Source organism: Chenopodium album, chromosome 2, assembly GCF_948465745.1.
Source record: "Chenopodium album chromosome 2, dcCheAlbu1.1, whole genome shotgun sequence".
Lineage (NCBI taxonomy): Eukaryota > Viridiplantae > Streptophyta > Magnoliopsida > Caryophyllales > Amaranthaceae > Chenopodium > Chenopodium album.
In genome coordinates this window covers 34739920-34812008 of record NC_137835.1, presented here as the reverse complement: position 1 = coordinate 34812008, position 72089 = coordinate 34739920, and the positions used below count along the sequence as shown (strand labels likewise).

The following is a 72089-nucleotide window of genomic DNA, read 5'->3' as shown; positions in this document are numbered from 1 at the left end:
ATCCTTTTGGACCTTGCAAAACTTGAAATACAAAAACATTATTTTAAAAATAATTAATTAGGCAAAACAATATGTATTTTATCAAATATTACCTATATGACTTCTATATAGCCCATTTCCTACATTACTTATCAAATGAACTATTTCTTTCTCATAACATGTCAATATTGGATAGTTGTATGTGTGTAAGCCCTAAAATTGTATAGGAGAGCATTTTATTAAGGTTTATGACGCTTTTTACTCAAAATGGCCCGAATATGGCCTATATGAATTTACTTCGCCCATTTACTACATTTCTTATTAAATGAACTTTATTTATCTCATAACATGTCAATATTATCTAGTTATAGGTGTATAAGGAAAGAAAGCACATCAAAAGAGCATATTAACACAAAATGGCCCTAATATGGCCCATATGACTTCTATTCAGCCCATTTTCTACCTTTCTTGTGAAATAGCCTTTTTGTTTCTCATAACATGTCATTGTTGGATAATATTAGGTGTCTAAGGCTAGAAATCACATCAATATAGCATTTCAATAAGTTTAACAACGCATTTTACTCAACATGGCCCAAATAGGGCTTATATGACTTCTATGTAGCCCATTTTCTACATTACTTATCAAATGAACTATTTCTTTCTCATAAAATGTCAATGTTGGGTAGTTGTATGTGTGTAAGCCCTAAAATTGTATAGGAGAGCATTTTATTAAGGTTTATGACGCTTTTTACTCAAAATGGCCCGAATATGGCCTATATGACTTTACTTTGCCCATTTCCTACATTTCTTATTAAATGAACTTTATTTATCTCATAACATGTCAATATTATCTAGTTATAGGTGTATAAGGAAAGAAATCACATCAAAAGAGCATATTAACACAAAATGGCCCTAATATGGCCCATATGACTTCTATTCAGCCCATTTTCTACCTTTCTTGTGAAATAGCATTTTTGTTTCTTATAACATGTCAGTGTTGGGTAATATTAGGTGTCTAAGGCTAGAAATCACATCAATATAGCATTTCAATAAGTTTAACAACGCATTTTACTCAACATGGCCCAAATAGGGCTTATATGACTTCTATGTAGCCCATTTTCTACATTACTTATCAAATGAACTAATTCTTTCTCATAAAATGTCAATGTTGGGTAGTTGTATGTGTGTAAGCCCTAAACTTGTATAGGAGATCATTTTATTAAGGTTTATGACGCTTTTTACTCAAAATGGCCCGAATATGGCCTATATGACTTTACTTTGCCCATTTACTACATTTCTTATTAAATGAACTTTATTTATCTCATAAAATGTCAATATTATCTAGTTATAGGTGTATAAGGAAAGAAATCACATCAAAAGAGCATATTAACACAAAATGGCCCTAATATGGCCCATATGACTTCTATTCAGCCCATTTTCTACCTTTCTTGTGAAATAGCCTTTTAGTTTCTCATAACATGTCATTGTTGGATAATATTAGGTGTTTAAGGCTAGAAATCACATCAATATAGCATTTCAATAAGTTTAACAACGCATTTTACTCAACATGGCCCAAATAGGGCTTATATGACTTCTATGTAGCCCATTTTCTACATTACTTATCAAATGAACTAATTCTTTCTCATAAAATGTCAATGTTGGGTAGTTGTATGTGTGTAAGCCCTAAAATTGTATATGAGAGCATTTTATTAAGGTTTATGACGCTTTTTACTCAAAATGGCCCGAATATGGCCTATATGACTTTACTTTGCCCATTAACTACATTTCTTATTAAATGAACTTTATTTATCTCATAACATGTCAATATTATCTAGTTATAGGTGTATAAGGAAAGAAAGCACATCAAAAGAGCATATTAACACAAAATGGCCCTAATATGGCCCATATGACTTCTATTCAGCCCATTTTCTACCTTTCTTGTGAAATAGCCTTTTAGTTTCTCATAACATGTCATTGTTGGATAATATTAGGTGTCTAAGGTTAGAAATCACATCAATATAGCATTTCAATAAGTTTAACAACGCATTTTACTCAACATGGCCCAAATAGGGCTTATATGACTTCTATGTAGCCCATTTTCTACATTACTTATCAAATGAACTAATTCTTTCTCATAACATGTCAATGTTGGGTATTTGTTTGTGTGTAAGCCCTAAAATTGTATAGGAGAGAATTTTATTAAGGTTTATGACGCTTTTTACTCAAAATGGCCCGAATATGGCCTATATGACTTTACTTTGCCCATTTACTACATTTCTTATTAAATAAACTTTATTTATCTCATAAAATGTCAATATTATCTAGTTATAGGTGTATAAGGAAAGAAATCACATCAAAAGAGCATATTAACACAAAATGGGCCTAATATGGCCCATATGACTTCTATTCAGCCCATTTTCTACCTTTCTTGTGAAATAGCCTTTTTGTTTCTCATAACATGTCATTGTTGGATAATATTAGGTGTCTAAGGCTAGAAATCACATCAATATAGCATTTCAATAAGTTTTAGGACTTACCTCATCAAGCTGTTGAGTGTCCGTACAATGAGTCACAATGTCAAGCATGAATCTCATCACATACAAAGCACAATCAAGTCCATTCTCTTGTTGTGCGCACTATCATATGACAAACAAATCACATCAGTGAAACATGCAAAGGAAATGAGCAAATATTTACTAACATAGATTTTCAAGATAATCACAACATCATGTAAATTACCAACGGTGTCTTCCATGTTGGACCCTTTGGAGCACGACAATGTAGCTTCTTCATAACACTGTATATTCAAATTTGATTAGTCGTATGATTACTAAATTAGTTAATATTAGCAATAATCATCACTAGGTTGCTATATATATTTACTTTTGCAATATAGACTTCACGAGCCACTTCTCCGATGATCGAGCTGAATCAAGGTGATAAATTGTGTTAGTGGAATTACAAATCACCATGAGGCTCCAATGCTCCCTACATAAGTTCACAATAGAAAAGGTAATTAATATTTAGGAGTCAACATATAATGAGGCTAAATCTATTGAATTTGACATGGTTAGACTTACTCTCTATAACATGGGGCGAATATGAACTTGTCTCCCGCACGCGCTGATTCCCTGATAAGTGACTTTTATGTCACTTTTAGGGTGTTTATTGAGTCGTTTTCCGGCTTATTTTCCAATAATTTAGCCCATTTTGTCCTTTACTTCTTTTATTTGCTTTTTCTCGTCTTTTATCTTTTTATTTGAGTATTTTGTAGTTTTTATTAGTTTTTAGTTTAATTTCGTAATTTATTTATGTTTCTTATTCTCTTTTGTTCTTAGTCTAGGTTCTTGTTATTATTTTTCTTCTCGTTTTCCTCTTATCTTTCTTTTATTTTCTAGTTTATTTTCTTTATTTTATTTTATTTATTTTCCTTTGATTTTATTATTTCTTTTAGTTTTAGTATTTTACTTTACTTTATTTTATTTTTATTTTAGTCTTTGTCCCGTTTTTCCCTCGTGTTTGTTTTTGTGTGCAGGTATGTGTGCGGGTCAAAGCACAGATTTCAAGGTCAAATTACCACATTGGAAGTTTGGAACCCGAGCCATTGCAAGCACATCTCACCCCCTAGCTGCTGCCCCTCACCTATATTTGCTATCACCTTATCCTCCACCACACACACACCTTTTCCTCCACCACACACCCCAGCAGCAACCAACACCTCTGCTCGCAACCCAGAGCATCAACCAATCTCCACCCACCAGCCAAAACAACAACAACAACAACAGTTACAACAACAGCCACAAAAACCCCCCAAAAACATTTCCCCTGCGCAACCAATTCCACCACGCAACCCCACATCGCACCACCACAATCACACCCACAAACCAAACTCCCACGCATCTCCACCCCACTCACCAGAAACTCCTATCAGCCACGCAACAACCACCAGGCTACCAATTCGAGTCGCAGCCCGCATCACCACAAGCTACACCAGCAGCAACCCGCCACAATTAACAACCAACAACCACCAGCCACCGCGTCCTCACAGCACATCAATCACCACCAATCGCAGCCCCCAAATTTCCCCAAATCAGCCCGCAACTTATACCCAGACCACCGCGGGCGCGCAGCCCTGTCAGAAAGCGCACAAAATAGAGTCCATAATCATATTCGAGGCAGAAGCTTTGCGCGACCTGTGTGCGTCTTCTGTGCGGGCGCGCAATCGTGGGTCAATCACGAGCTTTTCACGTGATTTTTAATGAGAATTGAACGGCCTTGATTGATGCTTGATTGATGACGATGAGGATTAACGGTGGTGATTATGATAATTGATGATGCGTGATGGTGATGATGGAAGAAACAGAGCAGCCAAATGAAAGAGAAGGGGAGATCATGATTGCTGAGGGAATTTGAGGGAATTTGGGGTTTCATTTTCTTTTAATTTTAATTTTAATTTTATTTCCTTTTCTTTTTCTTTTCCTTTTTCTTTTTTTTACTTTATTTTATTTTCTTTTTTATTATTTCTCTTTTCTTTTATTTTCTTAGCTTGTATTATAAATACCCCTTTGGGGTTATTTCCTCTGAATTTTTGACTCAACATTAATTTACCCTAGATTAGTTTTAGAGTAGTTTAGCTCTTTTATTTTCTCTCTCTTAGGGTTAGATTAGTTTAGAGAGAGAAAGCTTGGATTTTTCATGGAGTTTTTGGGATTTTGAAGAAGCATTTTGTGGATTTTTCCTCTCATAAATTCAATGAGTCTTCCTAACTTTCTCTCACATTTATTGCTTTCATTTATTATTGTTTTTGCTAATTTATTTGTTCATTTGAGTAGATTAATTAGTTTAGTTGTTGATTCTTGCTTTTATTATTATTTTACCTTGTTTTCCTTGTTTTTGTTCACCATGTTAGTTTAGGTTTTGTTCTAGGGAAATGGATGAAGGTTATGTTAATTAATTTAATGATTGATTGTGGTTAGTATGAAATTGTTTCTCGATTATTGTGTATGGATGATGCTTTTATGGATTAGAATCTTTCTAGCTAATTGATTCTATGCTTTTAATTGTGTTTTCAATCAATTGTGCGAAAGTGAGTTGTTTGAGAGCCCTAAATTCCTCCATACCTTTGCTAGGCTAGTTGCACGAGAGTGAATTAGTTTAGTAGGATAATTAACATTCTTAATTGCGCGAGAGTGAGTTAAATGTGTTAATCGTCCTAATTGAGGTCATTTTCATCTAATTGTTTGATGTTTTTGAATGCATTGATGTAATTGGAATCCACTTTCCCTAGTTTTAGTTATTTGCTCTTAGTAATGTTTAGTTGAACCTCTCTTTACCTCACAAGCTTTCATAGTAGTCTAATTAGCATAGATTGATACACTTAGTCCTTTTGGGTTCGACCCTTTACTTACCCCTATACTCGTATTAGGGTAGTTTAGGTATTATAAATTGTTAATTTGATTAGGGTGGGGTAGTTTAACGACCTACCTTAGCCGATCATTCCCTTATACTCTGTTCAACATAGTACAACACGTCATGGGGGTTGCCTATGATTCTAGAAGTGGATAACTGCTCGGGGCATAACCACCCAACTTTACAAGGAGAATCAGTGTCAGTTAAGTGCTCCTGTAGTGCTCTGCGTGCATGAACATTGAATAATTTATCAGATGTAGGATAATCACCATCAATTTGAATAACTTGAAAAAAGTATAGATTATGTGGGCATTGAAGTACCTCATGAATGTTTGAATGAGGGAAATGTTAAGCTTTACACCACGTAGAAATTCCTTCACATCTTCTTTGCTGATCCATGCAATTGCATCCTCATCATAGTGGAACATTGCCTTAGGAAGTGCAACTTCCATGGGATTGACCAAATGACAAGCATGGTTGTGAAGAAAGGTCATGTCAACAGAGAGAGATTGAAGAACAATGTCTTCAACAAGTGGTGTAGGTGGCATGGGTGAACCTTTCGAAGAGTGCAACTTCGACGCTTGTTCACTCTTGGACCGTTGTTCACTTAGCTTCTTCTTAGGTTGATCAATTCTTTTAGGCTTCTCCACCCTCTTTCTCTTTGAAGTTTTTCTTCCATTCGAAATCTGAAATAGTTTGAGAAATAATAAGTTTCAACTCACAATCACTTATACATATGTAATTATGATATGGTTTGAGAATATGTAAGTTTATTAGTTGAGAAATGAAGAAAATAGGCAAGTGAGTAGCCATTTCGGCTCAAATGACCTTGATTTTGATGAATTGGACCCAAAACCTTAGAACTTAGCGATTTTAATGTAATTTCAAATGAAAAACACTTATAAATATGTGATTATGAGTTGTTTTGAGATGCAAGGAGTTTATAAGTTGAGAAATGAAGAAAATAGGCAAGTAAGTAGCCATTTCGGCTCGAAGTGGCTTTATTTTGATGAAATGTGGCAAAAAAATTAGAACTTTACTTCTTTTATGCAATTTCAACTCACAATCACTTATACATATGTAATTATGATATGGTTTGAGAATGTATAAGTTTATTAGTTGAGAAATGAAGAAAATAGGCAAGTGAGTAGCCATTTCGGCTCAAAATGGCTTTATTATGATGAATTGGACCCAAAAACTTAGAACTTGGCGATTTTTATGTAATTTCAAATGACAAACACTTATAAATATGTGATTATGAGTTTTTTTGAGATGCAAGGAGTTTATAAGTTGAGAAATGAAGAAAATAGGCAAGTGAGTAGCCATTTTGGCTCAAAATGGCTTTATTATGATGAATTGGACCCAAAAACTTAGAACTTGGCGATTTTTATGTAATTTCAAATGAAAAACACTTATAAATATGTTATTATGAGTTGTTTTGAGATGCAAGGAGTTTATAAGTTGAGAAATGAAGAAAATAGGCAAGTAATTAGCCATTTCGGCTCGAAGTGGCTTTATTTTGATGAAATGTGGCAAAAAAATTAGAACTTTGCTTCTTTTATGCAATTTCAACTCACAATCACTTAAACATATGTAATTATGATATGGTTTGAGAATGTATAAGTTTATTAGTTGAGAAATGAAGAAAATAGGCAAGTGAGTAGCCATTTCGGCTCAAATGACCTTGATTTTGATGAATTGGACCCAAAAACTTAGAACTTGGCGATTTTTATGTAATTTCAAATGACAAACACTTATAAATATGTTATTATGAGTTGTTTTGAGATGCAAGGAGTTTATAAGTTGAGAAATGAAGAAAATAGGCAAGTAAGTAGCCATTTCGGCTCGAATTGGCTTTATTTTGATGAAATGCGCCAAAAAAATTAGAACTTTGCTTCTTTTATGCAATTTCAACTCACAATCACTTCTACATATGTAATTATGATATGGTTTGAAAATGTATAAGTTTATTAGTTGAGAAATGAAGAAAATAGGCAAGTGAGTAGCCATTTCGGCTCAAAATCAACTTGGCGGACCTTGCATATTGTAAAAAAAAAAAAAAAAAAAAAAAAAATATTTGGCGGTTTTATTTTAAGAGTGTCTAACGGTTTAACACTGACAAAAATTGAGAACTAAATAATTTACCTCCATATTAATCAACTTCACCCATGCACGTGGCCAATCAACGAAGCTACCTACAGCTTGCCAAAGCGTTGTTATCTCAACCTCCTCTATCGGTACGGGTAGTGGGATGTCTTCGAACCCCACAACCACTGAATTGATCCCAACCGAGTAATGATGTGGCCCCGCCGTAGCACCCGTCGTCGGTTGGGCACTACCATACGCCATCAAACTCAACGCCGTACTATTTGCATGCCCCGGGGCTAGAAGTGCACACCGGGTGTCTTCCTACACAAGTATATATATATAAAAGAAGATAGTTAAATAGGACTTTTACAACAGCATAGATAATATAACAAAATTCATTAAGGTAGAGGGTTACAAATCACCTATAACTCTGGAAATTCATGCGGTGTTTGATTTTCAAGCTCCCTCGAGTCCGCATGTGTAGGAGTAGGAACCTGCAACAGTACATCAATCATTGCACCTCAAATCTCAATTAACTCAGTATTTTAAAACTTTTAATAACCCAATTGATTTTACCTCAGGTGGCACATCTTCACCACGTATCTCATCTCCTCCATGTCTATCACCTTCTCCTTGTCCTTTTGGTTCAGAACATGAGTCGACCGGGGTACTCGTGAGGAACGGCAAAGTCGGTAAGTTCATCAGCTTCGCCCAAGCATTCAATTCACCAACTAACTCGTTGCGTACTTGTTCCTTAATTGATGCCACCTTGGCATCCAACTCCCTCGGTGAGTTAACACTGGCTCGAGATCTACCCGATTTTGTGTATTCGGGACCCATCACCTTATTCCATCCAAGCAATGACCCTCCCGAACCTACTACTCGTCCTGGATGATATGGCCTTCCCAAAGCCATGGTGAAAGGGTCATTCTCCACACTTGGTTCAAATTTGCCCTCCACCATCTCTTGAGTGTGCTCAAGCTATAGCATAAGGAAAAATGAGGTCAGTAAAACAGTTAATGGTTTGTATAGTGATTTAGATGCAAAAGTGACTTAATTTCAACAATTCATAGGTAACTTACAAGCTTATCCGCCAGTTTTTTGGCTTCCGGACCCTTGATGACCCATTTTCCGGTTTTCTTATCAAACGAATGGAGAGAACAAAAGAAATCACCGGCACGACTCACCAATGTAGTGATCGTGGAACTAGAGGGTTCCTTCGATGCCACTAGAAGCGCTTTAGGTTATAAACCCGAACCAACCCACTCAGGTCTCTTTTCACCAAAAGTCTTAGGACCCATACGATGGACGTATTCCTTCTTTTCTGCATTCTCTTGATTTTGCTCTCGAAGTTCCTACAAAACAAAAAATGTTAGTCTCATTACTACAAAAAGTGTCAAGCTATTATTCAATTGAGATCAGATTTACACAAACTTACAATGGCTTTCTTTTGACTCTTCATTCTAACGAACTCTTCCTAATCATCTTTTGACACGGTCGGCCATATTTGCCACGGGAGACGGTTATCCTCTTTGGCATTCTTCTTCTTTGTTTGCACCTTCTTCTTCTTGTAGATCCACCGATTAGTCAACTTGGTCTTAAAGCCTCTGAATCTTTCCCCTAATAAAGATTCAAACACCCTTCTCTTCTCGGGATCATTAGGAATAGAAAACAGCCTCTGCAAGCACAAATTAAAACCGATTATTAGTTTCTATTTAGTAACAACCATAAGGTTAAGGTATCTTAAATTTTCTAAATGTGCCAAAAACACACTTACCCTTGTATCATCCCAAAATGCTTGAATCAAACCCGGAGGTACTGCCGCATTACAAGTGTAATGGGGATTTTCCGCGAACATAAGCCAACTTGATTAGCATATTGTCGACGCCATTTGGGCCCGGGTTGGCCTTTGTTGTCATACTCCAAGACCATGGGACCGTCCGGTTTCTTAAAGCTTCTCATCGGACCCCTTGTTTTTCTTTCAGCCGTTGCCTTTTCCCCCCCTCCACCACCTGTGTTGTTTTCATCTTGTCCTTGGCCTTGACTTTCAGGAGTCGGGTTCCCACCAACAATCTCACGTGCTGTATTTACAATGGCCGGTGCACGTTCAGCTGCAATTTCAAAATCGTCAAGCCTACGCTCGAACTCATCTTGAGCCTGATCCTCTGGCTCACCCAAGTCATCCTCCTTATTCACATCATAAGGCACATCACTATCATCGGAGTCGTCATCCTCGTACTCGTCCTCATACTCATCATCGTCAATGTCCTCTACCAAAGGAGGATCATGATCGTCCGCCATGAGATATAAGCACCTGTCAAAGCAATCATAAAACAATATTAGTGTATAGTAAAGTATATGCATGATAGTTATTATGGTTATGTAGAAGCTATTTAAGCCATTTTCACCTACTTATTATGGTCCTATAACCTTGTATATGCATGATAATGAGTACAAAATGCCAATTTCAATCTACATATGGAAAATAGGTTGTTAGAATGAATAAATGTTAGTTCATACACAAAACAAAGGAGTTGGGTTAAGTAGAAGCTATTTATGCCAGTTTTACCTACTTATGGTCCTATAACCTTGTATATGCATGATAATGAGTACACTTAGGCAATTTCAAACTACAAACATGTTAAATATATTGAATGTAGGTTGTTAGAATGAATAAATGTTAGTTCATACACAAAACAAAAAAATTGGGTTAAGTAGAAGCTATTTAAGCCAATTTCACCTACTTATGGTCCTATAACCTTGTATATGCATGATAATGAGTACACTTAGGAAATTTCAAACTACAAATATATCATTTTCGCCTACTTATGCTCCTATATACATGATAACTAAACTATATTTGCAATGAAACCATTACTAACTTTAAATCAAACTACCTCATTCTGAAATTCCTTCGTTGTGGTCTGATCGCATATAACCTGCTTCGTTGTCTATGTCATTTAGTACAACAGGTCTAGGAACAGTGAAAGGTGTTGAATCATCAAACGCATCATATTCTTCCTCATCCTCAACATCTCCAATGCCTAGGATTCTTCTTTTGCCAGCTAGCACTATAGACCATTTTGAATCCATTGGGTCAGTTACGTAGAACACTTGCTTAGCTTGAGATGCAAGGATAAATGGTTCCGCACTATCATTCAAGTGGCCAAGATCTACAAGAGTAAAGTCCTCATGTTTGATGTTACGCCTGATATTATCAACCCACTTACACTTGAAAAGAGCAACCGTGAAGTCACAATAATCAAGCTCCCATATTTCTTGAATTCGACCATAGTCTGACAACTCTGCATCGACAGGTGATTTATCCTTAGAACTTGAAAACTCCCTTGACGATGCCACAAGAGTTACACCACTGTTTTAGGTGGAGGAAGATTTCAAATCACGAGCCTCGGTCCAAAAAGTGTACCCATTGATGTCATATCCCTCAAATGAACGGACATCATCCCTAGGACCGTACGCAAGCCACCGTACTGTATCGGTCACATTAGTATCATTCAATCCACTCATTACTCGTTCACGAAACCAATCAAAAAATTTCTTATTATGCAACTGCATAAGTGCCCTTTCACCTTTGGATGGAAATTCGGCACGCAAACAAGCCATGTGCTCGTCTAAATATGGGTGCACATCTGAAACATGGTGCAACACATAAAGGTGTGCTTGTAAGAACTGATCTCGGTCTGGTGACATTCGTTTCGACCCAATTGTGCCATGACCATCAAGTCTACCTTCATGTCGAGAAGTAGGAAGACCAATAGGTTGAGCAAGGGCTATGTAGTCCGCCACAAAGTTACCTATCTCCTCACCCACTGTCCCTTGCATTATACTTCCTTCAGGGTGAGCTCGGTTCCTTACTTTATCTTGTAATGTACCCATGTGTCTTTCAAAAGGGTAGCACCACCTCATGAACACTGGACCGCACAACTTAATCTCACGCACCAAATGAAGAACCAGATGAACCATTATGTCAAAAAATGAGGGTGGGAAATGCATCTCAAATTTGCACAAAGTCACAACCACATCTGCTTGCAAAGCATCTAGTGTACAAGGATCAAGAACTTTGCTACAAATTGTATTGAAAAACGAACAAAGGCTTGTAATCGCTTCCCTCACGTGTTTCGGTAGAATACCACGGATTGCAATCGGTAGGAATACTTGCATTATAATGTGACAATCATGGGATTTCATACTTGTCAGCTTCAATTCTCCATTTAAGGTTACAAATCTTTTCATGTTAGATGAGTACCCTGATGGAACCTTAATGCCGTACAAACATGCACAAAACATACGTTTCTCTACCCTTGACAATGTATAGCAAGCCGGGGGTAAATAATTCTTTTCATCCTTCCCTTTACCCTTAACTTTCTTCTTTGACGCATCTTTGGCCTTTCCCTTTCCCTTGCTCTTCTCCTTCCCTTTTTTCGAAACATTTTCATCTTCTATTCTCGGCTCCTTCCCCTTTCTAACCTTTTCTTGAGGCCACAATTCTGGACGAATCCCCATCTCTTTCAAATCTAACCGTGCACCCTTTCCGTCCTTTGTTTTGCCTGGGATATTCATAAGCGTCCCCAAAAGAGCATCACACACATTCTTCTCTATATGCATCACATCAAGACAATGCCTAACGTCATGTTCTCTCCAGTACGACAGCTTCCAAAAGATTGATTCTTTCTTAAACAGAGCAGCTGAGACCACAGTTTTTTCTGATTTTCCAAACACCGTTCATATCCCTTTCACCCGAGCACTAATCTCAGCACCAGTCAATGGTCTAGGCGCAGTATCCTCTTCCACGGTTCCATCGAAAGCCTTTTTTGCCTACGGTACGGGTGATCACGCCTAAGGAACCTTTGAGTCCGTAGGTAGACATCTTTGTGAGAATGAGTCAGGTATACGCTTGATGTGTCATCAATACATATGGGGCATGCTTTTTTCCCTTTGACCTTGTACCCACACAAGTTGCCATATGCAGGGAAGTCATTCATGGTCCACATAAGGGCTGCACGCAATGTGAACATCTCGTTCTGATGAGCATCGAAAACGGAAACCCCTTCGTCCCACATCTTTCTCAAGTCGTCAATAAGCGGCGCAAGGTAAACATCTATGTCGTTTTCAGGTTGCTTAGGACCAGTTATTAGCAATGAAAGCATTACATACTTACGTTTCATGCACAGCCAAGGAGGCAAATTATAAATCACTAAAAGTACCGGCCATGTGCTGTGTTGGGTACTAAGAGTGCCAAATGGATTCATCCCGTCCGTGCACAACCCAAGCCTTAAATTTCTGACTTCATTACCAAATTCCTCAAACTTCAAATCAATGTTCTTCCACTGTGGAGAGTCAGCTGGATGCTTCAGCATTCTGTTTTTCTTTCTTCCCTCTGCATGTCACCTCAAGTTTTTAGCGTCTTTTGGTATTGAGAACAGACGCTTAAACCTTGGAATAATGGGAAGATACCACAACACCTTAGCAGGAGGTCCCTCCGTGCCAGGATTGCAACTCATGCGCTTGTACCGCGACCGCTTGCATCGTGGACACTCCTGCAGTTTTTCATACTCATTTCGATACAAAATACAATCATTAGGACATGCATGTATCTTCTTATACTCCAAACCAAAGGGACACATGAGCTTCTTTGCGTAATAATAAGACTTAGGAATTTCATTCCCATCAGGCAACATATCACTTAATGCGGTCAACAAAGAAGTAAAACTGATGTCCGTCCACCCATGCTTCGACTTAATGTTGAAAAGTGTTAGCACGGCCGATAGTTTGGAGTATTTTTTGCACCCGGGATACAAAGGCTTTTTGGAAGCCTCCGATAATAATTCAAACACTTCACCTTCAACACCATGCAACATCTCATCCACTTGTTCATCCTCGACCTCATCCGCCCGATCTTCATCGGCTCCATCCTCACCATTATCAACAATATACTCATCATTCTCGTATTCCTCGTCCACATGAATCTCATTGCTTCTAACACGCACATCATTCCGATCAAGATCCCCACTGTACTCTCCACTTTCTCCGTGCCAAATCCACACATGGTATAATTGCCTAAACCCACGACACAATACATGATCTCTAATTATTTCAACACTATCGACCACATTCACATTATTACAATCAACACAAGGACAATAAAGGCCTTTGCCTCCCAGTGTGCGTTGATAAGCTAAAGCCCTCTCGCAAAACTCTTGAACCCCATTCCAAAATTCCAATGTATCGCGTCTACCATACATCCAACCACGATCCTTTTCCATTTAGTAAATTGTCTCTAAACATATATAGCACCATATAATTATAATGTGTAAGTGCTACATATTTTATGTAAATCAAATTCAAGTACAAAACGTGAATATACCATTCATATAGTGAAAAAATGCATGTTTCCAAAGGGTCCTTATCACTCCAACCTAACCCATCCTTGAATGTCTACTCTCACTAGTGAATGTATGTCAACCTTCCAATTTTAAGGAAAATCCGGCAGTATTTCCCCCTAGTTCTCCAAGTACACGATGTAGATAATTAATTACCCACATATGTACCTAGAGAACATAGTGAGGAAATGGTAAGCCAAGATGTTCCTTAAAATCGAAAAGAAAACATACATTCACCACCTAAGTGAGAGTACACATTCAAGAACAGTCCCAACCGGGGACTATTCAAGACTTTCTCCTAATGAGAAAGCCTTGAACGGGTATCTAGGCATATGATGATGTAATTCAAGTATTCTATATATTGTTGTATTTATTTGCAATTAAACAATACACAAGTTGAAATTTCATGAATAAACTTTTATTAAATGGATAAATAGAAAGAAATATAGCTAATAAAGTTTATAAGTCATACCAATATAGCAACTACCCCCTTGAGCTCAATATGTAGTCCTCAAGCTAATTAAACTCGTGCTTCAATTCACATATGAATCTATATATTAAAAAAAAACAAAAATTAGCAACGTCACTAATTCTCTAATATATTCACAAATCTCTAATGTATTCACAATTCTCTAATTTATTCACAACTAATTAAGTGGCAATATCACTATTTCTCTAATTTATGCACAATTCTCTAATTTATTCACAACTAATTAAGTGGCAATATCACTATTTCTCTAATTTATGCACAATTCTCTAATTTAATCACAATTCTCTAAATTATTCACAAATCTATAATGTAATCACAATTCTCTAATTTATTCACAATTTTCTAATTTATTCACAACTAATTAGAATCAAGGTCACTAATATACACATTTAAACATACAAAAACTCAACTAAGGAACAAGGTAATGCAAAATTACTAATATATTCACAATTACCCATTAAAACAACCTAAAATTACACATTAAAACATACAAAAACTCAACTAATTAAGTAACATTTTTACTAATCTCTATTATATTCATAATTACTCATTAAATCAACCTCAAAATAACCCATTAAAACATACAAATTTTTCAACTAAGGAACAAGGTAATGCAAAATTACTCTAATCTATAATATGTATTCAAAATTACTCTAAACATACAAAATTAATCTAATGTATAATATGTATTCAAAATTTTCTTAACAATAATTGTTCAAAATGCTTGTTACCATCATATAGACTTCCCACATTGAATATCACACAAGTAGAGCAAATCTATTCAAGTTACGACTACTTTCATCTGGATTTAGTTGTCACGTTTGTACAAATAGTACCAAGAGTACATGTATAAGCATGAAATATTCAATCGAGGATCAAGAGTCAAAGCATTCAATCACAATAATTTGACTAAGAAATCACCATCTGGAACAAAAAGAAAAGTGCATGGAGAAAAATAAACTCACTCTTTTTCACCAAGCTTCACTGTAGTTCCTCCGTATTCAGGAAGGAGTACGGTATCCCCTTCTTTGACAGCAACAGGAATATGATTCCCCGTCTTGTCACGAAGGCCAGGTCCAACAGCAAGAACTTTGCCAGAATTCAGCTGAAATCGGATCCAAGCAACAAAATTCAGTAATAAATCCTTAAACTGATTCAATTATCAAAAACCAAACTCCCCAAAACAAGGCATCATAAACAAATTTCACAGCCAGCAACAGCTTGGAAATAATACTCAACCAACCTATGAAGAACAAACATACAATTAATTTGCATAATAACCCCAACATCTCACAAATCACAATAATTCAGATGAATAGCAGAACATACTGCCATTGTAATCAGCAGATATTTTAATCAACAATAAAGTCAATCAGAATCATAAAACCCAATAATGTAGCACAATTTTAATCTTACCCTAAATTAGTTGGAGGTGGAAGAAACTAAGGGGATGAGAGAATGAGGAAGACCCTCGCTGGTGGAGGTCGACAGAAGGTGGTGCGCACTAGCGGAGGCAGCGCGGAGGTGGAGGCGGTGCGCGCTGGTGGAGGTGGAGGCGGTGCGCGCTGGTGGAGGTGGAGGTGGTGCGCGCTGCTGTTGTTAATTGTTTCGAACAGAGAAGGGCGGTGGAGGCCAACCGTGAAAGACAGAGAAGGGCAGGGCAGGGAGAATTAACGGCGGTGGTTTTCGACTCCTCTATGGCCAGTGAAGGTGGCGGCTGTGGTGGAGGGAAAAGGGGGAGGCACTTCAAATACTCTGAAAGAGAACGAAAGAAGGGATGAACGAATGAAGGGAAGGAAAGAGAAAGAGAGGAAGAAAAGAGAAAGACGCGGCTTTTTTTTTTTTTTTAATTTGGCACCGGTTCAAACCAGTGCCTTTTTTTATTTTTGGCACCGGTTCAGCCTGAACCGGTGCCTTTTCTCTTTTGGTAAAATCCCGCCCATTTCTAGACCGGTTTTGGGCACCGGTTTAGCCTGAACCGGTGCCATATGGGGGGTGCCTAATGCTTTTTTTCTACTAGTGATTAAACTACATGTTTAATTATGTTTGGAATATTGAAAAGGAATTTTATTATGGTTCAAATAATTTTTATTGATGCTTTAAGCATGAGGAAGGAGCTATATAAGTGTCTAGGTACACAAGGAATAAATTGTATGTTGGTGCCTTTGTGCACTTAAGGTGTTTTTAACACCGAGGGATAGAATTTTTCGCGCATTATGCGTTTAAGGTGTCTTTGACACTGAGGTAGAATTAAAAAGGGTTCAACATTAAATAATATGTGGTCACTAATTATTCAAGAATTAAATTGGTATGTTTGTTTGATTGAATAATTATTGTTGATTGATTTATTATGCTTTGAGAGTCATCACCAAGTCTAATAATATGTAAATAACGTAAAGTGAAAGAGATTACGCACCAAAACTCTTGGAACGTATATACCTTCAGTATGAACAATGGGGGGGGGGGGGGGAGGGTTATGGGGTTTTATATTTAACCATAACTTCCAATGGAGTAAAGGACACTGTATATTCCTTTTTATTATTTATTATGCGCAGGAATTCCGCCACCTTTGTGTGGTTTGTCGCTGGCACGGTTAGCTCCCGTGCCAGTTAACCTCAAATTTATTTAGGGGAGGTTAATAGGTGGAAACCCGTTCGATGCGTAATCAATGCAAAATGAATTAATTAGGGTCTAGTCATTGTATTGTGTTGATTGGTATTTGTGAACAGGTGCAATGAGGTAAGTGTGTGTTGATAGGTGAAAGCATGTTAGTGTGGCTATTTTACGCTTATGTATTCAACTTTGCTGATTGTGTGTGTGTTTGTGTTTTTGGCCATGTCTTTACCTTGACCCTATGATGACCCATTTTTAATGGAGAGTAGTGGAAGCAAGAAGATATAAACTTTTCAGGTATTGAAGCATGATCATGATGGGGCATGAGTGAAGAGTGAATCCTATTAGTTTTCATTAGATTACAATGTGTTTTATGCTTTATTTATTTATGATATATTATGTGTGGACTAACATAAAGGTTTGATTTGGGAGCGGTTTTTGAATAAGGGCCTTTAATGGTTCCAAGTTGTAATTTGAATTTATTTTGACTTGTTCGTTTGGTTTTAAACTTTATTTTCGTTTGGTTGACTTTGGGTTGACTTGTTTAATCGGTTTTAAATTTTGAGTCTTCCGCTGTGTATCTTTGATAATTGCCTTAGCCGTTTTCACGGTGGCGGTAATGTCTTAGTTATTCCTAAATCGTATTTTTAAAAGAGTAGAATGAGTATTTAAAGAAAGGAATTTCTAGGGTGTTACATTTACCCCCGACCACCAAATAACCTCCCAACCAACCCCCGACCACCGAAACCCCCACCCCACTTAACCCCGACCACCGAACAACCTCCAATTTAAACCCCTGACCACCGAATAACCTCCAAGCCCAACCCCCGACCACCGAAACCACCACCTGACCTAGCCCCCGACCCCTAAAAACGCCACCCCGATCCCCAAAACAGCAACGAACTCCAACAAAACCACCACCACCCCCACCGCAAAACTCCAACCAGTTACCTCGACCACCCGCGCATCTCCCTTCGCTGCTCCCAGATGCACCACCATAACAGCCATAATCAGCGGAAAACAGGGGAGGGGGTGGTTTTGGGGCTGCGGTGGTCGCGAATTGGTGGAATCGGGGCTGCGGTGGTCGAGAAGTGGTGGAATCGGGGTAGCGGTGGTCGATTTTTGCGGGTTAGGGTTTGTTTGGATGGGTGGCGCGACGGTAAGGGGTGGTCAAGGTAACTAGGCATGAGTCGCCGATGGTGGGTGAGCTGGAGGTCGTCGTCCGGTTTCTGGGGGAGAGGGGAGCTGCGTGAAGGTCAGGGGGAGAGGGAATGGTGGTGAAGGTGGTGGCAACCTGGCAGGGGTGGGGGGAAGGGGTGGTTGATTTTTTTATTTTTTTAAAATTTTAGTATAATTATTAAATTATTAAAAAAATAATTAAAAACCTAACTATAGTTAAATGTTATTGTTAAAAAAATAAAAAAAATCTAACTATAGTTAAATTTTTAATAAAATATAATAATTAATTTCATAAGTAATAATTATAAAAAGTTGATGAGTACCAAAGATAATTTTAAAAAACTTTGTTTACCACTTAGAATTTTGTAAAATTGAAGTTTACCAAAGAGAATTTCCCTTAAAATTATTAAGATTTTAATAAGTTTAAATAATTTTTTATTCATTATGTGACATATATACTACAAGAAAATAACCTTTTCGTAGCGATTATTTTAACCTTTAGTATCGATTGTAATTGCAACAAAAAGCTTTCCTAACGAATGGTCATTCGATACAATATCCCCCGTTGCCTTAGCCTTTAGTAGTGGTTTCCAATATCGCTGGGGTTGGCCTCAATAATCGATACGAAAAACTACATCCAATCGTGGTGATTATTGTAGCGATTACAATCGCTATAAATGTTTAACTCATTTTATTCAAAAAAAAAAAAAAACATGCGTATGATCTTTACAAGATTCCAACATGCAACCTCATACTCTTATATTAAATGTTTTACCAATAAGCTATGACATATTTTATGTATTCTTTATCAAACAATATTTATATATCTAGTGTTGAAAAGGCTTTTCGTATCGATTTTTAGGATTTAGTGGCGATTGTAAATGATACGATTTCTCAAAATTATATAAATGTGTAAAAATAGTGTGGATATGTATTATTATGCTTTCCGTATCGATTTTATTGGGAAAATCATGACGATTGTAAAAATGATACGACATCCTTAATTATTTCACAAACATACTTGCATATTGTAGCGATTGAACAATCGCTACGAAATAATCTCTACGAAAAGTGATTTTTCTTATACTATATATATCATATATTTTTATACAACAAAAAACCAAAAAACAGAAAATCACAGCAATGCCAAACAACCTTTACCCAATTGTTTTGTTTTGTAAATGTATTAAAAAAAAAAAAAATTTACTCTTACAGATCAAACCAAAGTGAACGGTGAGACTACAAGCAAAGCTCACCTACTCAGCAGCTAAAACCAAAAAAAATTGCAAGTTGATGATTATATATTCCTTTTAATGGCCCCCCACCTCATCCTTGGAAGTTTGCCAATTTTCCAGTCTATAAATTCATATTTTTGATAAATAAAAAGTAAAGTACAAAAGCTCACCCAATTAAACTTTTCTTTTTAATTACTTTTCTGCTCAGTTTTGGTAGGCAGAATCAACCAATTAAAAACTTCTCCCACCTTATTTAACCGCCTTTTTATTTTCTCACATTAATCAATTTTATGGGTCACTGAAAATTAAAAGTAACAATTTATACTACGTATTTAATAAAATAAAACATTTACTGTATAATAATCCTTTGAACTTGGTGTGCCTACAACAGTGGGTCCCTTCCATCCCACTTGTTCGTCTTGAACTTATGTCACCTTCTCCTTTAGCCATTATCAAAGACTAGTCCTTCAAATTATTTTTTTTTTCCCTTTTTTGTTTTTCTCTTCTCTGTTCATTTGAGTATTGTTCTTCATCTTTCTCTTCTCGAAGTTCTCAAATTATAACGGAAAATCCAAATTGCTTGAGTATAAATTTCAATAAACTTGAAGCCGATTTCGTAGAAAGGTAATATAAAGGGTACTTCATTAACAAGTTTCATAGTAATTATATATTTATTTGCTGAATTTGAAGTCAACAAATTTGCTTACTGTTGTGGGTTTTGTAAATTGTGAGGAAAAGGGTTTGATTGAATCAAGATTTTGGCATCTGAAAATTGTTGATTTTTGAGGAAGAAAAAAATAAAGTTCTTAGATTCATGGAGTGGTATATAGTTTTTCCTTATTTTCGCGGTATATTGGAGTGATTATTGGGTGTATCTTCTTAATCTTTAAATAGAGTTTGAATCAGTGTATTTTCTGGGGGTTGTTGATGCTTGGTCAAAGACAATGGAGGTGTATATGGCCAGATTTCTATATCTTTAGTAATAATACGTTTTGCTGCTCTAGAAAATACTATGAAGAATCTGTTGAAGAAGCTGAATATTGTGCCAAATCAAAGTGACGACATAGAAGGCTCTAAAAATAATAGTAATAGTACTAATTTGTCGAAATCGAGTAAGTTGAATGCTGGACCATCTCCTCATTCACAGGCACACCAACTGTTTGAGCATAATAAACCCTTTACTACTTTGGCTGGATGGTTTCATACAGTTACTAATAGGAAGGGTGGTAGTTCCCCGTCTTCGTCAAATGCTAAGGCACATGATAATATAGAGGAGCAACAACACTTAGAATCTGCCAGCAGTTGTGGTTTGAGTATTGGTTCTGATGTGGTTGCAAGGCGTGACTCGGAGTCTAGTAATGCGAAGGATCCTGACATTGAGGAAGAGTATCAAATTCAATTAGCTATGGAGATGAGTGCTAGGGAAGATCCTGAGGCTGTTCAGATTGAAGCAGTGAAGCAAATTAGTTTAGGCTCTTTTACACCAGAGAATACTCCTGCAGAAGTTGTTGCATATAGGTACTGGGTAAGTTTCCAGGCTTCTGTGATTATCTTGAACTACGACTCACTGATTTGCTTGTTTAGTGTGTGTATGATGAGGTTTTGGAGTTTGCCTTTATGAAAAAGATTATTTGCTCCTTGATGAAATGACAAATTTGTTATTGGAAGTGATGCTGTGTTAATCCCGGATGAAATGTGGTATATTGTGTTTGCTCCTTGCATGATTTTAGCACTGTTTGATTATGTGGTAATTTGTTTTAATGATTTTGACGGATTTATAATTTTTTTCTTTATGTCTACAAACTATTTTTGTGCATCATGCTGTTTGATTGATTTTGTATCGTCTTTATGCTGAACTAGCAGATTTCTTGTCTAGAAGCTTAATTGAATGGTCATTACATTGGCCGGTGTTTAAGCTATTATGAACTATTTAGAAAATTTTATTTTTAATAATGGTGGTACACTACAATATCATTCGGGAGGAGTCCTAAAGAACAACCTAAGAAGAACAGTGCATGTATCATTCTATAAGATGAACGTATCTGGAAACATTGTTGTTGAACCTTAACACATCGAAGCAAGAAAAACTAGAAGTTCACTGATGGTCTGTAGGCTTACAACTCTTATCTCATCCTAAAAGATGGACTTCTTATCACAAGTGTAGTGTTATTGTAATCTTTGTATTTTCTTCTCTCACTTAAGGCCTTAAGGGCTTCAACCACTTCATTGAATAAGGTGAAAAAAGATATGACTTGACATAATTCCCTTATGGGGCTCAAAACCCTAACCTATGGTTCAAAAATACGGTTTTAGCTGTGATCATGGGCACGAACATGATTCATTGATTTTGGGACCGTGTCACATGTTTTGTGACTTTGAATTAGATTTCAAAGTACTTTTAGGATTTTTATAGTAGTGGCATGCTGTTAAAAAAAATAAATTAAAGTAGCATAGTTGACATGAGGAGCCATTGGTAGGGAGGCATATCAGCAATTTTTAAGTGAAACACTAGATGTAATTTTCAATGTAGCATTGGAAAGTTTGATAAGACGAGATTATGGGTTTTTGAAACACCCCTTGTCGATATGGATAATTTCATTTCGATCAATTGAATTTTTTTTAAAATGCAGCCCCATTGAAACGATGCAACCATGTTTTTGCACCATGCCCTCACTGCCTAGGCCGAACGATAATGAGAATGATATCTCATCATACACTTTTAAATCCATCGGGCACTATAACTTCATCGTATCCTATCATGGAGATTCTCTCCCTTATTTTCTTTCATGCACTTGGAACCCAAATTCTTCATATCATTTTGAACTCCTTCCATCTAAGTCGTCTTCAATCTCTAATGACTTCTAAAATCCTTACGAAAGGATATTTTATTAGTCCTTCTCCATTCTTCTCCAAAGTCCAAACCTTCAATAGGATTACCACCTGAATAAACTACTTTATTTAGTTTCATTCATCTCAATGGCTTCTATGCTTCTACTTTAGTTGTTCGTATATATTTGCAGTTTACTTCATGGTCTTCAATTGAAATGACTCTTTGCATCCTATGATCTTTATTCTTGCTCCACTTCACTTACAAAGGTCCTTATTTAACATTTGTCTATCCTATAAATAGCCAAAATTTGAATCTACTTTGTTGTAAACCTCTCATCCACCATCACACCCTTCTGTTTACTTGTCGAAGCACTTCACTTACATGTCATTCTTGCATTTTCCCTAAGCCAAATAACTATCTCATTACTTTTAAGTCCTTATTTCATCAGCACCAATGTTTTCCTTATTACCTCTCCTAGAACATCAGCCACTCTAAATTAACTTCTCTTCACCTTGAACTCAGGGCTTGTTTAGTTCACTTATTTTTGCTTATTCTGTCTAGTCTAGTCTAATCTGATCTAATATGATTGTCTAATTTAACTAAACTTTGACCTTATGTGTAGTGTGTACGATAATCTATACAGAAAAAATGTATCAAGTGGGGTCTTGTTAGATTCGTAATAATGTGTATTTTATTGATATGTAATTTTTATAATTTTTTTCATTACATAAATGAAGATATTTAGCGATAAGAAACCGCATATAAAACGATGATTTGATGTTAACTTATTTTTTTTGAATTAAGTTGAATTAAACAAGGCCTAAGTATGGTCCACCTTTACCTTTTATTAAGCTACACCATCTTATTGTTGATTCACCTTGAACTTTCTTCCATCTTAAACCTGTGTTGATATGAAAATCAAAGACTAAGATTCTATCTTGAGTAGCAAAACTCCCAGAAATAACCTCACATCAGCAACACTCCCAGAAATGACCTTACATTAGAATTCTTACTAGGAAAAAGTCTACTTGGATTTCATTTGCTCCACTTTGAAAAATTCTGTGCACTCTCCCTTATGCCTGGGTGGGTATAGTTATGACCCACCTTGCCCCATTTTATGAGAGTATGAGGGAGCCTTGTAAATCGAACTTGGCTAATGGCATGGTCCCAAAATACAGTTATAATTGCAATTGTGGGAGTGATCATAGTGTTGCGGGAATGGAAATGATGGTTGATCGCGGACTCTACCTTGGTTTTTGTGATACAAATTTGATTTTAAAGTATTAGGAATTTATCTTGATTTAACACTATTAGAATAGTTAGAGTAGATTATTAGAGGTTTACAACCATTATTGCGGGAGACATGGGGAATCTTTAACTATATCTTTTAATAGCAAATAATTATTTGACTGAAACATGGGATGTAACATTCAAAAGCCGGATGATGTAGAGTAGGGATGTAAAATGATTTTGGGTTTTAAATCCCTATACTGAATTGGATGATTTTTGATTTGGTCAACAAAAATCCTTTACAGTATGACCTAACTGAAAGGTTGTGGCTGTATTCTTGCACCATGGCTGATGGTTATGTATATTGTTAAGTGATCATTGTAATGTAGTTATTGGTTTTTTCTAATTTCAGTTGGATGTCTGAAAGATCACTATGGAGTGCAGATTGCTCGTACTAGGGCAATATTATCACACAACAGTGATTTAATTCGTTATGATTGAATTTTAATTGTTGATAAAATCTCTGTTCAATACAAAAGTATTTATTTATTTATTTCTTTAGCAGTTACATGGAAATGAATTCCTTGAAAAGTATTCATGCATGCTTATTAACTTTATTTGTGGAAAGGATGTTGGACTATAATTTTATCAGTCAAATTGAGCTATCTCGGTTTCTCAGTTTTGTACAGACAAGCAATAATGACATGTATATAAAAGACATCAAGGGGCCAAGGGAGTGTTATTTTTCATAAGGGAGAGCTAGTAATAGACAGCCACCTTTTAAACTCTAATAAAAAGGATAGAATAACACGATACATCCAGCTTCATTCCTATCTATCTCTGTAGATTTCATAGCAGCTAACTAAATGAAAATAAATTCCTGGGAAGTGGTTGTGCATGCTTATTAGAAGGGATTTTGGTATTAAACTTCATCAGTTGCTAAGGGTTGTCTGGTTTTATAATTTTGAAGACAAGCAATAAAGACATTTATTAAGAAGACATCAAGTGGGTGTTATTCTGTTACAAACGGAAGGCTAGGAAAAAACAACAACCCTTTAAACTCAATGAAAAAGAACAAAAAGACACTTAATAGTGTTAATACATCCGGATGCTATGGGGTGAAGTTAATTCTTGAAAGAATACAAAACAGTGAACACTATTTCAATGCCAGGATTACAATTTAAATTTGGATTCATTTAACATTTTGTGGTTGGCCATTTTTCGTTCCCAAGTGAATTACCAAAATAAATTTGGGTATATGTACTGCCATTATAGCAAATAACTCAATCTTTTACTAGAACAACTTGCTTTACTGTTGTGAGGTTGATGTATCTTCTTGTATTCCTTTCTAACCTGTCTCATATCTTAGATTTGTCCATGCCTGACAGAATTACAATGCTCTTAGCTATAATGACAAGATCTTGGATGGTTTCTACGACTTTTACGGTGTGATCACTGGCTGTGAGTCATCAAGGATGCCTACCCTTGTTGACCTTCAAGCAATACCAGTATCTGAAGGTAATAGTTGGGAAGCAATTTTGGTCAACAGGGCTGATGATGCTAATCTGCTTAAGCTTGAACAGAAGGCCCTTATTTTTGCTGCCAAGGCAAGGTCAGAACCTCTTCTTCTAGGTGATTCTGCACTAGTGCGACAACTTGCGACTATGGTATCTGACTACATGGGTGGACCCGTTGGGGAACCGGAAAACATGTTAAGAGCATGGAAAAGCCTTAGTTATAGTTTGAAGTCAACTCTTAGGAGCATGGTGTTGCCGCTAGGTTCTTTAACAATTGGACTGGCTCGTCATCGTGCTTTACTATTCAAGGTACTTACTTCAATCCTGGCTCTCTTCAATTCAAATTTGCCCCAAAATCAAGCCTAAGTCTAGCTTTATACTTGCAATTGAGGCATTAATTAAAAATTTAATTATGGCGATTGTAATCCAATATCCTGCAAAACTTGTACATCAACAATTACGGCCTTATCTTGGAGTAACATGAATATCTTCATAGTTATCTAGTGTCGATCTTTCTTCCATCTTGCTGTTGAATTGGACCACCATGCTCTTACATCAACCTGAGAATATTGAACATACAATATCAAAAGGTCTTTTTTTTGTTTTTGTTTTGTGTGTGTGTGTGTGTGTGTGTGTGTGATGTGAATTACTGCATACATAGTTCTGCAGCTCTCCCTTTCTCAAAATTTTTTTGTGATAATCATGCTTGTCTGTTGGAGCGAGTCAGTGCAAAAGAATTAAAAATTCACGGGGAGTTAATTTTAAGCTGCGTTTGTATGAATGTTCTCTTAGAGAATCCACTGAAAGCTTAAGTCTTGTTGCTCTGGGGTTCTTATTCATCGGCAAGGAACCAACTCAACTCTTCTTATCTGGTCACATACAACAGGAAGAATCACAATTGCAGGCTAATTAACCCTTATAACAGCTAGCTATGATGGCAGCAAGAAAAATATGTCAACTAAGAAAGGGGACTTCAGTTATGCAGAGTCGCAATAAATTGGCAAGCTTATAGAAAGAGAAGTATTGAGAAATTTGTAGTGGGATCAATGTTGGGAGAGTATTTCCACCTCTTAAAAGTGGGAAGGTTGTTATTGGTTCAATTACACTAATTAAGCTAATACAATAATATTTTCTTGCTTTATTTCTACTTAAACAATGCAGAAAAAATAAATATTACGAATTACATTCCTAATTAGATAGTAGTCTCTAGCATCATCTGGTGTTTGACTACTTGCAAAATTAATTTGTAGGGAGTCATTAATGCTTTCAAAAGCTTGTGGCTGTTGAATAAAAACTAGAGGCATTAGGAAGTTAGCCAAAAATTGAAGTTGAATAATTTTTATTTAGATCCCATACATTTTACTGCCAAAACATAGCAGTCATAGTCTCATAGAAAATCTATTTTAAGCCATCATAGAGAATCTATAGGGAATCGTTAATGCTTACGAACACATCAGGAAGACAGTCTAAATTAAATTAACTCTACTTCCTGAGTTGAGTCATAGAGATTTTTTTATTACTTAATTTATTGATTGTTGTTTATTTTGTGTTGCAATTCCTCATTCTTATATCTTTGACACATCTTTTTGTTTAATCTATTTCTGAAGGTTTTAGCCGACAGTGTGGATATACCATGTCGTTTAGTGAAAGGCCAGTTATATACAGGCTTCGATGATGTTGCAGTGAGCTTTGTAAGGATTGATGATGGAAGGTAAGGACACTGTGTGTAAGTTTTTTGTACAATGAAAGTGTTCAGAAAGCTTGCTTTGTGGCTTTTGTTTGTTCTCTATAGTCCAATAAAGAAGTATTGAAATCTTAATGGAGGTGATGCTTTCCAATTTAAAGTCTGCATAGTTCTTTAATCAAAATTTATCAATGGCATATCATCCTCTGGTGTGGGATTTGGCTCTTTTGCAGTAGCTAACTCAAAGCAAACTTCATGCTTATGATTTGTTTGATTGCAATTGTCAGATTCTAGGAAATTATTGTCATTTTTGTTTTCACTACTTGATGGAGGTGATTTAAAAGGCTTAAAGAAATATACTACTCTGTAACTCTAGACATTTGGTGATTAGCTTTCTAACATTTAGGTTTTATAATTAACTTGCATAACTTTGGATCATTATTGGGCTGAAATAGGATTTGTTTCGGACTACTTTGGAGGTTGTAATTGAATAAAATATTTAGTGTATTATTTTATTGTATATTTTTCTTACTCTTATCTTCTATTTTTTTCTTGTGTCTTATTCGGTGCACGTTCTCGTATCTCATATGATTTCATAATGAATATTCTGGTGGTTGGTTTTTAATTTTCAGTTATTGTGATATCTGAAAATTGGGGAACAAAAATCCTTTTTTGGGTGGGGGTGAGGTGGATCAAAGTAGAGAAATTTGGGCTTTTTAGGATGTATGGTTTACATGCTTTGGTGAACCAAATGTAGCATCTAAGCTGGACTCTTTTTTTTTTTTTTTTAATTGATGGAGGGACTAAGGAGTTCTGGATTTTGGTACAATTCTTTTGGGATAAGTTTGTAATTGAGCATTTGCTTATTACCTTGGTGTCTTGTCCAGTTATATGGGGTCCTACTTTTCATGTTTAAAATTATGTAGGTTGCTCATTTTGTTTGGCATCTAAATGTTCTATGTTGCATATGGTTACTCTACAAAAGCACTGCCAATTTTCTCTATTCTCCATGCATTAGGATGGAATGTTGATGAGACTTTGGCTAGTCACTAGTTTTCAATGGTAAATCAAAGCAAGTTATCCCTCTAGTGTAGATTTTATTTTTATTTTTGTTTTTATTTATTTTTATTATAATTCTCACTGGTGAACTCCAATTACTTAATTTTACAAGTGGTAAACATTCTTAAAATTTATTTTCAATGATAAACCCCAAATAGAATGACTAATCAATTAGTAACCTTAATAATGATTTAATCTAATTATTTAACTATGGTTAACATTTAAAAATGTTTAAAAAAAAAAAAAACCCTGAAATTCCTATTTTTCCCTAATTTATTTCCCCACCCACCTAGCCACCTGACCCAAGCCCTAGCCACCTGACCCACCCACCTAACCACCTCATCCAACCGCCTAGCCATCTGACCAACCCGCCTAGCCACTTGACCCACCCACCTGACCCACTCGCCTAGCCACTTGGCCACCCACCACCCACCTAGCCACCAGAACCACCTGACCTACCCAACTAGCCACCTGACCCACCCACCTAATCACCTCATCCAACCGCCTAGCCACCTGACCAACCCGCCTAGCCACTTGACCCACCCACCTCACCCACTCGCCTAGCCACTTGGCCACCCACCACCCACCTAGCCACCAGAACCACCTGCCTAGCCACATGACCCCACGCCAGCACCGACGCTACCAGCGGCTAGAATTAATTGGTTTTTTAAAAAAAAAAATAAAAAAATCAACCCCTTTTCTGCACCTACGTAGCCACCTGACCCCTTCCCCCTGACCGACCGGCGCCCAACACTCCACCTCAGCCGCCGACGCCCTACCCATGTTGAATCTCCCGCTGAATCGAAACACCAAAAACACCCAAACCAGTTGCGGGTTTTGAAACCAAACCCAGAAAACGGGTTTGGGTTTTCAACTGATTTTGGGTGGGGTTTAAGGGCCGCGCAAAAAGGGGAGGGAGGGGAGGGGAGTCGTCAGGGAAGAGCGTCGAGATGGGGGAAATAGGAGTCGTCGGAAAAGGGGATCGAATGGCGGTGAGGCGTTAGGTGGGGAAATGGGAGGTGTTGAGATGGGGTAAAGAGAGAAGATGGGGTGGGGAAGGCTTGACGTCGTGGCCAGTGGTGGGCCGGGGGAGGTCGTGTGTTGCCGTCAGTGGCCTTGTCGCCGGCAGGGGGGAGGGGTTGCTGGGGTGGCTAGGTTGGGTGGGGGAGGGGTTTGGTTTTTTTTTTTTTTTTTTTTTAATTAATAAAATTCATAAATAAAAACTAACTATAGTTAGAATTTTTAGTAAAATAACACTTATCAATGGTAACCAATAATTTAGGTTTACCATTGATAATAAATTTTAAGAATGTTTACCACTTGTAAAATTAAGTAATTGGAGTTTACCAGTGAGAATTTCCCTTATTATTATTATTTTATATAAGAAATAGAGAAGTGAAGCTACAAAACTTTTGGTAATATTATTTTTCTTCCAGAAAATTCATCCTCTAAAATCCTGCTACTTAAAGGTTCACAAAACTTTAAGTAGTCTAACCTTTGATTTTAATTTCAGGGAATTCATTGTTGATCTAATGTCTGATCCAGGAACACTGATTCCATCCGATATGGCAGTTACCCATGTTGACTATGCGGATTCCCTTTCTTCTACTAGTCCCTTGTCCCGGGACATTGAGTCAAATATGGGCACTGGTAGCAGTGAGGCAGTGAGTTCATTTGATGAGCCATCAGATTGTGGTACACTAGATGAGAAGATTTACTTAAAGAAGCAGCCTGTTAATATAGAAGATTCCAGTTACAGACTTGCTTCCACAATTTCTGCTAACCTTCTCAGACCAGGATTTAGTGATGACGAAGCGCATACATCTACTAAGTTCAGTCCTAGTGAAGTAAAAAAGCTACCAACAGAGGCGGTTCCATCTAGAAGTCAATATCCTATTTCGCATGCAAGATCCCCTTCCTGGACAGAAGGAGTTAGTTCACCAGCGGCTCGAAAAATGAAGGTGAAGGATGTTTCACAATACATGATTGATGCTGCCAAAGAAAATCCCCAATTAGCTCAGAAACTCCATGATGTGTTGCTCGAAAGTGGAGTTGTCGCTCCTCCCAATTTGTTCACTGAAGTTTATTCAGATCATTCAGATGTATCAGTCACTTTTACTAAGACTGAAGGAGAAAGAAGGCAAGAAAATAAAAAGAGGCTGGAAAGCAGAAAGCCTAATAATCTGGATGATTCTGCTCAACCAAAATTCTTGCCTCCTTTGCCTCTCTATAAAGAGCCACCAAGGGCTACTCCTAGCCCGCAATTGGAAAGTTTAAAGCCCGTACAAGATACTGGGATTGACAACATAGTAGTAGATGCTGGCAAACGTAGCACAAATACTTTTGTAATGCAATCTGATGTGACTCCAATAAAATATGGGAAGAATGTTCCTGTTTCAGCAGCTGCAGCAGCAGCTGCTGCTGTTATTGCCTCATCCATGGTAGTTGCTGTGGCCAAATCGAGCCCTGATCCAAAGTTTGAATTCCCTGCCGCAGCTGCTGCAACTGCTACTGCTGCCGCTGTGGTAGCAACAACCGCTGCTGTTGGTAAGCAGTATGAACATATGGATGCTTCTCCTCGCTCTCCGGATGGAGATGTTGGTTTCTTCAATGAAATAGCTGGCTCAAGGATTGGGGAAGGAGATGATGCTTGTGAGGATCTGCGTGGTTCTGGCAAGGAGCGAGACACTTCTGCAGCAAATTCAGAGGACAGAACATCTGATAGGTCAGCAGGGGGAGATAGTGCAAGCAGTGTAAGATCTGAAATGCCAGATGATGTGTCAGATTGTGAGATTTCGTGGGATGAAATCACCTTGGGTGAGCGTATCGGACTTGGTACTAGACATTACACTTTGTTTTGCAGGAATTCTGTATTCACCTATTTTTAGTTAAATTCATATTCTCTTCTTTTCTTCGCACTTGTAGGGTCATATGGAGAAGTTTATCGCGGAGATTGGCGTGGAACTGTAAGTAATATATGCTGATTTTGACATCTGATTGCATCTATACTTGTGTATCAAGGATTCACATTACATACTTTTGTCTCAAGGAGTTCATTTATCCTTTGTTTTTTGTTTATTGTTGGTCGAAGTAAATTCTTCAACATTTGACCAGATAACCAACATCTAAAACGTACAAAAGGCGTTAAATGTAATTGTTATTGTAAAGGATGGTGCCCATTGTGGTGCTTCAGGATAATTGAATAAGCTGGGCTTGGGAAAGGACTTTCTGATTACTGTATCCTGCTCTAAAATATATGAAATTTAAAAAAGATTGGGGTTCCAAATTACAGAATTGGCAATGGCACAGAAGAATAAAGATCTTTTCTGAATTAGAGATAAACTACAATACAGTGTCGTGGTCCTCCTTAGGGTGGGTCTTTTCTCTTAATATTTGGTGCATTTTAATGTTTCCTGCGTATGTTTTGGAGGGAATAAGATGAGGAAGTTTCTTTGGAGGTAAGCCTGCCCAATATTTTTTGGGTTTTGTAAGACTACTGCAGCATATACAGATCAATCTTTATAATGTACAGGGTGTGAGTTTTTTGGGGTAGAGTATTTTTATCGGGCTTTCCTTTGGTGCCGCTTTAAGGAACATTTCGTCAGGTTTCCCCCGATGATGCTTTGTATGGTTGACATGGCATTATATTGTAATAAGATCTCATAGAGGAGTTCACGTATCTGCTATGATTTCTACTACTTTACATTCCTTTTAATAAAAAATAAAGTACATGCTTAGTGACATCCTTCCTCATACCTTCCCAATACATTCCTTTTTAATAAAAAATAAAGTACATGCTTAATGAGTTCACGTATCGTCAGGTTATTTATTGGAAAAAATAAAGTACATGCTTATCTCATGATAAAGAAGCACATTGGAAAAATGAAGATCGAGTCTATGTTCGGAAACTTCAAGTTTTAGTTATTACTTATCCTTTGAAATTAATTACCATATACCTTTAATGCTAAAAGTATAAGCTTCAATATAATCCTTAATATTATGGAGAAACAAGATGAGAATAAGTGGCAATTGGAACAGTGAAGCATGTGACTGATTGAAATAAAAATGAAGCAGTTTGAAATGATAAAGCTACCAAGTCAGCAAAGGTACATCTCAGTAAAGTGGCTGATTTGTACCCGGATATGAAGTAATGACAAACCCATGGATATTTTATTTTTGGCTTTAGTCTAGGCTCCCTTTGAAATTTGCATTTGTCTCCTGTATGACTGAGGTCATGGACAACTTATGGGCTTGTTAGTTATCTGTATAGCTTTCTTAGGAACTACATGGTTTTACCATACTCTTAATGTGTGGGTTTAACATGTGGATTTTTCTCATATTATTTGGTCAGTTACTTGATGAGCAGCTGTAGTCCTATAAACATCTTAGTGAAATAAGGCTGTTAATTACCTCCCCCTTTCCTGACATCTCCAGTGTTGAATGTCATTTTGATAAAGAAAGCTGTAATGACTTGAAGGAAAATTGCTGTTAAGTTTGTTGCTCTTCTTGCTGTGGCCTTTATCTTATCTGTTTCAAGATATTAATTGTCTTTATGTTTTGTCTGCATGGTTTATTTGGAATTTATAATTTTCCATCTTAATTTGTTGTAATCTTTTTTCATATATTCTCAATTTTTGAATGTCAGGAAGTAGCTGTTAAGAGGTTCTTAGACCAAGACATTTACGGGGAGTCTCTTGAAGAATTTAAAAGTGAGGTAAATATCCACCCCTCTCACGTTTTGAGTGCACTTGGCAGAGCAATCACAGTATCTTTATAGTTCAATGTTAAGACAAGATAGCAGTTACTCCCTCCGCCCCTATTTATAGTTCTCATTTGGACTGTGCACGTTTGCCGATGCAACACTTTGACCGTAAATATCATTAGTTACTTATTAGTAAAAAAATATAACAATTGAATATCAATCATCTATTCATCGTAACGAATCAAATAAGACCCAACATTACTATTTTATATCTTATATATTAAGAGTAATTAAAAAGATTCTCTCACATTATGAATAGTGTCAAAATTACAAATAGGAACTATAAAAAGGGGCAGAGGGAGTATTTGCTTTTACTTGTTATTGGTTAACATCAGATCAAAAGAAGGGGTCAATGTTGTCAATTTTTACAACAGAGTAATACCGACGTTAACTGCTCTCATTGTGGAATTGTTTCAAGTATTTTGTGAATGCCATAATTTATACTACACATTAAATTTTGTGGTCTCATTTTCTTGCAAAGAATGAAAATGTTAATCAATACAATAGACCCAAGTTTCCTAGGGAACCTAATAGAACAATAATTCTGCTACATGTGCTGTATTTGGAATAGCAGTTGAATTTTAAATGAGCTTGAATATTATTGCATTTCTCACTAGTTCTAGAAAATCATATTGGATGAAATTCAGGCTGCAAATTAAGATTTCTTTATGCATGCCCTTTAAGATGAGAACTTTACACTCACTATAGATTCGGATTGTTTAACATATATGATGAATTGTTCAAATTGTCAAGGGTAATGCTGCATACATTGAAGATAAATCCTACCTTGCCTCTGATGTAGGGTCATTTAATGATTTTTTTATTGGGTCTACATTGTCAGTGGATAATATACACCTTCTCATGACTAGGTTCGTATCATGAAAAGACTAAGACATCCAAATGTTGTTCTGTTCATGGGAGCTATTACTCGTCCACCAAATCTATCCATTGTTACAGAGTTCCTTCATAGGTATGCTCTCTTTCTATTGTGACCTTTAAAAGTGTAATTTTTTTCAACTCTGCACGAACCAAAATTTGGTATGCACGTACAAGCTTGGGATTCTTGAGCATATCACTTCAATATGACACGTGATAGGTACTCCCTAATAAAACACTTGAAACTGTAAGCAATGAAATTTCATTCAATTGACATTATGGTGAAGAATTTCATGCTTTGGTTTAGGCAGAAAACTTACCTATTGCACCCTTGTTGTTTACTTGATGTGCTTCAGCATCATCTTTGACATCTTTGTGATCCATAACTTTTCTGAAATCATTCATATTCACTTGGTCGTCGTTTTTTGTAGTGATAAGCACTTGAATTTTCCATATATTGATAGTTGTAGGGCTTGTTGTTTTCCACGTTTTGTCACAAGACCTTAGTGGCACCTACTTGGTTTCCTAATATGTTTATGTATCATTCACAAGAAAGGTTTTAGGTGATGGGGGGAGAAAATCGAGTGTATGTTTAAGCCTTTAACTTGAAAAAAGGTAACTTCAATTTAGGATGTCTGTATAGTAGTATGGATCTTTATTTTTGCACAGGACTACCTTTTAATAAATAAATAATTCAAATATCAGAGATGTGGCTGTATACATGGTATAACACCTTTTTCTTTTTTGCAGGGGTAGTTTGTACAGATTACTTCACCGACCTAACAATCAATTAGATGAAAGGCGGCGTTTAAGGATGGCGTTTGACGCTGTAAGTGTCTTTCATTCGTCTAGTGTTTGTACAATTTAGTCAACCAATTGTAATACACTCAATGACAGTATTTAAAGTTCCATTTCAGGCAAGGGGTATGAATTATCTTCATACATGTTCACCCGTTATTGTTCATCGTGATTTGAAATCTCCAAATCTTCTTGTTGATAAGAATTGGGTGGTAAAGGTTGGGTCCACCTCTTTTGTGTTTTTATTTTGAATTGGGCTCTTATGGTTCGGTTCTCTATGTACGGATTTTCATCTAATGATTTAACACCTTCTTTTGTTAGGTCTGTGATTTTGGGTTATCTCGTATGAAGCACAGCACATATCTTTCTTCTCGTTCAACTGCAGGAACGGTAAGTTATGATTCAGTTGTCATAGAGTTGGCATTTAATTCAGCAAAAGAAAATTTGACCTTCATTTGGATAGTTCACCCATTTTATGTGTTTGTTTTTCAGTAAATCAACTGTCATGCTTTCGAAATATGAATATTGATCTAAATCCCATAAGTAGAGTATCTTTAACTCATGTGTCTTTGAGAAATGATCGAATCTTGGAGGAACAAAATCTCCGTGAAGTTTAAATACAAGGGATCTGGAGCGTATTATCACATACAGATTATACTCCCTCTATTTCAAAAAGTTGTTATCACTTGGAATCTTGACACTATTCATAAGATGAAAGAATCTACATCCTCCGTTTTTTTAATAGTTCCAACACACTTTTTCACGCTATTTAAGAAAAGTGGGGTTCACATTTGGAGTATAATTTAGTGGGCCATGTGCTTTATATAAGAGAAATAGTACAACTTTGTCCAAAAAAAACTTTCCATTTGTAGTGTGTTGCAAGTATTTGGACATTTCTATTTTAGGGAAGTGTTGTAAGTATTAAAAAACGGAGGAAGTATTAAATTACTCTTAATATATGAAATATTACATAGTTATGTTGGGTATTGTTTGATTCGTCTCAATGAGTAGTTTATTAAAATCATTTCTCATATATTTTATTATCATGCAATTAAAAAATATTCATGGTCAAAATGATGTGTTTGACAATTGTGTACAGTCAATGTGAGAAGATCATTTTGAAATGGAGGGATTAATCAAAAGACCGTAAACTACCCTTCCACCTCCGCAAATAGTTAGATTATTTTTCCTAAATTACTAAGATTAAAGGGTGAATGTAGATTTTGGCCTCACTAAGAAAATTGAAATTCACAAAAAGTCAGAATTTTATAACCACAAAGCTTGAAATAGGGGCTTGTTTTGGTATTTTTCAGGAAAGGGGACACAATCAAATGCCTTATTCCCTTTCATATTATAAATCAATTTAGTCATTGCTCTACACTTTCCTTTACCATGCATCATGGCTAATTGCACCCCTAAAAAAAATTCCCAGCAACAAGTTACTATGTTAATAGAGAAGCCAAGATCGTACCATATGAATGTCTATAGCTACAACCTAACAAGTGACTAAATACGAATGGTAAATCAACTAATTAAATCTTATTTCATAGGTTCAATATGAATGTAGGACATATCAATAACAATAATCATGATCATACTATCTAGAATTTTAAAACTTTCTCAACTCAACGTTTCATTTAGAACAAAAGTTTACTAGGCTTTACAAAATTTATGCTAGGAATTAACCCAAAACAGGAAATAGAAAAACAGGGGATTGATCAGAAAATTAAGTAAGGGAAGGATATTTGTATTGATGATCAAGGTAATCAAACAATACAATCACTCTTCATTCGAGAGGAAGAGTAGCTCTCCAAAACTAAGCAAAAGCTTAACAATATTTTTCAGCATATCCTCCCCCTCAAGCTAACCTCCTATTAATACCACTAATCATAGCAAAACTAGGAAGAGAATTACAAAACTGCCCTCAAGGCTAACAAACTCATAACATAATTATTCCAGCTTATTCTTCACTTAGATGCTCCAGCTGACTTAGTTCTCTTGCGGGAGTAAGTGTAATGGATCACAGGCTGGCTGCACATTGGGCTGATTCCTTGCAATACCTCCTTCCCAAAGATTCACCTTGTCCTCAAGGTGGAAGTGAGGAAATCTGTGGTCTATGTCAGAAAAACATTCCCAGGTGGCTTCCCCCCAATCTGGCAACCCTTTCCACTTCAGCAAAACTTCAGTGGCAGTCTGGTTGGTGCGAACCCCAAGCACCGCCTCTGGTTCAGTGTCAAGTATCAGCTCAGAGGTAAGCTGCTGAGGCAGAGGAGCAGCCTGCTGTCCTGTTCCCAGGGCTTGCTTGAGTGAGAGATGTGAAAAACTGGATGGACACGTGCTGTAGGAGGAAGTTCCAACTTATAAGCAACCTCCCCAATCCTTTGCATCACAGGGTAAGGACCATAGTACCGAGGGGAAAGTGTCTCATACCTTCTCCTGGCCAAAGTTTGTTGCCTGTATGGCCTGAGCTTCACATATACCAAATCACCAACCTGAAAAGTGCCTTCCCTTCTACCCTTATCCTCCTGTTGCTTCATATACACCTGAGCTTTTGTGAGATGAAACTTAAGTTCATCTAGAATAGCATCCCTCTCCAACAATTGATCTTCAGGGAAGGAACATTAGTGCTACCAGAAATGAATCGCACTAATTGAGGTGGGTCTCTGCCGTAGACTGTCTTGAAAGGAGAGCATTTAGTAGCTGTGTGATAGGCGGTATTGTAACAATACTCTGCCAAGGTAACCAGGTTGCCCATGATCTAGGCTTGCCATTAACGAAGCAACGCAAATAAGACTCCACACCCTTATTTACCACCTCGGTCTGCCCATCAGACTGCGGATGGTATGAAGTACTTCTTTTTAGATGTGTACCTTGGAGCCTAAATAATTCTGACCAAAAGACACTCAGGAAAATCTTGTCCCTGTCAGAGACAATTGAAGAAGGAATTCCATGCAGTCGTACTATCTCCTTAGAGAAGCTTTGAGCCACAGGTTGAGCAGTGAATGGGTGTTTCAGGGGTATAAAATGACCATATTTGGACAGCCTGTCTACAACCACGAGGATAGAATCCCAACCCAAAGATTTGGGTAATCCCTCTATGAAGTCCATGGAGATGTCCTCCCAAACCTTGTCCGGAATCGGCAAAGGTTGGAGTAATCCGAGGGGAGAGAGAGTAGAAGCCTTGTTTTGTTGGCAAACATGGCAGCGTTTAACGTAATTAGTGACATCCTTCCTCATACCTTCCCAATACCATTCACTTGCCAATCGTTGATACGTTTTCTGATCACCAGCATGTCATGATACTCCTTAAGAAAAAGAGTAATGAGCCTAGAATTCTTGGGAACAACCACTCTGCCCTTATACTTCAAAATCCCACTCTCTAGGGTGAACCATTTAGGAACCACTTCACCATTTTGCAACTGAGAAATCAGCTTTTGTAGGGCCTGATCCATGACTATGAATTCCTTAACCACTTCCCAACTTAGACCACAGGTTGTGGTTAAGAAGGAACACTTGGGTGAGAATTGCCGAGATAGAGCATCTGCTACCTTGTTACAAGGCCCTGGCTTGTAGTGAATCTCAAATGTGTACCCCAACAATTTACTCACCCATTTTTGATATGCTTGCCCTACTTCCCTTTGTTCCAACAAAAACTTCAAGCTCTTCTGATCGGTTCGAACTACAAATTGTCTACCCAAGAGATAATGCCTCCACTTCTCAATAGCAAACACAATGGCCATCAACTCTTTTTCGTAAATGGGCTTCGACCTAGCTCGCATTCCCAAGACTTTGCTAAAGTAAGCAATGGGGTGGGCATCCTGAAGTAATACGACCCCTAGTCCATGGCCAGAAGCATCTGTCTCCACAATGAATGGCCGAGAGAAATCTGGCATAGCTAGGATGGGGGCTCGAGTCATGGCTGCCTTCAAAGATTCAAACGCAATCGTTGCTTCTTCCGTCCACCCCCAACACTCCTTCCGGAGTTAGTCAGTCAAGGGCCTCGCAATCAAGGCATAATTCTGGATAAACTTCCTATAGTACCTCGTGAGTCCCAAAAAACCACGGAGCTCCTTGAGACTAAGAGGGACAAGCCACTCTAGCATAGCTTGTACCTTAGTGGTGTCAACTTCCACCCCGGCTGCTGAAATTACATGTCCCAAGTAGGCAACACGTTCTTTCCCTATCTCACATTTTTTAAAGTTAGCATAAAGTTGGTTTGAAGCCAAGGTGACCAACACTTGCTGCAAATGAACCTGATGCTCTATAAACCAGAATGTCGTCGAAGAAAACCAATACAAACTTCCTAAGGAACGGTCTAAAAACTTCGTTCATCAAGGACTGGAAGGTGGCAGGAGCGTTTGTGAGGCCGAATGGCATCACTAAAAACTCATAGTGCCCTTCGTGGGTTCTAAAAGCGGTTTTATGAACATCCGCTTCCTTAACCTGAATCTGATGGTATCCTGATTAGAGTTCTAATTTCGCGAACACCTTTGCTCCAAACAATTCATCCAGCAGTTCATCAATTACGGGGATGGGAAATTTATCAGGAACAGTTTCTTTATTTAATGCACGGTAATCCACACAGAAACGCCACGAACCGTCTTTCTTTTTAACTAAAAGGACAGGATTCGAAAAGGCACTAGTGGGGGTTTGAATGATACCTGCTTGTAACATATCTCTCACCAATTTCTCAATTTCGTCCTTGGGGGTATCTGTACGGTCGAACACTCACCGGGTTGGCACCATTCTTCAATGTGATAGAGTGATCAATCTGCCGTTGAGGAGGCAATCCCTCAGGCATGTGAAAAACCCCTTAGTATTGAGTGATCAAAGGCTTGAGAGCTGCCGGTAATTGTGGTTCCTCTTCTACAGAATTTCCTAGGTGGTTCAGCTCTACCGGTACACCATGACCAACCTTCTGGATCGTCTTCACCATGGCCTTGAGAGTAATGCAAGTGCGCCCCAGCTGTTGATCACCTCGTAAAATCACCGACTCACCACCTGCCTGAAACCGAAGTGTTTGCGTTTTCCCGTTTGAAGAAATTGTTCCCAATTTCTCGAGCCATTGGACCCCCACAATGACGTCCGAATTGCCTAAGGGAAGGACGAGAAAATCTTCCACTATTGTAACTCCTTGCAGCTCAAATAGTACTCCTTCACACACTCCATCACCTTGCACCGCCGCTCCAGTTCCCAAAGTAACCCCAAAACTCTTGGATTCAGTTACGGGAAGATTCAAGTGAGCCGCTGCCACCGTTGAAATAAAGTTGTGGGTCGCCCCCGGGTCTACCATCACAATCACCTTACCCCCATTGATCCTGCCTTCCATGCGCATGGTTTTAGGGCTAGTAATGCCCATGACAGAACAAAGAGAAACTCCCCGTGGTGGCTCAATTGGTGGGAAAGAAGGTGGCGGTAGGGGTGGTTTAATTTCTGCGGCCGAGAGCTCTCCAGCTTCCTCGGCTTTGCCCACATCGTCATCAACCATGAGCAAAACACTAAGCTCACGACGGTTGCAACGGTGATTGACGTGCCACTTGTCATCGCAACGGAAACAAAGCCTTTGCTCCCTTTTTTGCTGCACCTCCTCCGTCACGCGTCTTATGTCGCCGGTGGTTTTATGGGTGGATGAGGGGAGAGAATGGTCGAGTTGTGGTGATTTGGGTTTGTGTTTAGATTCGTGTTTAGGTTCGGGTTATTTGGGTAAGTATTTTGCGGGTTGGGTTTGGTAGTCGGGTATGGGGTGTGCCAAGTGGGTAGGCTGCCAGTGGGCTTGTGTTTTGGGCTGAGTTTTAACTTCTCTTCAATCTTTATAGAAAGCTCCATGGCCTGGTCCAATGTAACCGGATCTTGGATCCGAACTTTAACCCGGATTTCTTCGCGCAGACCATTCAAATACTGGCCCTTAGCTATTTCCTTTGGCACCCCCTCAATTCGAGCAAGCAACTCGATGAAGCGGCGCCGATAATCCTCACCGTGCCCGTTTGCTGGTGAGCTAACCACTGCTCGTGGAGGGTGCCGGTGCCGGTGGTTCGAAATCGCCAGAGAACCAACTTTTTCATGGCTTCCCAAGTCAACACGGGTTGGCGCCTGTGCTCCCATTGATACTAGAGCAAGGCGCCACCCTCCAACGCGACGATCGCCGCCTACGACCTCAGCTGACAAGCTGACAACCGGTAGAAATGGAAGAATCTCTCCGCGTGAAGAATCCATCCATCTGGGTTGTTCGATGGGAAGATCGAGCTTTCTCAATCGCTAATTCGCCTAGCCACCATCTCCTCCGCCATCTCTCGGCTGCGGTTGTGATCCGGCAAACGGATTATCCCATTGATATGGAGAACCGTTAGCAGCGGCAGAGCAAGTCTTCTCCGGCGCAACTCCAAGTTGAGCAGAGAGATTCGTCTTGAATGCTGCCAATGCTGAAGTGATCTCGTGGGCTACCCGGTTCGAGACCTCAGCGATCTCCTGTTCCAGCAAATCCAACCGTTGAGCGTGGGTAAGTTGGGCCATCTCACTCCGCAGGACTGAGGTTGCTCATCTTTCAGGAAGTCCTGTTGGGGTATCCAATTTTTTGGGCACAATTATGAGTCCCATCGTCCAAAGGTTCGGTGGTGGTCTAAAAAATCGCGGCTCCATTATCTCCTCCCACGACTTAGAAGAAATGCGAGGAAGAGCGTATTTCTTTCCAAATAGAGCTGGATCTTTATTGTACTGGCAAAGAAATCGGTTGTGTCCTAAGGTGGGCGAGGAGATTAAGTAAAATTTCTCCTTCCAGCCGGTCGACCTTGAGGGGTTGTCCCATCGTCCAAAGGTTCGGTGGTGGTCTAAAAATTCGCGGCTCCATTATCTCCTCCCAGGACTTAGAAGAAATGCGAGGAAGAGCACATTTCTTTCCAAATAGAGTTGGATCTTTATTGTACTGGCAAAGAAACCGGTTGTGTACTAAGGTGGGCGAGGAAATTAAGTAAAATTTCTCCTTCCAGTCGGTCCACCTTGAGGGCTTGTCCAGCGGATGTGTTTTCAAAGTGTACCATGCCCCAAATCCGACCCCGGTTCATGTAGTGCATGTGTGAAAAGGCCTCGAAGGTAGGCTCAAGGTCTTGGAACTAACAGGCGGAAATATAACTTAATATATTTATCCATGAGTTGGGGGGTGAGTTGCCCGTCGCCTAACTCATACCCCTTCAAAATTTTCTTTATTCCCTTGTGTAGGGGGAAGCGGAGGCCGACTCTAATAACGGCCTCATAGCAGCCGAAGTAATTGTCGGCGTTCTCAATGTGCAACGACAGGCGGTACCTCTATATGCCAGCTATCTCCTATAGGATGCTTGTCCTTAAAAGCTTTGAAGCTGCAAGGTAGCAATGTCCCTAAGGGACATACCCGCCTGTGTAGGGTCGGTCACAAACAGTCCCCTAGCCGGCTGCTGATAGTTAGCCGCAACATCCTCATGGTCAGAGCTAAAAGCCTATGACCTAGATCTTTTGGCGGCCTCTTCGCCGCCTATCTCCTCTTCGGAATCATTACTGGAGGCGGATTCTCCGCCTCCTGACTCTCTTAAGATCCCATCACTGGGAGTGGATGGGACACCGCCTAGAGAGGATCCTTTTTGCTCATTGGATCCCTCATGCTCCCCATTCGTGGTAACCTGGACTTCCAGAGCACGCCGTCTCCTTGGCTTGGTAGCCGTTTGTTTTACTCCGGCCATCGTGTCCTGCATAGACCAGAGACGGAGGGATTCGGAGATGAGCAAGGCAGGTCCAAATGTCCAGAAAAAGCACTCTCAGCTCTAGACTTAGCCGTACCAGGAGACCGGTAAAATGGGACACAGAGCACTCTCTCTAGAAATGTTCTCTCTTTCTCTCTTTAGATTTGCAAAAGGGTTAAAGATGGGGAGAGAAGGGGGGGGGGGTTAAAACCTATTTATAGAGAGGTAAAATGGGGGCATCCCCGTCATACCTTAGAAGGGGGAAGGGTGACGTGTGCCTGTGAAGGGCAAATGTTTAGGGTAAAAATACCCTAGACACATGGCCCAATTAGAGAGGGACATGTGTCGTAGGTCCAATATGGGCCACTCACTCACTAGCTTAGATATCAGCTAGAATTGTGACCTTCAAGGCCCAATTCTCGAGAAAGCCGCAAAACGGAAAACTAATGAGCACGTATTCCCATGACCCTATAAATAGGGAGATTTCCCCCATTTTGGGGACAACTACATTCATTTATTACAACTCTACATTCTCTCTCATTAGAGAAAACACCTGATCTCGGAACCCGAGAAGATCTCACTTTACTTTTCCGCACTATTTACATTCCCGTGCACGTTCTAACTTGATCGTCGGAGGCGGAGCTTCAACCACCCGGAGTCTTCGTGTTTTGCAGGTACGGACCGCGTCGGATCAATCTTCGAGCTGTAACTCTCCCGAGGGACAAAAACACCCAAAACAGCCACCATCATCCCACTTTTTGGTGAGGCGGCGACCACCAATAAGAAGACTGTCACCATTATCCCCCTTTTTATATATCTTTCTTTTCACTCTTCTTCAAATCTTTTCTTCTAGTGGGCAAGGGAAGGGTTCCGTGGGGTTATGGGTGGGTTGAAGTAGGGTTACAAGTGGGTTGGATTGTGGTTTTGTGGGGTTATGGGCAGTGGTTGGGTGAATTTCGTGGAGGTCGATGGTGGTGGTTCGTGGATTTTTGGAGTTTAGGTGGGTTATGTAGTTGGGTGGTGGGATGGTGTTGGTGAGGTCGGTGCTGGTTAGGGTGGGTCAAGAGGATGGAGGTAGATGTATGGCATTGGCTAATGAAAGGTAATTCAAGTACCTAGAGGGGGGGGGGGGGGTGGGAGTCAACCTAGTATTCTTTGGGGGAATGGGGAAGGTAAAGGAAATGACCTAAATGTCATTACAAACATCAGCCTACCCTTCTCTGGATACCCTGAACCAAACACTCCCTAAGAAATGATCTTAAACTACTCTTGTAATTAAGAATAAGCAAAATAAGCAAGCGATGAAGCTGAAACTCGTAATGAAAGCCTTCTCAAGTTGGTTCTAGAAACCTAGAAAAACTATGACTTTGATCAATTTACTTAATTGATGATTCACTTTAACATGATGCATTTATGTATCTGAATTTATTAATTTAATTTGTAAATTAACCATGCCCAAAAATGTAAATATTAATTAAATGATTAATCTTTAATTGACACTTCGATTTTGTATCATTCTCACCTTCTTTGAAAGAAATTGCTGCTTGAATTTACCTATTCTCAACAGCAAGAAACGATCAAAACCTCAATACTTTGAACCACGATTCATGAACCCCCAAAAAGGATAAAAAATTGGAGGATTAAAATTACAATTTTAAATCACAATTTTACCTTCACAACCACTAACAATATCATTCTTGACAAGTTGTCAATCCCAAAAGTATTGATCAACTAATCAGGTGTAGGGTCGAATATAGAATCGAAATCATTGACAAACATTTGTTTTTTTGATGACCTAAACAAGGTTTACTGGCTACTTAAATCCGTTTTAATATTTGAAACATTTTCATCAATTTACACCACATCTAATTTATCTACCACCATAGGAAGACATGAATTTTCCTATTTGATTTCCTCCTCTTGAGCATTCGCACTAATTTGAACCACAGCTAAATTTTCTGAATCGCAAGTATCTCGTACAAAAATAGTTGAATTATCATAACTAGGATAATCTCCATCTTTGTAGAACGATATACTGGCTGTCATTCACATACATTCTTATTATGATCTTTGAGTAGCTAATGTCCTCTTTAAACCATTGCAGCCATTGAACTTGAGTCATTTATTTTGAACTAGTGCATTGGAAAGAATAGTGAACAAATCCTTGACAAAAATGAGTACCTATTAATCTTGAGTACAGTACCCTGACTTGCAAAGGTGCAAGCAACGTATTTTTAGGCAAATTGGAAAAGTCACGAATGTATGGATAATAGGCTCCTGAAATTTCTCCTGAAGTCTGCTTGATTTGGCACGAATGCAATTCTAGGGGAAATTAATTAATACTTCAAATACGATTGGTGCAATCCCATTGGGCAGGTTGCTTGATCAGGCGCGAACTTCTGGTATCATTCCAGGTGAAAGTCAAAGTGCTGTATCTAGTTATGGTTACAGTTCAGATGTTGGCTGACTGATTCCATTCAGGTAATCGTGTATGTTAGTTTTTAGGCTTACCTCCTAGGGGCTGCACTTGCCTATACCCAATATTCTTTGGAAGTTGCATTGTTCTTGGGCAAAACACATGTGAAATGACCTGGCCAGTACCCTTGTTTTTTGGACCTGCCAATGTATATTATCATTCAATAATTCTCACCGTGGTCATTCTCTTTCATATGTTTGCTGTTTTGGTCATGCATTCGGTGCATCACTCACACATTTCTTGTGAACTTGGTGTGCAAAGAATTGAAATGTATTTGCTTGCTGCAGGCTGAATGGATGGCTCCAGAAGTGCTTCGAAATGAACCGTCGGATGAAAAGTATGTCCTGTGTCTTAAAAATGTTTGAAAACGTTTTATATGCACCTTTAGTTTAGCGCATTGTTTTTATCTATGCCAGTCTCAATTCTTAATTTTCTAATCTGTTGATAATTGTGTTACTCTTTCTCACTTGGAACTTTTGAGAAAATAATATGCGTAATTTTATATATTTCATGTTCCCTAATATATTTCATTTTCCTCTAAACATTGACAAATTTCTTGTGGGTATAATACTTATAAAGTAATAAGATTTAATCCATCATCTAATGACTTAATACTTGTAGGTGCGATGTATATAGCTTTGGAGTTATACTTTGGGAGCTTTGCACTCTCCAGCAGCCATGGGGAGGCATGAATCCTATGCAGGTGGTTGGTGCAGTTGGCTTTCAGCATCGGCGTTTGGACATTCCAGATGATATTGATCCCACAATTGCTGATATCATTCGTAAATGTTGGCAAACGTGAGTACATGATTGCAATTATTTTGCTTTTACTGAAGCAGTCTTCATTTATATATTTTTTTGCTTATCTTTGATTTAGTTGCTACATATTCTGGTTGCGTTATTCCAAAGATCCAATTACCACGATTATTTGATTGCACTTGATTAGCTGTCTTTCATTTGCTTACGTGTGTCAAAATGTTTACAGAATTTCAATATAGATAAAAGCTGCACTAAATTTCCTCTCGTATTTATTGAAAAACCTGATACTGCATCCCTAGCTCCCTGGAAATATGTTTGAACAAAAACGTAATACTGAATCTTCGAAAATTAGTCCGTATTTTCTATTATATTTAGGAAAAATTGCCCGGAATAATCCGACCTTTGCCTCATCCGCCCAAAATAATCCCACCTATCGATTATTTTTTAATAATCCGACCTTTATACCCAATTCGCTACCAATGGTCCCAAGTGACTTAAAACCGGCTAAACAGGTTACCATTTGTGACTTATGATTATGTTGCACACGTGTCACCGTGTGATTGGTCAAAAATAAATAAAAAAACAAAATTAATCAAATATTAAAAAAAAAAAAAAGAAAAAAAGAAAAAAATTGAAAAATTGAAAAAATAGAACCCACGGCCACCTTCTCCGGTAGACCCACCACCGAAACCAGACCACCTCCTCTACCCAACGAACCCACCGTCGCAAAAACCCAGACGTCTAACTGGTGATTTACTCTATTCTGGCTTTCGGTAGACCCACCACCGAAACCAGACCACCTCCTCTACCTAGCCCACGGTTACCATATCGCTAGTTGTTCGAACTGGTGATTCACTCGATTCTGGCGATGTGGCGATGTAAGGGGAAGGATGGAATTAATTCCGGGACTGAAGAAGGAAGTAGGTGGGGTTTCCAACGGTGGGCTGGTTTAGGAATTTGGTTTCGGTGGTGCACTAGGGGAGAGAATGGGATATCGGGACGGGGAACGAATTTGGTGGCCGGAATGGGGAGCGGAAGGGACATGGTTGCCAGAATTTTGCGGGCTGATGCTGGCACAATCGGGGAGGGCGAGGGAGGGGTTGGCAGGGATAAGGAAGGGGGAGGGGAATTGGTGGCCGGAATCGGGAAGGGGAAGGGAGAGGGATATCGTGGCCGGAATTGGGTAGGTTCCGGTGGTTGGGCTGCCGGGATCTGGGTTTGGGTTTTTTTTTTGTTTTTCTTTTATTTATTTTTTTTAATTTTGTAACCAATCGTAGGCGGACACGTGTCTTGTAACTTGTAATAACAAGTTAGATGACCGGTTGGGACCATTTAAAGCGGAAGAGCTATATAGGTCGGATTATTAAAAAATAATCGATAGGTGGGATTATTTTGGGCGGATGAGGCAAAGGTCGGATTATTCCGGGCAATTTTTCCTTATATTTATTTAGATTACCTGCAGTAGATGCTCCACACTAAACTGAGGGACTTCGATTCATGATTTGTTGTTTAAAAAATGTTTAATCTAAAGAGTTATTTACATGGTGGTAGTACTGATATTAGTTTTGATGTTTTTGAAATGATAGGGCCCTGGCTAGGAGTGTGTAGGAGCTATAACATTTAGAAATGGAGGTTGATATTAGTGTCTTAGAATAAGATTTTGCATCCCTAAACCCGATAAGACCTGCGAAAAGGAAAAAATAAAAAGGAAAATATTTTTAGTTGACCATAGAATATGAACCTATTTGAAATGAGCTGAGTTGGACCCTGTTTGGTAGATCTTTTTGTATCATTTTTCATTCACATCTCCTGTGTTCAAGGTTCATTGCTTTTGCTTCAGCTCTAATACTTTGTTAATTGCCCCTTGAAGCGTTTTAAGTTATATACAAACTTTTTGAGTCCCTTTTCTGTTAAGCCTTGGTGAAGTTGGAGAGTGGTATAAAAGAATTTTTGTTTGTTCATGGCATGGATTTTCCCCTGGAATTATTTATGAACTAAAACATAATTTACTTAGGATAAGCTTGAGTGTGTTATCCTTTAATAATGATTAATGACAGTTGAAGTTGATCTGTGGAAGCTCTTCCATTAAAAGAAAGAAATGGTTTAACATGAACTACTCCGGCTGAAATTCACTTCCAGTTATGCCATTAGATTTTATATCCTATTTCTTATGCTATACGAACTAATTTCATGTGAACTTAATATTCCAGAGATCCAAAATTGCGACCTACTTTTACCGACATCATGGCTGCATTGAAGCCGCTACAGAAGCCTATAGGTCCACAGTTGCCAAGACCGAGTTCGTCAAGAAGTGGTGAATAGGAGAAATAGTGATCATGGATCAGCAATGGCTTTTCACTCATGAAATTGCTCTTTCTGATGGAATAGAGTGTGGCAAAATAGCATGTTGCCTAAAGTTTGAGGCAAATTCCTAGGAATCTAGGAAAAAAAATTGTACAAATGAGACTGGATCAAGATCCTGAATGATATATACCCCAAACTTTAGATAAATATGATTCTTTGAAAGTTGTTTTCTCATGTGATCCTGATTACTGTTGTGGTTCTCTCTCTCTCTCTCGGTAAAAAGTTCTTCAATATTATTGTAATCATTGAATTGATTTTGATAATTTTTTAAGAGTTGATATTAATGATTTGCAAATTGGGATGGCTTTTGAGGGCCTAAAATAAATTTTTTAGTTACTATACTAGATTAAATTGCAGATGTTTAGGTAGACCCGAATCCAGCCAGGTCCCTGCACAAAATGACGTCATTTTGTCATGTTTAGGATGTTTTGTCATTTAACAAATTTTTTTTTATTTGTTTTTTGACAAAGAGAACTAAAAAAACAATAAAGAAACTAAAAAACAAAACAAAGTAAAGTAAAGTCCTATGCCGAGCCGCTCCCGCCAAAGCATGAGCTTCAAAAACTGACGATCTAGGCACCTTGCGAATAAGACAAGTAACAAAGGAGTCAAGGAGCACTCGAATATCTTGCAAAATCCAAACCACAGTAGTATCTATAGGACCCACACCAAGAAGCAGCCGAGGAATACTCTGGCAGTCGGTAAGAATAGACACGCTAGAAAATCCCTGTCTACAAGCATGTTTCAGAGCAAAGAAACAAGCCAATTACTCAGCATGAAGAGGCGAACTAGCCATGCAAGCACGCTCTCCCCCACCTAAAGACTGAGTAGAAGAGGAATTCCAAAAACACCAACCAGCACCAGCATTATGATTTCCTTGATCCCAGGCACCATCAAAGGACAAAGAGACAAGACAGTCATCCTGTAGACTACCCCGAAGGACATAAACCAAAGGTGAGTAGGAAAAACCCGGTGGAGGGCCCGATAAGGGAGAAGAAACTAAACGAGCCGCTGCACTTCTATCACTCCAACTAGAGGCCAACTCAAGAATAGAATGAGGAGAATACACCTCTGGCCTAAAACGCACACTATTCCTAGTCAACCAAATAGCCCAACATAACCCAAAGACTCGATCCAGACCGAGCCAATCTCGAGAGCCGATAAGAAATGAACATTTATCAATTTAGAAATGAACATTTACTTACTACCTCCGTTACATATTATTTGCAAGGATTAGACATTTTTCCTCTCTACTTTAAGTCAAATCGTTGCAAATAATATGTAACGGAGGTAGTATTTGGAAATGAATATATAGCATATCATATATAAATACATATAAATGTTAATTATACGAATGGTATTTGACGAACAATACATTTATCGATTCATTAACGTCATTGGTTTTATTCTCAATAAGAAATATTACATTATATAATTATATATCAAATGAAAATGACATATTTCTACGTAGAACATCTAAGCCTTGTAGGCATTGCATTTGTAAAATTTAAAGTGAATTACATTTTGTCATATTGTTTATATTTTCAACATTGAATCTTCCTTTTGTTATATTAATTTGAGTACAATATATATTTGATGTTCAATATCGTCATGATTGTTGCAGGATGCATTATAGTACGATTAGTAAATGTAATATTAGTGATAATGAACAAAATATATATTATAAATAAACATACATAGTTTATGATCAAATCATCTTATAAATTGATAATATATATATGAAAAAAGAACTAAAATGAACATACAACTTATTGAAAATAATGAACATGTACATACCATTTATTTTCATTATATACAAAGTCTATCATAACTTTATGTTATGAACCTAAGATTTGTGCAAAAAAAAAAAAAAAAAAAAAACCTAAGCTACAATGATCATTTAACCTGCATACTATGAACATAAATTAAAATAAACTAAAAACAAGTTTTGTCTCCGAGCGATGCACGAATTTATAAATTATGATATAATAATAGTCAATTGAAATAGAGTTAATTGAAATTAAATGACTTATGTTATAATATTTTTTTTTTAAAAAAAAAATTGAATTTAATAATGTCAATCTTTTTTTTTTCAAAAAAAAAATAATGTCAACCTTTAAAATTCTTTTAAAAGAATATTGTTTTTTTTTTGTTTTTTTTTTTTTGTTTTTTTTTTTTTTTTTTTTTTCTAAAAAAAAAGGAGAACATTTTGGAGGGAAATTTTTTTCATAAAATCATGCCAAGTGTTCCTCCAGTGATTTCTTTAGTATATAGTATAAATTGCCATTAAACAGTAGTTACAAGAGCAATAGTGTAAAAATAGAGAAGCTTTTGCGTGAGATCAGACTCACCTTGAGTCTAATATATATGATAATAATATTCTAATATTTGACAATAAACTATTCTAATATCCGGTGAAAATAATATTCTAATATAAGACATTAATAAATTAATATCTAACATGAGAAATCTAATATATGACATTAATAATATCTAATACTCCCTCCGTGTTTTTTTTTAAGTTTGACACTTCCCATTTCCGGCCTTGTTTTTTTAAGTGTTACACTTCCTTTTTTGGCAAAAAGCTATATTAAAATATTATATCTCTCTCCTCTCATGGTCCCCACCCAAACCCACTATTACTTTTTTATTATATCTTTCCTCTCACATTCATTACTTTTCAATAAACTATTAATGAGTCCATCTAGGCGCATAGGAACTATTTACAAATATTGTAAATAGGAGGGCACAATGGTAATTTGGCTAGCTGAGTCAATAAAATGCAATATGTTTTCTTTTATTTAAAGTGTTGACTTTAATGTTGACTCCGTTATTTTTTGAAATGTAACGGGACATTTGAAAATGTCCTTCTAACTTTTGTTTCACTTTCTCTCTCTTTCATTTAGTTATTTCTCTCTCTTGTAACTTATTTGTTTCTCTCTCTTAAAGTTCTCTGGTTTCTTCTCCTCTGTCGTCCTTCATCGTCTGCGTTTCAAGGGTTTCATCAGAGCATACCGTCGGATTTTATTAAGTGAAGTGAAGTAGTGAATTCCTGTCTTCTTAGGTAAGTCGTTGAATTTTTCATTTTCTGGGCTTGTTGAATTTGTGTGGGTGTTTAACTTGGTCGGCGGTAGGGTGTGAGTTAGTATGATTTTGCGTTTGCGAGTGGTTTTCATGTCATCTTTTGTGAAATTGAGTAGAATTTAATGTTATTTGCGATTTATTACCTTCTAATTTTAGAAAATGCAAGTCAGTTAGGGTTTGTGGGTAGTGGTGTTCATCTCCATTATGTGAATATCAATTGTGGCGAAATTGTTTAGTGTATAATGTTTTTTCCGTTTTATTACCTTCGAACTTTGGGAAAAGCTGGTCACCTAGTGTTTGTGATTAGGGTATAACTCAAAAAAATTAAATTGTGCTGTAAATCTTAGTTGGATGCGTTTTATACTTTCTTATTTAGTTATTCATGCATGAGGAGGTTGAAACTTTTAACTAATTGTTTATACATCGAAGGAATGTTAAGTATGTTAAATTCTGAACTTGTGAGTAGGGTAATGATGTCCTCCCTTATTCTGGAGTTTGATCTTAGCTGTTTGGAAACCCTTTTTTAAGCTATTAGTGAATATAGGATGAAATCATTGTGTAAATGAAGTTTATTGATTCCATTGGTTGTATGAAAATGGATGATTAAGTGCTTGTGTTAACATGGCAGGATTGGATAATGACTAAGAGGAAATCTTCTGAAGCCGGTGGAAGTGGTGTTGGTGGTAGAAAGGATGTGGTGAGTTGATGTGTTTGTGTTGACTGTGTTTTTTTGTTTGTTTATGGTTTATGTGTACTTAATTGCTGCCAATTCTTGTAATTTTTTGGGTTGTAGGGGAAATCAGTGAAGATGAATGATGGGGTTAAACCCAAAGGTGCTAATAAAGGCAAGAAGAAGGTAAATGTAGATTATGATCCTGATTTTGAGCAAGGGGAATTGGAGGATTCCAGTACTGGGGACGGTTATGAAGATAAACGATCTGAAGAGGATGATTCAGACTCATTAGATGGTGAGGAACAAGAGGATGATATTCCTTCTTCTAGTCAACAAAACAAGTGGCAGGAACTATGTATGCAGTTGCTGCACGAACGACTTCAAAATGGAAAGAGGAAGGGTGGCAAATTAGTAAACAAAACAGCTAAAAAGGAAAAGGTAATGGTGTGATTCTTGTTGTATGCATAGTGTGTAAGTATTGTGAATTTAATGAAATTCATGGTAAAATTCTTGTTATGTTTTGAAAAACCGAGGTGATTTAGTGAAGAAGGAAGAGCTTGTTGCTAAAACCTAATCTAGAAGGACTCAGAAGGTAATGTATCTAATTTGTGTTGACTCATGTGTTGGTGTAAATACACTTAGAGAATGAATGATACATTTGAGGTTGTTGGAATGTACCATTAGTGTACTCAGTGGTGTTTTTTGATTAACATATTGTTGAAAATGATTCCAAGTAAAAATAATGGGAAAAGAAATGTATAAATGTACCATTATTGTACTCAGTGGTATTTTTTTTATTAACATATTGTTGAAAATGATTCCAAGTAATACTAATGGCTAAAGAAATGTATTGTACCACCAATACTCTATTGATAGTGGATTTATTACATGTAGTGCTATGACTAGCTTAGATATGTTGCTTGAATATGTTTTTGAGTTGTTTATGCATTTGAGGTAATCATGTGAAAATAAATTAAATGTACCACCATTATTAAAGTGATAGTGTTTTGAGGTATTAGGACAAGGTTAGATATGTATCTGGAATGAGATCAATTTGTTTATGCATCTGTTTTGTATTGTGTAGGCTTTTAATCTGAATGGTGTAAAGGCATTTGGAAGTTTTGTTAAGCAATTTGATAAGACGAGGAAGGATTTGGTGAATGAAATGGGGTTTGGTGGGATGTTAAGCATACCACTGGAATATTTGCCTCATAAATTTTCTTACGACCTGTTGTCAAGGGTTGATGGAGATGGTTCCATGGTATTTGGAGATGAGAATATATGTCCTCTGTGTCCAGCTCAGGTGGAGTGGGTGCTTGGTATACCTAAGGGTTCCAGGCCAGTTCCATCTACCATTCCGGAGGATGATGAAGTGATGAAAGTTGAAATGAAGCGTATTCCTAGACTGTTTGGCAAGCCTGGGGAGAGCATTCTTGTGACAGCAGCTACAACTGCGATGATTCGTGTTGATAAAAAGGGAAGCTGTTTTCTATTAAAACAGACAAGGAGAAGGCTAAGTTTAAGATTGCATTTCTGGTTGTTGCTCTTGGGTACATATTGTGTACCACAACAAACACATCAAATCTGACTGCTTCTCTGGGACCTGCTTTAACTGTTTTAATATGATGCTGCGAACTACGATTGGTGCACTTTGACTTATTCTTGGTTGTGCACAACAGCGAGGAAGTTCCAGAAGAAATTTATTGAAAATGGCTATGTTGCAAGATCTGGAGGTTGCATTTTGTTTGTGTTGGTAAGCAATGTAGTACTGTATCTTATAAATCGTTGTTGATTAATGTTTTAGATTGTTACAAGTGGAGGGATGGTTTATTATTAGTTGTTGACATAATCTTTAATGCATACATGTTGTAATCCCATGTTGTAGATCTTTTATATTGACCATCTAGATCGGGTACCTAAGTCTCGGGGACTGACTCCGAGGTTGGCGGCATGGTCATAGGAAGAAATTAACAAAGTTGTACAAGATGATAAAAAGAAGATGGGGGACTATGGTCTGTCACTGGTTAGTGTTAAAATCATTGTTCTCTTACATGACATCAGTGTTTATTGTGTAGTTGTGTATTTGTTTGATTAAGTTTGTTTGCTATGCAGTCCGTGAATATTGCCTATGGTGAAGAGCATCCGCTGGCACCTCGTGACGGTCTAGTGATAGCTCCTGCACATGCACCTGCTGTTGATGTGGATGGGATCACTGAGCAGGTCTGGAATTATTTTTTGGTTTATAAAAACGAAGAGTTATTGGTGTTGTAATTGATGCTGGATCTTGATCTGGTTTCCCACTATAATTTTTCTATTTGTAGTTTAATTTTACGGCTGAAAAGATTTTCAGTCATGGTTGGTTGGTTGTCTTACTTAGTTAATTCTGAATGTATACAGATGGTTTCTAGGGTGGTGCATCAGTTAACTCCAAAGTTCATGGATGCAATTGATGAGAAAATGGGTAAGATGTTGTATAGTATGAATGAAATGTTTAAAGAGAGTTTGGCCGCATCGGTCGCGACAGGGAAACCACTGAAAATGACTGTTAAGAAAACTTTATCGATGGAAAAACACTCTAAGGTTGATACCATGGTGGTGGAGGTTGGTAAAACAGATGGGGATAAGAATGTTTTGGTGGAAAGCATTACTAATGGTGCAGCTAGTAACGATGTAACTGGTGATGGTGAGAAAACCACTGAGGTTGATGTTGAGAAGGTTGCAGCTGAGTGTCTGAAGGATGCCTTGTTGGAGGGTGTTGATGGTGAGGATATAGAGCATGGTGGTATAGGGGGTGTTGTTTCTGCAACGGTTGAAGAGGATGATGTTAATGACAATGAGGGTGAAAGTCCTCGTTCTGCTGATGATGAAGAAATGGATGATGTTGATGTTCCCCAACCAGGGGAGAGTTTGTTGTGAAACTAGTTGGATCAAGGGGGACGACTGTTTTGGTGGCTGCTGACAGGGTAAAGTCGTATCCCCAAATAAAAAGTAATTCCTAAATCCTCTTACTAATGTAGATAGGGAAGTAGGGTCGAATCCACAGAGAAACGGATCTTTCTATTCCTAATTGACTAATATAATCTAGATTATGAAGTACCAATATATAAATTTGAATGATAAACTAAACTACGGAGATCAAGAATAGGGAGAAAATAATATATAAAAAGACCTAGGGCATAGGTTCACCAATAAATAATATTCCAGGGTAGAATATAATAATCATTCATCAATGCATATATTAATCAGATTATAAAGGGCTTTCGCTACGTATTATAATCACACATTTAATTTACCGGTATTAAATCTCATCTTTCGAATCTCGACCTAACCATTTATAAATTAACCTGCCTATTGAAACTAGACCTAAACATCAATTCTCATATGTCGAATCTCGAATCAATATTGTCAAACTCATGCATAAAAGATCAGGCCTAATCTAGTCACAGAGCATTAAATCAATCAATAGGAAATTAATCTAGCATTGATAATTAACAACAATAAATTACCCCTTCATATTATTTATGGATCCCCATAAACCCTAGAAAGAAAACTACTCACACATAATAGAGACTAAACTAATCAAAGCAATAAAGCAAGACATGATTAAAGGAATAAAATAAACAACTAAGATTAAGAGAGGAGAAATCGTCACCAAAATAAATCTGGAATTAAGAGTTGATTAAGAACAAAGGTTTAAGAGAAAGAAATCTAAGAAAACAATTAAGAGAGTAAAGGAAGAGAGAGAGAGAGAGAGAGAGAGAGAGAGAGAGAGAGAGAGAGAGAGAGAGAGAGAGAGAGATAGAGATAAATAGAGAGATCCTAAAATCGTATTACGGAGGAGTATTTATACTCCGCACAAATCCTAAACTAAAACAAACTTAAACGAAAAAATTAACTCCTAATATTTACACGCGCCCGATTAAGTGTTCTAGCCGCTCCTTTTGCTCTCGGCTAGCAATACGGATCGTCGGCCAATACGGGAGTTGCAAATCCGGGTCGTATTCCTCCCTCGAACTGGAGCTCCTACCGAAAATAGACCGAGCCCTCTTTGAAGCCATGGTAGAAATGGGTATGAAAATTTATTTGAATAAAATCTGAAAATTTTTATATAGAAATGTAGTGGATGAAGAGGGGATTACAAATATGTAAAAAGTTTTGAATATGGGTGAGAAAAGAAGAAGAAATCTTAGAGAGATGGTAGAGAGAATTTGAGTTTTAGAGAGAGAAAGTAATGGAGGAAAGAAGAAATGAAGGAAGAAAGAAGAAAAGAGAGAAGAAAAGGAGGTGGACGACCTCGCGCCCGGTCGGGCGGTGCGTCGCCTGGTCGGGCGATCTGGAATTTTCGATTCAATTAGTTCTCGCGCCCAGGCGGGCGATCTAAGCCCGAATTTACTTCAACTGTCGCGCCCGGTCGGGCGCCCATCGCCCGATCGGGCGATCTAAATGCCCGATTTGCGTTGATTCTCGCGCCCGGTCGGGCGCCCTTCGCCCGATCGGGCGATCTAACGCTCGAATTTTTCACCTCTTCTCGCGCCCGGTCGGGTGCCCATCGCCCGGTCGGGCGGACAATTTAGTCCGTATACGACGAGTTTCGCGCCCGGTTGGGTGCCCATTGCCTGATCGGGCGAAATTACTTGATTTCGAAACCTTGCTCTCGCGCCCGATCGGGCGAGCTTCGCCCGATCGGGCCCGAGGCTAAATTGTCAAACTTTTATTTTCTTCTTTTCTCCAAAATTTGGCTAACTCTTTTCCTTCAAACCTGTACAAACACTCATAAAACTCATTAAATTCTCTCATCTCTCCTCTCATAAGAAAAAGGAAAGAAAAACTAGTCTAAAAAGCATTAAAAATACGGATTGCCTCCCGCAAAGCGTTGGTTTATCTAGGTCCCGCACGACCTTCTTACTAAGTATAACAACTAGGACCCTTGGCCTAACGCTTGATCGGGTGGTTTCTCACCCGGTCTAGCGGTGTTTAGGCTGCGACGCGGCTTCCTGACATGCCTTGTGGGGCGCCAATTCACCTTATCTGGTGGATCCTCCTTGACTTGGACTGGGGATTCTTCAATGCTACACACTAAAGATCCTTCTTTGATCGAGGGTTGCTTCAGATTGTAATTGTATTTAACACTTGCAACTCGATCTGGCGAAACACTTACCGTAGGCTCAAATTGCACAACTTGTTTGATTGATTCCACCTTTTCGTCCTCAAAACCAAGACCAACAGTGTACAGAGCTCTTTCTATTGCATCGAATTCCTTCTGCCATTTGTCTATCTCATCTGAAAAGGATGCAACACAAGATACCGCCTCCAAGGGATCTTTTTCAAGAGCTTGGGGCTTGTTAGAATAATTCTCAACCACATTAACACTAAAATATTTCTCCTCAGTCATGGGGCTTTTAGGGGTATTATTAAGATTGAAAACAATTTTATCATCCCCTACTGATAGTGTTAACTTACCACTTCTCACATCTATGATTGCTCCTGCAGTGTTAAGGAATGGTGTACCCAAAATAATTGGGGTTTGCATATCCTCAGCCATATCAAGAACAACAAAATCAACAGGTATATAAAATTTACCTACTCTAACGGGGACATCCTCTAAAACACCTAAGGGGTATTTGAAAGAACGGTCGACCATTTGTAGAGTTATATTGGTAGCTTTTAATTTACCCATATTCAACTTGGAACACAGAGATAATGGCATGACACTAACGCTAGCACCCAAATCACACAATGCATTATCAATCATTAGATTGCCTATATGACAAGGGATAGAAAAACTACCCGGATCTTTTAATTTAGGTGGAGACTTATTTTGAAGTACGACACTACACTCTGTAGTGAAAGCTACTATCTCTATCTCAATAATAGACCTTTTCCTTGTCAATATTTCTTTCATAAATTTTGCATATGAAGGAATTTGTGTGATTAATTCAGTGAAGGGAACTGTTACCTTCAAATCTTTTACCATCTCCAGGAACTTACCAAACTGGTTATCCAAATTTGTCTTCAAGTGACGATTGGGGAATGGAAGTTTGATAATTGGCTTTGGAGCATTGTTGCTCTTGTCTGGAGTAGCCACCTTCTCTGGAGTCGTACCATGCAATGTAGAATTAGATATGTTAGTACTATCCTTTAGCCCTACAGGGCTATTAACTACATTGTTTGGTTTAACGGAATCAAGATTAGCATTATTTAATAAATCAGGTTCATCAACTCTGCGCATAGAGGGCCCTTCATAATTTGAACCACTCCTTAGAGTAATTGCATAGGCTTGATCCGTAGGCCTGCTCGGCTGTGCCGGTAGAGCTCCTTGTTGGCGAGCTTGTAGAGTAGCGGAAAGTTGCGCAATTTGATTATCTACAATTTTATTGTGCGCTAGAATTGAATCAATTGTCGCATCTCTACTCTCCATGTGCTTCTGCATATTAACCAATATCGCTCTAATTTCCACCAGAGAAGGGTCGGAAGATGAGGAGGTTTGTTGTTGTTGGTTCTTCTGGCCAGCATTGAGATGGTAATATTTCTGCTGCTGTTGCTGTGGCGCCTGTGGTTCTTCAAGTGGTGGATTTTGAACGTTGGTACTCCGATAGGAAAGGTACGGATGATTCCGATACCCAGGATTGTAGGTGTTGGAGTATGGGTTATTCTGCTTATAAGCTTGAAAGGCATTAACTTGCTCCACGGAACTCCTGCAATCTTGTTCCCAATGACCTATAATACCACAATTTTCACAGAAAGCCTCATTAGAATTATTATTAATTGCAGAAACATTAGCTACATTAGCAGTGCTCAGATTATCTAATTTTTGGCATATAGAGGTCAGTTGAGCTTGCAAGAAGGATACAGAGTCAACACTATGTTTCCCCTTGTTAGCAAATCCTCTAGGATTCCCATATTGGGAATTATGTATCGCCATATCTTCAATAACCTGACCTGCATCATCAACATTAAGATTCATAAATCTCCCACTAACTGCAGAATCTAAAATTATTCTAGAAGAATTTCCAATGCCATTATAAAAGGCTTGGATTAACTGCCATTGTGCTAAATTATGATGAGGGCATTCTCTTTGTAGGTCCTTGAACCTCTCCCAAGCCTCATATAAAGATTCATCGGCTTCTTGGGCAAAGTTCTGAATCGCACTCCGTAGTACGGCTGTTCTCTCTACAGGATAATACTTGTTATAAAAATTCAAAACCAGAGTTTCCCAGTCAGTTATACCAAGTGTGAGCTTTGGTTGTGAATAATCACTAAGCTTCTTTGGAACCGCCATCTCTGATTCTGCGTCAGATGATACCTCTAAATCGCTAGAACCAGTCGGAGGATCGCGGTGATTATTATTATCACCAGAATCCGCCAGGTTTTGCTTGTAGAGATTTTTCTGTCTATGGAAGGAATGTTCGATCTCAGGATCGAATGGATGTACCCTGATCTGGAACACCTGGGCATAAACAAAAAACTAGAAGAAAATGTGAGATTTGCCTCAAAGAACTAACGTTCTCTGAGACAAAAAGAAAATAACCTAGACTACAAAAATAATCAGAAATAAAAATAAAAACCGTTTCCCCAGCAACGGCGCCAAATTTTGACAGGGTAAAGTCGTATCACCAAATCAAAAGTAATTCCTAAATCCTCTAACTAATGTAGATAGGGAAGTAGGGTCGAATCCACAGAGAAACGGATCTTTCTATTCCTAATTAACTAATATAATCTAGATTATGAAGTACCAATATATAAATTTGAATAATAAACTAAACTACGGAGATCAAGAATAGGGAGAAAATAATATATAAAAAGACCTAGGGCATAGGTTCACCAATAAATAATATTCCAGGGTAGAATATAATAATCATTCATCAATGCATATATTAATCAGATTGTAAAGGGTTTTCGCTACGTATTATAATCACACAATTAATTTACCGGTATTAAATCTCATCTTTCGAATCTCGACCTAACTATTTATAAATTAACCTGCCTATTGAAACTAGACCTAAACATCAATTCTCATCTGTCGAATCTCGAATCAGTATTGTGAAACTCATGCATAAAAGATCAGGCCTAATCTAGTCACAGAGCATTAAATCAATCAATAGGAAATTAATCTAGCATTGATAATTAACAACAATAAATTACCCCTTCATATTATTTATGGATCCCAATAAACCCTAGAAAGAAAACTACTCACACATAATAGAGACTAAACTAATCAAAGCAATAAATCAAGACATGATTAAACGAATAAAATAAACAACTAAGATTAAGAGAGGAGAAATCGTTACCAAAATAAATCTGGAATTAAGAGTAGATTAAGAACAAAGGTTTAAGAGAAATAAATCTAAGAAAACAATTAAGAGAGTAAAGGAAGAGAGAGAGAGAGAGAGAGAGATAGAGAGAGATCCTAAAATCGTATTACAGAGGAGTATTTATACTCCGTACAAATCCTAAACTAAAACAAACTTAAACGACAAAATTAACTCCTAATATTTACACGCGCCTGATCGGGCGCGCCTTTTTGCTCTTCAAGTTGAATCTCGCGCCCGGCCGGGTGCGTCACCGGGCGCCGACCTTTGCTTCTCCCGCCCGGCCGGGCGCGCCTCCGGTTGCCAGCCTCTTTGGCCGGGCGGATCTCTTGGGCCACTATTTGGACTACGATTGGATTCCAATTCTTCGGGCCAATCTGGGTTTCCTCTTCCGGTCTTGAATACTCGGTCCAAATGCCCCGGTATCACCTATACCGAGCCCTTAATCACTGGTTCGATGACTCTAACCGGCCCTGGTCAATAAAAATCTGGTCTTGCTTCTCCAGTGCTCGTGATTGCTCCAAAATATCTCGGGAAAATACTCCAAAAGTGTAATTCCCTGCAAAAGTCAACCAAATCTACAAAAACACTAGAAAACACCAATTAGTAATAAAAGTGGCTGTAAAGAGCCAAAAACACTACTAATTACGACCAAGGGACGGGGGTAAAATACTATATAAAATAGACACATCAGCTGCCAGTTGTTTTGGGGTTTTTTGTACGTACTCGAGTGGAGGGCGTGTACTTCCCGCGGGAGACAGATCCACAATGGAACATGCGAACGGACCCCGGGGGGCCGGAGGTCTACCTTTGATGATTAAGTTAGTGATCGAAATAATGTATTTTAGAGAAAGTAGAGAAGGGAGAGTAATTGTGGGGGGCATTGCCCTTGGAGAGAGAATTGAATCCCGTGAAACTGATGTAATGATCAGTATTTATAGAGCAATGGGATATGTGCCTCTTAGGTTATTTAACCTAAGTAGATTGGCTTTCCACCGTTTTACGGTTTCTAAGGTTGTGGGCCTAAAGCCCATTTTCACCCTTCTATAATTGAGTGACACGTGTCATGCTCTAATTGGCTCATTGAGCGTTGAGTTTGCGGACACGTGTCGCGGTTGCATTGGTCCACATATAGGGGGTATTTTTACCCCCAAACATTAGCCCCTCGGAAAGGGTAATTTCTTTTTCAAAAGGAATTACTCCTTACAAAATCAAGGCTTTATTTTCCGCTTTTTCAAAAGCTCTATGGACGGCATATGTCTAGTTCAATAAAAGAGAGATTTGATTAACTTAGAAAATTTGATACCTTAAATGGTATGATATTTTCTAAGTTAATCAATCATAATAATGATTGCCGCCTAAACTAGACAGATGACGACTTTTATTTCTTTTAGCCCCACTATGGTGGTCATATGACCTTTGGGTGACTTAGAATATTTTTGAGACGTTTAACATCCCATAAGGTAGGAGGCGAATGGCCGCCTGTTAGGGAAGGAGGCAAATGGCCGCTTGACTCTTCATAGAATAGGAGGCAAATGGCCGCCTGGGGGCAGGAGGCTAATGGCCGCCTGACACGACAGGAGACAAATGTTCGCATGGGGTGTTTGTAATCCAATTACACTTTCAATGTCCTTTTACCCCATTGGGAGGACTTGTATAATTACGAAAGGTAATCTAGATTAGAACTTCGGTCGGTCACCCAGGTCGTTCTTTAGATTACCCAGGTCAGTCAGCTATGAGTTGACCAATTAGGTCGTTCAATTTTTGCCGCCTACATGCGTACGTAAAGCAAACGATAGAGTGCTTTCTGCGACGATTGCATCCGGAGGGTTGTCTCCGGACGCCATATTTCACATTGGAGTAGGCGAATTTATAAAAATGTATAATGATATGTCCATTTTATATAGTATTTTATCCCCATCCCTTGGTCATAATTAGTAGTGTTTTTGGCTCTTTAGAGCCACTTTTATTACTAATTGGTGTTTTATAATGTTTTCGTAGTTTTGGTTGAATTTTGTAGGGATTTGTAGTTTTGAAGCATTTTCCCGAGATATTATGGAGTGACTAGGAGCATTGGAGGAGCACGACCAGTTCTTATAGCCCAGGGCCGGTGAGAGTCATCGAACTGATGATTAAAGGCTTAGCATTTGAGATTCCGAGGCATTTGGACCAAGTATTCAAGACCCGATCCGGATTGGGCCGAAGGATCGGAGCCCAATCGAAGTCCAAAACGTGCCTAAGTGTCCGGGCCCGGCCAAGAGAGCTCCCGCCCAAAGGCGCGCCCGGCCGGGTAGGGAAGAGTAGTTCGCGCCCGGCCGGGCGGGGAAGAGTAGTTCGCGCCTGGCCGGGTGCGAGAGAAGCTTATAGTGGAGAAAAGGCGGGCCCAATCAGGCGGCCCTTCGCCCGATCGGGCGCGAGGTTTTCAGCAGCTAATTCCGGAGATTTATTTTAGTTTTAATTTAGAGTAGTTGTTTTTGGTATAAATACGATTTTAATCCTTTCGATTAGTACCTCTTCTCTGAGACTTTCTTTCTCTACTTAGTTTTAGATTAGTTTCTCTCTCTACAATTTTGTTCTTAATTCAACTCCTTAATCCAGGTTATTTTGGTAATGATTTTTTCTACTTTAATATCAGTTATTTACTTTATTTCTTTCATCATGTCTCCTTTAATTGCTTTGTTTAGTTTATATTTAATTATGTCTGAGTAGTTTCCTTTCCAGGGTTTTTGGGGATCCGTAAATAATATGAAGGGGTAATTTATTATTGTTGTTGATTGTCAATGCTAGATTAATTTCCTATTGATTGATTTAATGCAATGTGACTAGATTAGGCCTGATCTTTTATGCATGAGTTTTACAATATTGATTCGAGATACAAGAGATGAGAATTGATGTTCTGGTCTAGTTTCAATAGGCAGGTTAATTTATAAATGGTTAAGTCAAGATTCGAGAGATGAGATTTAATACTGGTAGATCAATTTTGTGATTGTAATACGTAGCGAAAGCCATTTATGATCTGATTAATTGATGCATTGATGATTGGTTATTATGTTTTACCCTGGAATGTTATTTATTGGTGAACCTATGCCTTAGGATTTTATTTCATTGATTTTTCCTCCTACTTTTATTCCTTCCTACTTTTACTCTTAGTAGTTTAGCTCTCCTTTATAATAACAAATTTGTTACTTAATAATTTAGATTGCTTTAATTAATTAGGAATAGAAAGACCAGTTTCCCCGTGGATTCGACTCTACTTCCCTATCAACATTAGTTAGAGGATTTAGGAATTACTTTTGATTGGGTGATACGACTTTAGCCTGTCATATAGCCATCTGGCCATTGGCTTCATGACTTTTTCAAGACGGTTGTATAGCCATTGCACAACTCTTTTTTCCCCAATGGGAGTGTTTATGAAATTTTGGAATGAAAAGCCTAAGAACTTCGGTTGGTCACCTGGCTGATGTCTTAGGACATCCGGTGTTTCGAAAACTCAGTCGTTCTTTAGACTGTTCTGGTCAGACGGCTATGAGTTGACCAATTTGGTCGTTCAATCTTTGCCGTTTGCATAGGTACGTAGAGCAAACAGGTAGGTTGCTCTCTGCAACGATTGCACCCGGAGGGGTGTCGCCGGACGCCATTATCCATGTTGGGACAGACGATTTTATAAAACAAACAACCATCTGGCCATTGGCCTCTAGTCTAGGTTGAGACCGGCTATATAGCCACTAAGCGTTTTTGTGCCTAGTTTAGTTATCTGGTCATTGGCCGCATGTCACTTGGACGTTGAATTTTCTACTAAGTTTTCAACTTAGTTTATTATCCGGCCATTCGCCTCACGTCACTTGGACGTTAGTTTAGCTACTAAGTTTTCAACTTAGTTTGTTATCCGGCCAATGGCCTCACGTCACTTGGACGTTAGTTTAGCTACTAAGTTTTCAACTTAGTTTATTATCTGGACATTGGCCTCACGTCACTTGGACGTTAGTTTAGCTACTAAGTTTTTAACTTAGTTTATTATTGGAGTTTGGACGGTCCGTCAGATTATATTGAAATTCAATCAATGAATAAATAATAACAATTATAACAATAATAATGAAGGCTATCATTACTATCTTAATGCATTAATATTATTGGAGGGAATAAAATCATATTATATGGTTACCTCCAATATTCAAATGCTTGGTGCGTCTTTGAGTTGCTTTAAAAGCTTAAGAATCGGAGCCGGATATATCACAAGCTCCTTGTTGTAGCGCCATGCGGCATTTGGCGCTTGCTTTCAATTTCATTTGTCTCTTATGCTAACTCATACAAGATAGGACGCAAGTTCTCAAATATTGGTCGGCTTTGGCAGCCGTTTGATTTTCGGCTGCTCCTCATTTGCGGAGCTTAAGAGTTGCAGACGGACTAAGGCAGACCAACTAAGGCTGATGACAGGCGGGCTTGATTGATTAATCGAGCTCAATGAGTCAATGCCACCGTCGGGCCAGATTGGTTACAACCCGATGCTACAACGGGCTGACTTAAGGATAAAACTTGAACCGCCTTACAATCGAGCAAATCACATTATTGAAGTTCTTTAATGATGATACAATCGGTATTGAGGACCGACTCATCACTACCTTGCTCACGCTCAAATTTTTGAGTGAAATATGACCATAGACAGCCCCTTCAGCCGGATTTTGAGGATGAACGAGGCAACCACGCAGCCGGGCTTGGTTAAGGCACAAAGTAGCCATACAGTACTAGTACAACCTAGCTGGATAGATGAGCAAAGATGGAGGTTTGCGGCTAGAACAGTCTTGGGGGCCGACTTTGGCTGATGAGTTATATCACCTTGTTTGAGCTTGCTCCCAAAACCTTATTAATATGGAGCTGCTCTTGGGAAGACATATTGAGCTTTGGCACTTATATATTTATACATATATAAGCGTTTATCTAACAAGCTCATAATTGTCGCTTGACACATGGCCGGCTCACCGAAATGATGTATAATAATGGAGTAATTATTCTCCTTTTATATGTATTTATTTATATGCTGATATGCATACATAAATATACTAGTTGCATGCCCCTTTGTTTTTTACCAAAATGGTGTATATACACAGCCGACATTGAGGATGAACAAAGCAGCCCCTGTCATCGAGCTCAATGAGTCGATGCCACAACCGGACTTAATGAAGAACAAAGCAACCCCTGCATACGTGATGAGCAAAGCTCCCCCTGTAGCCGGCTATGGGTGCTTAGTGTTTTGGGTTTTCTATGTCCCTCGGGAGAGTTACATCTCAAGACTGGATTCTACAAGGTCGCTTGTACCTGCAAAGCAAACGGACCGCCGGATGGTTTGTGGACCGCCTCCGAAGATTAAGTTAGTACGGTATTCGGAGTAAAACGTGCGGAAATAAAGTTATCTGCTTGGATTCCAAGCTCAGGTGCTGTCTGTTTCTTGAGAACGACAGCTCTGTAATAAATGTTGATGTGACGTCCCGTCATAAATGAGGGAACTGTCCCTATTTATAGGGTCTTTTTGGGGAAGTGTGCCCTCCCTAGGGTGTGATGACTTAGGGATTAGGGCACGCTGTTTTTGCGGCGCCTATTTCAGAGGTGATATTTGAGTGACACGTGTCGCACATCCTAAGAGGCCATTTGGGCGTCTCTTAGGGCAACACGTGTCGCTCTCTTATTGGTCCACTTGGGATCATCAAATACCCCAAATTAGGGTTGTATCTACTTGACACGTGTCACCATCTGGAAGGTCCAAGGTGGCGCCCCTTCCAGTGACACATGTCAGGATCTAGTTTGGCCACTTCACCGGGTATAAAATACCCAAAACATTTGCCCCTCACAAGGGTCACGTGCTTGGCACATGACGCCTGTGACTGGTGTCAGGCCATGAATGGCCAAAAAATTTACTTTTACTGTTCACTCTATTTTAGGGTTTTACCCTGGAACATTTTACCCCCCTTTCTCTATAAATAGAAGGGTTGACCTCCCTTGCATTCACATTTGCGTGAATCTTTGGGAGAATCTTTGAATTTGACTTGCAAAGACTTTGATTTCTTCAGCATCCGACAGTCGGCCATCTTAGTTTGCCTGCTCAACCAGACGCCCCAGACCGACGCCTCTTGTTACCTTCTTCTAAGGTAACCACCCGATCCCTTTTTTACTTATTTCTTTGCATTTTTTCTTTATCAAAAATGGTTTCCTAAACGCACCTGGCACAACCTAGATTAGCGATCAGCCGGTCACCGGGGACGGCTGAATCTAGATTTAGGAGTGCCGAATGCTCGTTCGAGAACTTTCCTTTAATTAAGTACATCTCCAAATCCGACAATGTCTATGCCCCTACAAGACACGATGGCTAGAACAAAGAAGACGACAAGGAGATATAGAACGGATGGTTTATGGTACCATTCGGACAGTGAAACTGTTTTTTCAGACGGCTCCATTAGGGCGCCTGTCTCTGAAATAAGTAGGGAACCCCCTAGCACCGTCAGCACTCCAAGTGACTCATTCTTGGAGGAGTGTGACGAAGAGTATGAGAACCCCGGGCCGAGTGGATCGGCGCCGGATGATGATTTGGGGAAGGAAACTGCTGGCACCAGCTGGCAAGCCCCCAGCTCCAAAGAGAACTTTGATCAGACTCCGCGTCATCATCCTCCAACTACGTCCCCCTTGACTAGGAGGAGGCGCAGTCGAATCTCAAAGCTGCTAGAGAGTCCATCTCCGTTGAGAAAGGAGAGGGCTGGGAGGAACCGTCTGCTTACAAGCGGCATGAACTTGCTCCTTATTATTTCCACGTTGCCGAAGGAAGGCGGCTAACCATGAAGGATGATCTGGCCAAGTTTATTTCTACCCATGTCATGGGACATGGGTTCATTTTGTCTATGCCAGAAGCTACAGACACGGTCACTTGGCCTGAGATGGCCTGCTATGGTGACCAGTGCTTCGGCTACTACGAGGCGGCCATCTAGGCAGGACTATGCTTCCCTCTCTATCCGGCCGTGGAGAGGATCTTGGACGGATACTAGCTGGGTATCTGGCAACTAGCCCCCAATTCTTGGGTTAACATTTTGGGCTACGTTGTCGCCTGTGAGATGCTGGAGGTGGAGCCCAGCTTCAAGGCGTTTGCTCATATGCACTACCTTAGCAGGACTCCAAATTCAAGAGGGATCGGCTGGTTTACTTTGACCACCTACTCCCGGTATATGATGACTCTGGGGAAAGAGAACAAGTGAAAGGATTAGAGAACAAAGTTTTACATAGTCTCTTCCCCAGACTTCCAAAAGAACAAGTGGTATTGTAGGGAATATTTCAAGCATTACCCCAAACTTGAACCCCACTGTGATCATACACTTAAGCATGGTGGCGTCCAAAGGGAAAGAAGCTAGAGCAAAAGAGTCGCCAACAAGTTTTATGAACTTGTAAACCGTTCATAGGGTTAAGGTTACACCCCTTTCATAGATCGTTAACTCCAATAGGTCTGGAACCAAGACTGGAAGTTCGGGGATGAAAGTACAAATCCAATCTAAAAGAGAAAGAACCACCCCTAATAATAGGCATCTACTTAATTCTTCTCGTATTCATATGCGCTTTCTGACTAACATGCAATCAATAGGTTTACCCTAAACTTGTTTAATCTATGTTGGTTGAATATTAATCCACAACAAAACTATTATTGACGATCACTTGAATTATAATCATATTAACCCCAAACAAGATTATTAATTATCTTATATGATTATAAGTACCAATTACCTTTAAACATGCATAAAAGGTGTGATCAAGCAATAAATAATAATAACCATCAAGCAACATGATATTAACAAATTATATATAAGTTATCCGTCAAATAACAAATAACATGAAATAATTCGTAAATTAACAAATTACGTAAAACAATTCGTAAATTAACAAATTACGTGAAACAATTCGTAAATTAACAAATTACGTGAAACAATTCGCTAATTAACAAATTACGTTAAATTATATAATTCAACACAACAATAATAATAATCATTATAATAATAATTATAACAATTATAAAAATAATCATGTTAAAGCATAATAATAGCAAGATCCTAGACATGATATTAACAAGATTAATAACAAACCCTAGCATGTCACTAAACATCAAAGATCAAAGCTTTATACCTAACATGATACTAACATGATATTAGGAAAAAAAAAGTAGGAAGCATCATAAAAATCATAATTGACATTATATTATTTACCTTAAACATTATACTAAGAAAAACATCCTAACATGATATTAGGAATCAAAATAAAATAACCTAAACATGATTTCTATATCATAATAACATTGAAAACAATTAAAACACTTACTTGGATGTCTCGTATCTCTTTATAATAACAAAATACACACGTTAGTAACTTCAAGGAAAATAATAATCAAACAATTAAATCAAATAATTGAAATAGAGATTAAGAAAGTTTACAATAGATTTGGGACCAAACCCTCAGAAATCAAACCTTTCACATCTAGGGCGAAGGCAACTTCGAACTTGTCTAGGCGTGTCTAGATCTTGTGAATGCGGAATTTTTTTTGTGAAAAGGTTGATTTAGAAAGAGAGAGAATATCAAGATTTTCTTGATAAGAGTTGGTGAGAATTAGATGGGAATTGATGAGAATAATTGATGATGAGAATTGATGATAAAAAACGGAGGTCTAAGGACTCTATTTATAATGAAAACAGTCCGGATTTGATAAAAAAGAATCGGAGTTCAAAAAGGAATAAAGACGATGTCGCTGCAATAGCCTCTGTCGCCGAGCGACAGAGTCTGTCGCTGCGCAACAGGCCTGTCGTCCGGCGCTGCAAGATAGTTTTTGTTTTTATCATATCTTTTGATCCAGAAGTCCAAATAAGGCATATAATATTTCGTTGGAAATCTCTTGAAGTCTACTTTTAAACCCAATTAGAATCAGATTAAAATCTTTTGTAGATAAAAAGATATGGCCAAAATAGTAGAAAGGTGCCAATTTTGGATAAAGTTTCATATCTCATTCATATCTTTTTTGTTATAGCTCGGAATTAATATTATAATATATCATTGGAAAGATAATTTCAAGATATATCCAACCATATAAAATTTGGATAAAGATTATGAGGCACGAAAATAAAATCTGAATATATTCCACTTTGTACAAAACAAGGATTCTCAAAGGGAGTAGTTTTATTCAATTTCAAACTCTTTAAAACATAATTATCAATCCTAATGACCCTAGGGCGAGACTAGGTCGTTGAAAACTAATCTAGCCTTTGTCAAAACAAAATTTATAATCTCTCAACACACTCCTACACAAAGCATAGAGTAAGTCGAGGGTCGAACCACTAGGAATGGGAAATGAATGCTAAAGTCAAAGCTAAGCTATTTTGAAGAAATAAAGTGAGGTGTGTGCATCCAAAACAATCAAATAATCAAATTCAAATCAAATTTTACAAGTACTAGGGATAGGATCCGCATGTACTCGGAATGGACATAGCTAATTGGGATTGGAGATGACTAAGTTAAGTGTTGCGAGGGAAAATCAACTAAGCAATCAAGAGAGTAAGGTAGGCTAATCTCCTAAAGGTCAAGCTAGCGCCAACTACGAGAGAATCTAACTAGGAGCCTTGCAAACCTACTCAATCGACAAAAGCAAGCCACATATCAATTTTCCGTATCAATGCAAGCCTACAATGCATTCTAGTGTAACAAATCAAAGTTAGCTACTCTTCAATTAATCACACACATGCACTTAATCAATCAACCAATTTAATCACAACATCAACTTCATCAATTTCCCCCAATTAGCATCAATCCATCACTCATACATGCTTCACCATTCCCGTAGCAAGAGAACTACTCACAATCCATTGAAATCAAGATCAAAACTAAGCTAATCAACAATTTCATCATCATCATATCAATAGAACTAATTCAATCACAAATTCAATTCAAACTTGAACAATCAACAAAACAATTGAAGTGATAAGCTAAAAATTGCATTAAAGTAAAAGAAATCCTTACAAACTTGCTTCAATTCAATGGAGGAAATGCTAGAATTAACAATCTTAAATCATCAATCAACAATCAAGAATTTCTCTCTAAAATCTAGAGTTTCTCTCTCTACAATCTAGAGTTTCTCTCTCTAAAATTCTAAGCCTAATTTATATTCTAATTTCTGAAAAAAATTCCTCTCTCTAAAATTAGAAAGAGAATCTATATATAGTAAACCTATCTAAGAGAAGTTAGTTAGATCGTCCCCATATAAACCCATACAGGCGCGACCAACCATAATGGGGAGCGCGGTCGCGCAAAATTGGGTACGGAACAGGGACCCAGACAGGTGCGGCCACACGGCCGCTCCATGGTCGCGCGCGCCCGCGCTTGGGAGCAGGGGAGCCCTCTTCCCTATCGTTCCGATGCTCCTCGTGTGTTCCACTTAATGCTCTTGATAAACACGGAACCTTTCAGTTTCTAAACTCCATGTTTGCGGGTTCAAGACTAGAAATCATGCCCCTACGGCTTGAATGCACAGCTCAAGGACTTTAGGAGCTTGCACTTCTCCATGCTTGAGCTTCAAATGGAGAACACTAGACATCCTAATCAATGCCGAACTTAGGAAGAGGCCTCGAGAAACTTGGATAACGACCTTAACCTGAAAAATAAAAGGAAAACAAGCAAATAAAAGAGAAAATAACAAAATAAACCAAGAAATGCATAAAGAAAGAAATCAAACTAAGAAAATTTAAACTAAAATAAATAAAGAGGAAAATCAAGGAAAAGCTAAGTAAAAGAGCTATAGAATAGCGTGAAATTCATCCTAAAGAGAACCAAATGAGTGCCATAAATGACACTCATCAAATTCCCCCAAGCTAAACTTTTGCTCATCCTCGAGCAAAACAAAGCAAGAAAGAATAAGGATGAAAGACTTATTCAAAAAGAAAAAGAAAGACATAAGACGGGATTATACACTAAGACTCACTGTCATAGGAATCACAGTTGTTTTTAGCTACAACAAGCCCTTTAAACCCCAAATTCGCCTATGAGGACGTGTGAGGTCTCGTAAAGGTTTCCTAAGAGCTTAACCTATAACTCTCCACCAACATACATGAGGCAAACTACAAAAAGGAAAGTAAAAGAAAGAAAAACAAAATTGAAATCTTTACGAATTGGACTTTAAAAAATGACCACATTTCAAATGAATAAACATCTTTCTTAAGCAATAGAGGTATGCACGTTTCAAGATATCCGAGGTTGATTGAATCATAGAGTATGCTAAGCATAGAGAACTAGTTATCATAATTTGTGGTACCCGTTTTTTGACTAATTAAAATTAGAAGTCAAAATCCCACGTAAGTCGATAATTTGACTGAAAAAATAAAAATTAGAGTCGCCACTCTATTTTTGCCCGAATAGAGACGGTCTTTTGTTTATGATCATTTTCAAATAGAAAACGACATTGACTCCATTAGGTGAGACACTATATAAGTATGGTCTTAGGAAAATTAAAGATCTAGGTACAGGGTATAAGTTAGGAAGATCGAACGTTTGGAAGTCGTCTCTTCCTCTGTTCTAACGAACAAGCTCTTACTAATACGTTGTTAATTGGTTATGATTATTCACATACTTTTCCTTAAACTAATGCATAAAAACATGAAAATTTCCACATTGTCAATCACACTCAAATGTAAAATAAAAGTGAATTAAACCTTACGATATATGGTGGGTTTGAGCATTAAAGTTGCCCTACGTACCGTTCATTGTGGGATTTGAATCCACTCCCGGATCAAAACCCTACGTAGTTCTTACAAACGTCCATTTATACATGGTCGAAATTTCATACGAGGTTTCAAGAAGGTTTATATATTTTTTTTTGGGAGAGGTGGTCGATCCATATAGGGTCATTTGAATGAGGTTGAGCAATCTTGCTTTCAAGGTGGAGGTCAATTTATCAAGGTTGAGGAAGTCACTAGAATCAGCGACACCATAGGAGTTTCTTTAAGGAGAATGATTTTGTTTGTAAAATGCGTTTCAATTAACGACTTTATTTAGGGTTGACCAACTTCCAAAAAGAGATTGTGTGGGCTTATTTGAGTGTGCTAAAAAGGGAATTTTATTTGGTATGAATCGAGAAGAATACGAAGGAAATGTATTTGAATTGTATAAAATTGTACAAAAAGAGAAATGCACTGCTGTGCCTTGCTGTCTGCTGTCTGGTGCTTTGTGCCATGCTGTCTGCTGTGCTACTGGTTGCTGGCTCTGCTTGTGTTGCTGCTGAGCTGCTGTTTCTGCTGGCCTATGCACTGCTGTCTGCTGTCTTTTGCTCTGTGCCCTGCTGTCTGCTGTTGGTGCAAGCTTTGTTGCTCTTTTTGTTGCCTATTTTTGTTTTTATTGGTTTTATGGTCAGTTTGCAGGCATGTCTGCTCCTGTTTGTTGTTTTGGTGATTTTTTGGTGTTTGGCTTTGTTGCTTTTCTGGTTTTTTTTGTTGTCTGGTCCTGGTTTCCGGAACCCTTCCTAGAAGGTGGCTGGAAATCTGAGTCCAGTTGTTCTAGGCCCTTCCTA

The 72089-nt window shown here is 38.2% G+C and overlaps 1 protein-coding gene and 1 non-coding gene across 5 annotated transcripts; both read left to right on the top strand.

Moving 5' to 3' along the window:
- The first annotated feature begins 19666 nt into the window (after positions 1 to 19666).
- LOC145598097 (putative serine/threonine-protein kinase SIS8) lies at positions 19667 to 47629 on the top strand. 4 transcript variants are annotated; one of them, XM_081654414.1, is made up of 13 exons: positions 19674 to 20919; positions 24843 to 25280; positions 26579 to 26682; positions 29228 to 30531; positions 30640 to 30680; positions 32360 to 32428; positions 33346 to 33446; positions 34103 to 34181; positions 34270 to 34368; positions 34472 to 34540; positions 44620 to 44669; positions 44954 to 45130; positions 47302 to 47629. In XM_081654414.1, the coding sequence occupies exons 1-13, from the start codon at positions 20407 to 20409 to the stop codon at positions 47411 to 47413; spliced, it is 3156 nt and encodes a 1051-aa protein (XP_081510540.1). In that variant the 5' UTR covers positions 19674 to 20406; the 3' UTR covers positions 47414 to 47629. The 4 variants fall into 4 exon arrangements, 3 of the variants coding, with proteins under 3 accessions (XP_081510540.1, XP_081510532.1, XP_081510551.1); XM_081654406.1 differs by having other exon boundaries at positions 19676 to 20919; positions 29228 to 30549; XM_081654425.1 differs by having other exon boundaries at positions 20788 to 20919; positions 24824 to 25280; positions 29228 to 30549.
- Positions 47630 to 58264: 10635 nt separating this feature from the next.
- On the top strand, positions 58265 to 58371 carry LOC145607098 (small nucleolar RNA R71). The gene has a single exon (XR_014105501.1). It is a non-coding gene; the product is annotated as a small nucleolar RNA R71 (small nucleolar RNA).
- Positions 58372 to 72089: the final 13718 nt, after the last annotated feature.

What these genes read in the sequence shown, in the direction of transcription:
- LOC145598097 (XM_081654406.1), top strand. Translation starts at nt 20,407, where the DNA reads ATGAAGAATCTGTTGAAGAAGCTGAATATTGTGCCAAATCAAAGTGAC. An exon ending in ATCGTGCTTTACTATTCAAG is followed by an intron (nt 25,281 to 26,578) that starts GTACTTACTTCA and finishes CTATTTCTGAAG; the next exon opens with GTTTTAGCCGACAGTGTGGA. An exon ending in GTAAGGATTGATGATGGAAG is followed by an intron (nt 26,683 to 29,227) that starts GTAAGGACACTG and finishes TTTTAATTTCAG; the next exon opens with GGAATTCATTGTTGATCTAA.